A 71,813-nucleotide genomic window follows, 5' to 3' on the forward strand; every position below is an offset into this window, starting at 1 on the left:
ATGGTATTTTTTTTTTTATTTAGAGTAGTAAACTATCAATTTGGTCATTCTCCATTTTTAAAAATGACAACGCAAACTCTTAAAATAAAAAAAACTCTACTTTGATCCCTATTCCTTACATTCATAATACAATGCAGTCTCTAAAGGTGTTTCTCTTTTTTTGGTCAAGTCTTAATGGAAAAAAACTAACATATCACATTAGGCCTTTAACTTAGTGTGTGAGTTCGCTAACATGTCTTTTTATGTGTTTAGTTGGACAATATAAAATCGACAGAGGCTTAACTTTCACAATCACATAATAAAAAAAAAACGTCGCTTTTAATAGAGAAAAATCTTTTATAACTTCTTCTTGTTCGTTTTTGGAATTGTTCATAACTTATTAAATCCTAACACACTATGAGCAGCAATAGGGAGCATGGATCGACATTCATTTGCAAGAATGGAAGAGAATGTGTTAATGAAAAAGGTAGAAGTGTTATAGTATGCTCTGTACGAAGAGTTGACTTGAAGAAGAAGGAAAAGAAAAAGATGTTCGTTGCTCCACAAACAACACCACTTCTTTTTTTCTCTCACTTTCCCTCCCTCCCTCCACCACTTGTTGCAACTTCTTCACGGTTCAATTAATCACTATCTGTGTCATCTAAAAAAAGAAAAACAAAAAAAAAATGTCCATTAATAATAAGCAACAACAAAAAGGAGAAAATGTGGTGATCCATTATCTAATAACTGACCCACAACAATAACCTCGGAATCGAATTTCACCAAAACGGATAATCTCCCCGAGATTCTCTCCAACAAAAACCACTAAAATCGCAAATACCGGAGTATCAACAAATGACTCCGTCAAACCAGTAACACAAATACTAATAACTACCCCAAATAACACAATATATACGAGTAACTCATTCATTCACAGGTACGTTGCTCATTTCGTATTCTTCTGAAAAATCTCTTACTCTTACTTACTTGAGCATTGGAGTCCCTTTGCAGGTGACCAACACCGCTGCCCTTACAAGAAGACAACGTTCCTGCCTTTTTTATCCAAGGAAAGCTAGTTCGAGCATTAGCGGAATGAGCTATACTTCGGAGACGTCTTTACACACAGAAACATTTAGCGTCCACCGTGGAGTCCGCTTTCTAACCCCACAACTTTTGAAAATATTTTATGTACTTTTCTCTCTTTTTTGCAGGTCATAATATATGGCAGACGAGCATAGTCACGCTTTCTCAAATCCTAACCCGGCCGACTTCTGGCCATTAATGAATCCCTCATAACAGAGAACTAAAAAATGGTCGAACTCTTACGCCAGAAGCAGCACAGCCAGAGCAAGGGAGGAGAGCACAAGAATGTTGAAAACAAAGACAACCATGACGAGCATACGTCGGAGGCTAAGCACGTTATACCAACTCCCCCGGAAAACAATCACGAAAAGAACTAACACCTTTTCGAAGGAGATTATGAGCTTTCAAATGCCTAAGAACTTTACCCTACCAATGACTCTGAAACCTTACGAAGGGATAAGAGATCCCAATATCCACGTCACCAAATTCCACACAATTATGTTTATGAATAAAGAATCCAATCCAATTTTATGCCGAACTTTCCCAACGTTCTTAGATGGAACCACCCTGATTTGGTTTTTTAACCTACCCGAAGGATTTATTTCCGGCTTTTAGTTAGCCGATCTTTTTGTCAACAACTTCGCTGCATCCAAAATATACGTGCACAATTTCGACTACCTGAGCACCATAAAGCAAGGACCACACGAGAGCCTGAAGGACTACATGATAAGGTTCGTTGAAACAACTATAGAAATACCTAACTTAATTCTAGAAGTACATCTTCATGCCCTAAAAAGTGGCCTCTGTCCCAGGAAGATCCAAGAAACCATAGTCATAACTAAGCTGAAAACCCTAGCTGAGTTTTGAGAAAAAGCGACAAGCTAAATTGAAATTGAAGAATTCCGACAACAGCAAAAAGTAGAGAAGTCTACCTCAAGCAAGGAGGATGAGAAACAAAACAAGTATGCAAACAACAGAACAGACCAAAGATCATTTAAACTCACACCAAAGTTTGACAGTTACACTCCTCTCAACACCAAAAGAGAGGACATCATCAGAGACATTCTGCATTTAAAACTCATCAAACCTCCAAGCAACACAAGCACATACCAAGACCAGCGATACGTGGACAAATCCAAATACTGCACCTTCCATAAGAAATACAGACACACTACAGATGATTGTGTTATAGCAAAGGATCTACCTGAAAAAACTAGCTTGACAAGGCCTATTAGACAAATACATCGATACGCGAGGATGAAAAGGGAATGCGGAAGACTTCGGCCAACATTCCCAAACAACTGACAATTCTCGAGATAAAAGGAAGAAGGTAAATGAATATATTAATTCACCACGTCGAATAATAAATTGTATCTCTGGTGCCTTTGCAGGGGGAGGATATACCAACTCGGCCAGGAAGAGATCCTACCGAACTATGATGTCAGTAACGGGATCAAATTCATCCCAACCTATCAACCCAAACAAACCAAAGATCTCATCCCCCCACCTAAAGACTACAAAGCGAAAGACCGCAACCTCGACGACCCAATGGTCATATCTGCACAGGTTGGAGAACCATTGGTAAAGAAAGTCTTGATGGATCCTGGGAGTAGTGCATATGTCCTATTCTACTCAACATTCCAGAAAATGAAGCTAAGTGATAAAGCCCTCCAACTATCATCGGGGGAACTGGTAGGTTTCTCAGGTGAGTGAGTTCCAATACGAGGTTATATTTGGTTACAAACTACACTTGGAAATTATCCTGACTATAAAACCATGGACATACAATATTTAGTTGTCGACTGCAAAAGTCCCTATAATATAATTCTAGGCAGACCTTCTTTAAACGCCTTCAATGCTATTATCTCCACTGTACATTTGTGTATTAAGTTTCTTTCACAAGATAACAAAGTAGTAACAATTCATGGAGATCAGAGAGAGGCCAGGTAGTGTTACAACGCCAGCCTAAAGAATGAATATTTGAGGCAACCTGAGCAACAGTACGTCTAAGTAGTATACAACTCAGAGCAATTACCCCCATTGGCAGACTTAGATCTAACCATCAGGAGCGACCAATGCCAACAGATGACCTCACAAAATCTCAATTAACAAACGAGACAAGCAAATATACATACCTTGGAAACGCGCTAAACAAAGAAGAGTAAGAAAAACTAACCGAACTGTTGAAACAAAATGCCGACCTCTTCGCATGGACCCTAGCAGACATGCCTGGAATAGACCCGAACGTCATCTGCCACAGACTGGCGACCAATCCATCAATCCGACCTATAGCTCAGAAAAAGAGACACCTCGGCACAAACAAAAGGGCAGCTTCTTTGGAAGAAACCCAGAATCCTCTCAACGCTAGGTTCATCAAAGAGCTCAGATACACTACCTGTTTAGCAAATGTGGTAATGGTTAAAAAGAACAACGATAAGTGAAGGATGTGCGTGGACTACACAGACCTTAATAAGGCATGTCCAAAAGACGTATACCCCCTCCCATGTATCGATATATTAGTTGACAGCTCTTCCGGTTTTCAATGCTTAAGCTTGATAGACGCTTATTCCGGTTATAACCAAATACTAATGTATTCCGCTGATATGACTGCTTTTATTATTGACAATGGAAATTTTTGTTATAAGGTCATGCCATTCGGATTCAAAAATGTAGGTGCAACATATCAGAGACTTATCAACAAAATCTTTTCTAACCAAATTGACCGAAACATAGAAGTCTACGTCGATGACATGGTAGCAAAGACACTACATGCGGCAAATCACATTAATGACCTAAAGAAGATCTTTCAACAACTTCGAATGTACAACATGAAACTCAATCCCAAAAAATTTGCCTTCGGAGTACCAAGGGAGAAATTCCTCGGCTTCATGCTCACATGCCGAGGTATTGAAACCAACCCTGAAAAATGCCAAGCAATACTAAACATGAAAAGTCCAAGGACAGTTAAGGAAGTTTAGCAACTTATCGGTCGGCTTGCTGCATTAGCCCGATTCCTACCTCGTATAGCACATCGATCACATCACTTTTTCAAGACACTAAGAAAGCAAGAAAAGTTTGAATGGTCCGAGGAATGTGAGAAGGCCTTTACCAAGCTCAAGACCATATTATCAGAACCCCCTATTCTTCAAATACCAGAACTTGGTAAACCCTTATACATCTATTTATTAGTTACTAATCATGCTATTAGTTTTGTCTTAATAATAGAAGCAAGGAAGCAAAAGTACCCAATATACTTCATCAGCAAGCCACTCCAACACGCCGAGGCCAGATATCCAAAATTAGCCCTGGCCTTAATAACAACAGCCAGATGTCTGCGACACTATTTCCAAAGTCATATCATCATAGTCAAAACAGAACAACCCCTCCGGTAAATTTTAGCAAAGCCCGAGCTTGCTGGAAGACTAATTAAATGGTCAATCAAATTATCCGAGTATGACATTCAGTACCAATCCCGAGGAGCCATAAAGTCTCAAGTGTTGGCGGACTTCTTTGCAGAACTCACAGTAGACGAGCCTAGTCCAACCACAAATAATTGGACACTATACGTCAACGGAGCTTCAAACAACAAAGGTTCTAGAGCAAGAGTATTGCTCGAAGACGACTAAGGGACAGCCTTCGAACAATCCTTACAATTCACTTTCCATGCAAGCAACGATCAGGCAGAGTATGAAGCATTCATAGCAGGACTCAAACTAGCCCACACAATAGGCGTTACTCAACTGAGCGTCAAATGTGATTCTTTACTTGTAGTACAATAGGTAACATGTAACTTTCAGGTAAAAGACCCACTGTTAGAAAAGTATAATGCTATTGTCAACACTCTTGTTCATGGTTTTCAAAAATTTTAAATCTCCTACATACCTCAGGAACAAAATGATAGAGCATATATTCTTTTAAAATTAGCAACAACCAGAAGCCAAATTAAAACACCGACCTTTATCTCAATTAACACTTGATGAATCTAGCGTTATGCTAGCAGCAGTTTCGAGTATTTCACAGGAAGAAGACTGGCAAAAGCCTTTCATATATTATCTACAAACAGGTCAAATGCCCGACAGCATCCAAAATAAGAAGAAATTCAAAAGAAGAGCGAGTTTCTACACACTACTCAGCTCCGAACTATATAAGCGAGGTTTCACAAGACCTCTTCTAAAATGCCTGGACGCAAGAGATGCTAAGTTGGCAATGAATGAAGTTCACGAAAGCGTTTGCGAAACGCATATATGAGGACGAAGCTTGACCTCTAAAATACTTAGAGCAAGCTATTACGGGCCAACACTGCAACAAGATTGCATGTATAAGGTTCAACATTGTGACCATTGCCAAAGACACGCACCAATCATTCACAACCCAGCTGAACAATTGCATTCGTCAGAGGTAAGCTGGCCCTTCGATAAATGGGGGTTGGACATCCTCGGACCTTTCCCACCAGCTCCAGGACAGGTTAAATTTTTAAGTTGCTATTGATTATTTTACAAAATGGATAGAGACAATACCATTGGTAAAAATAACTTCTGAAAAAATGATATCTTTTGTATGGAGACAAATACTCTATAGATTCAGTATTCCTTATTCCATTATAACTGATAACGGTAGACAATTCATAGACAAAAAATTCACAACTTTCTTAACAAATTTCAAAATCATTCAACAGTTCTCATCCGTAGAACACGCATAAACTAATGGTTTAGCCAAGGCTGCCAATAAAATTTTTTTACAGGGACTTAGGAAAAAACTCAAAGATTCCAAGGGAGAATGGGCCGAACTCATTCCAGAGGTACTATGGAGCTATAACACAACGGAACAATCATTAACAAAAGAAACTCCTTTTAGGCTGGTGTATGGGTGCGATGCCATGTTACCTGTCAAAATCTCCCTACAATCTCCTCGGACCAAAAGCTTGAATGAAGGCGACAATATAGAAAACAGAAGAACCGAGCTGGATCTCGTCGAAGAATATCGAAACAAGTCAACACTTCAACAACTTGCTACAAAATAAGCAATAGCTCAGAAGTATAGCAAGAAAGTCAGACCGAGAACATTCCAAGAAGGCAACCTTGTTCTTAGAAAGATAGAGGATGTACAAAAACCATCAGGGCATGGAAAGCTAAGTGCCAACTGGAAAGGCTCACTCCGGATTTACAGAATTATTGGCAAAGGGGCATACAAACTCCAAACACTGGAAGGAGTAACACTCCCAAACAATTGAAATATTTCTTCTTTAAAACTGTACTACAGTTAGTCTATAAGTCAGACACGGTGATATACTCTTTTTTCTACTACCATATTTTATCCCTAAGTTGGGTTTTGCTGGAAAGGTTTTAATGAGGCACACCACCCTGTGTCTTTGCAGTTATTAGAAATTTACAACACAGCAACTATAAGTTACTTCACATATCTATTTCCTATCATACTCGGCCGAGTCACATAACAAATAATACTAACTCATAAGATGAGCTTCAATCATGCAAAAAGATTTTCAAATAAGACAATAACATAAATTACCAAATACGCACTAAAAGTGCAATCACAAACCAACAGTTAAATAACACCAAATGTTTTTGGCTAAACACTAAAAGCCAATAGTACCAAAACAACTACACCAAACAGTTCCTTGGCTGAAAGCCAGAAGTTTCAAATACATGCACAAAAAACAGTGTATAAAGACTAATCCATTACAAAAGTACATTAAGCATCTGGATTTTCACCCTCCCCCTCTCCATCATTTTGCTCATTCTCTACCAATTCTTCACCAACAACAACCTTGCACGGATCCATCACAGACAAATCTGTATCACGAGCTAGAAGCTTCGCCTGCTCAACAGCCCTATCAAACTCGGCAGCAAACATCTCAAGGCCATGATCCTCCTTATCATTCTTAAGCTATTTATTCTCGATGCCAAGCACCACAAACCTAGCCTCCAGAGCAGTCTTCTCTTCTTCAAATTTCTTTCTAGCATCCTCAGCGGCAATTAACTTCTCTTGCAACGAATCCACTAAGTCCAGAGCAGAGCGAAGCTTATTCCCTTTGTCCAAGTTCTCCTACATCAACTGATCAACATCAGCTTTGTCAAATACATCTCGAGCATGTTTTAGCTCTTGAGTTCGACTGATAGACATTAGCTGAGCTCCCACCACCTAAAACAACAAGAATGACTCAATCAAACCAGCACAAATCAACACTACCAAGAACAACCAAATCAAAATATCATACCTGAAGATATTGACAAACGCCAATATCACCAACATCATGAACAAGCTTGACGTCGGCAAGACTTTGACCGTACTCATCGGCCACTAAGACAGTGGGAAGTGCTCGCTCCATAATGAGGTAAGATCCTCATCCCCCTTATATCCATGAAGCACCTTTTGATTTTCAATGAACTTCTTTACTTGCTCCAAATCGACATCCTTTCCACCAAGCTTATCATCGGCCAGGTCCACCACCTTTTCCTTCTTACCATCCCCCTCTTTCGCTTATAACTCACCTTCTTAATAGGAGAGGGTTGATTAACTTCGGTCCCTTTTTCAGCCTTCACATGACTAGTAGCTTTACGTTTTTCGTCCAGAAATACGCCCTCAAACTGCTAGACGTCACTTTCAGAGCTTTCTCAACTGCAAAAATTATAAATATAAGAAAAATGTCAAATGTTACAAAACAAACCAGTAAAGTTTAACCAAAGGTTTACCTATATACTCTAACATAACGTCTTTATCAGACTCCCACTCAAGAAGTTCCACGATAGACAACAAATCGGAAGACGAAACATTGTTAACAAAAAATTTCACTATCATTTCATTTCTATATTCCATCTCATCCATCCTAAATATCTGCCTAGGTCTACGACACCAAAATAAAGGAAACTTCTCCAACAAACATTCATAAACATACCATGGAAACTCATCTTCAGTAGCACTAACCTTCAAAAGCATCGACTTAAACCCCTTATAAGATGACTTATATAAACTAAAAATAATCCGACCAGGAGCACTCGCCAAGTTTAACCAACCTCCTTTTTTCATACCTTTACACTGAAATAGAGCAAAAAACACCTCCAACGATGGTTCGGTCTCAAGATATTCCATCAACACCTCAAACGCCCTAACAAAGGCCCAATAATTTGGGTGCAATTGAGAGGGCACACATTTAAGTTGCATCAGTACTCCACATTGAAATTTAGAAAAAGAAAATCTAACATCAAGGTCTACAAAAATGCAACTATACATGAAGAAAAATTCGAAACTTTCACCACGGTGGTATACGCGATCAGCAGCATTACACAGCAAAAACTTAAGACTAATATCACCACCCTCCCTAACCCACGAAGATGCTAAATCCAACTGAGTCACACTACGATCATCATAAAAAATAGAAGCCCATTTTTTCACCGAATCAGTTACCCATGCAAAAGGGATCATTTGGATCCCAGAACCACACTTATTCCACAATTTTATCTTTTTCATCAACAACTTTCCTTTTCCCCCGGCTCCTAGCCTTCTTCCCTAACATAGCCTTTTTTCCTTTCTCCATGCCAAAAATGCAATGAAAGCGGTACGACAAAAAGAAACTAAGTGAAAATTACTAATCTTTCCTGCTCATCTTCAGCAAATACACAGAAAATGTAAACCCCAAATGGATAATCAAGAGTCCAACAATCCACCCACTAGTCCACTACGCACACCTTCAGAAAGCAAGTTAAAAAACACAAAATTCCACAGCCGTCAATTGAAAAAAGTACTTCACAAATCAACAGTCACCATTCATAACCGTTTCCTTACCCGATGTGCATTAAATACATATGTCTTTTCCAATATATTCTCTCTCTTCCAAACACTTTCATTTAGTTACCGCCAAAATACTAAGCTTTCCATATTTTTCAAATCTCGCGATAACCAAGTCGATCTTGGGGGCCACCACAATATCCGATTCCGAGCTATACATAAACTCGACTTGTTATAGCTCGATTTTGCAAAACAGGTTAAGCTTGGAGGCTATGATCCGTTACCTAAGAACTGACCCACAACAATAACCTCGGAATCGAATTCTACCAAAACGGATAACCTCCCGAGATTCTCTCCAACCAAAACCACTAAAATCGCAAATACTGGAGTATCAACAAAGGACTCCGTCAAACCAGTAATACAGATACTAATAACTACCTCAAATAACACAATATATACGAGTAACTCATTCAGTCACAGGTACGTTGCTCATTTCATATTCCTCTGAATAATCTCTTATTCTTACTTACTTAAGCGTTGGAGTCCTTTTGCAGGTGCCCAACGCCGCCGCCCTTACAAGAAGACGACGTTTCTTCCCCTTTTATCCAAGGAAAGCTAGTTTGAGCATTAGCGGAACGAGCTATACTTCGGAGACGTCTTTACACACAAAAACATGTGATATTTTGAAAATGACTAAATCAAATTGGGAACAAACTTAATCGAAAAATGCAAGAGAATAGCAATTAAAATGAATTTTTAAAAAAATAAAAGCTAAAAGTGTAACGAAATGAGAAATTAACGGAAACTTTTGAAGGAGAAAATGAAAATTAAGAAACCCTAAACCTTATGGAAGAGATAGAAAATTATGCGTGAAGGGAAAATGAAGGAAATTGCTGCGAGAACAAGATTAAAGAGATACACGAATTTTCTCTATTTAAAACGACGTCGTTTTTAACAACATAGTTGTGGACAGTTAAGCCCCTATCTATTTTATGTTGTTCAACTAAACACATAACGAACATGTCAACGAACTAACATGTCAAGTCAAAAGCCTAACATGATAGGTCAACCTTTTTCATTAAGACTTAATGAAAAAATACTTATAAAAATTGTTTTATATCACAGAAATAAAAAATAGAGACCGAAATAAAACGTTTTTATTTTAAAATGTCATATTGTCATTCTTAAAGATAAACAAAAATCAAATTAGTAGTTCACTCTTTTGTTTATATCTGAAACAAAAAGTCTTTATTAGAATTTTTTTAAAACTTCATATTTGATTTGAATAAAACCTTTTAAACAGTAACAATATTCCTCCCTTCTTCATCACCGATCTTTGCAAAATAAATTTCGTTTTTTTATCATGATAAATTCCTTATAGTGTTGGTATTACTATAAACAAAACTTGGTTATCATGCTATATCATCATTTAATTCAAAGAGCAGGTGAAAACCAATCACTCTTCGCGGGATACACGGCGCCTCTGCCAACAACACTTTCCTTGGCATTGCCACATTTCACAAATTAAATTTTAAAAAATAAGTTACATAGCAACATTTTTCTTATTTTTATTTCATGGTTAAATTAACACTAATTATTTTTTTATGTTTAAAGATATTGATCGTTACCATTTTCTATGTTAAAATAAGGGTCAATCTAGTGTACAGATGTGTTTTGGTACAGATTTATAGATTTTTGTTTTTTATTAATTTAAAAGCGTGTCACTAAAAATGTTACTTAAAGAGAAAGTGTTACCCTTAATCGTTAACTTGGCTCTGATACCAATTTTAAAAGTCGATTTTCTATTAACTTTTCATATTTTGCTTCGAATAAGTTTATAATTTGTATAGATTTGGTTGGTGATGCTTCATAATTTGCAATTTCATAATAAAAAATATTGACCATTTCTACTAATTCTGATTTCATTTCTATAGTTTTTCAATCTTGTTTTAGTTTATAATATTCTTTTTTGCATGGATTATTGTGTATAAAATCTTTTATCTGTTTGTCTTTTTCTTTAATATAATTTTTTAAATCCTCAAAAACTTCTTTTATTTCTACACTTTCCGTTGTTTCTAAATATCTTTTTAATTTTCAACTTCATTATCCATTTTTTCTTTCAACAGTTAATTCTTTTAAGTCATAATATGGTTTTCCAGGCATTTATAAATTTTTTAAGTTTAGCTCCAACTTGTTTATATTTGTTCTTATTTCTATCCTTTTTATTATGAGGTCATTTATTTCGAACTAAAGATTATTTAATTCCCTTTTATACTCCTTTATTTTACTTTTTAATTTTTTCGCCCTTTTTCTTTTTATTTTGTTTTCTGGTCTTTCAATCTTTGTATACTTCATTATTTATCTTAGAATTTCTGCAAATTCTATCATCGATTCATCACTATTTTCTAGAGATTCTATTAATTTTTCTAACTCTTCAACTTCTCCTTTCAGCATGTCATAGATTATTTTTAGGGCTTCAAATGCTCTTTGATTTATTTCAGTAAACTGTAAATAATTCAACCGATTTTCTCTTTCAAAGAGCTCTTGTTTCTTGTCTTGATAGGTTACATATATTTTCTCTTTATTTATTGTCATAACTTAGTGTTTATGTTTCATTTAATTTTTCGACCTTTTTTGTTAATTCTTTTATTTCAGAATTTTCTTCTTTAATCTTTAACTTAGATAAACTTAAAGGACTATTAATTTTGAATTCTCTTATTTGAAAATTCGATGAAACTGATTTTCCTGATGGTTCTTTTAGTAATAGAATTGGGTTTTCAATAGCTTTATATTTTGGTATTTCTGTCTTTACAATTTTTTGAAATAATTCATCGACATAAATTCTTTCTCTGTTTTTAAATATTATACTATGATGGCTATTTGTTAATGCATAATTTATTGCATATGTAATTGAAAATGGTTTATCGTCTTCTTCCATTAGATTCTTTCTGTGAAATTTATAAGCCAAACTTATAGATCTTCCAAGATTTTCAGTTGATAAAGGTATAGCATATCCAACATGGGCATTGAATTTAACATTTACGTTTGCCAAGTTTCCATGAACAATTCCAATTATTTGATCTATTGGGTCATCAGTAATTCTTTTGTCGCAGATTGCTAAGCTTATTGGTGAATTAATTCCTTCATATATGTAGATTTGATTAAGACTTATAGTACTAATATGAATCCATCCAATTTTAGATCTTTTTTGTGATCCTTAATTTTCTCAATCTGTTACTCAATTCTTCATCGTTTATCAAAGCTATTTCAAGTTCTCCATTGGCGGATTTTATCTTTATAGGGGCTTCAAGTTGAATTTTTCATAGTATATATATTTTTCTATTAAAAACTTCTTTAAAGATTTTGTTTATTAAAATTTTCATTTGATTTGAGATTAATTCTGTTTTTAGAACAGCTTGTTTTTCATTATCTAATAAAGCAGATAATCTATAATAATCAGATTCTTCCGTTAATTCTAAACTTTCTAAATAATTCATAACTATGAGATTAGGATAAAGGCGTACCTTTTTGGGAAAAAACTTCCTTTATTTAGAATATTTACATAAGATGTTTTTATCTCCAGAGGGGAGATTGTAGATACTAACTCCAGAGGGGGAGTTTAGAATTGGTTTTTCCTAAGGGAATTTTTCTTCAGACTATAGAATCGTCTCGGCAGCTTCCTCCTTGCTCTCCTAGCATATGAGTACTCTTAGCCTCCTGCTTTCTATTGTCTGATGCTTCTGTAATTGCCTAAGCAACCTATTTATAATAGTTGGGTTTGATGGACAATTCCCATCCTTACCCTTCTTATGACGTCATTGCTTATGTCATTGTTTGCTATCTTGCACCTGCTACATTATTGGTGCTCTATGACCTAAGTGCTTACGTCACTATGCAATAATGTTGAGAGATGCTTCAGATGTACTGTCCTCCTCTTTCATCATGTGACCTTCAGATGCGTTGTCTTCTTCTTTTATCATGTGGGTTGATTCCGTTTCATTATTGCTTTCCTCAGATAACTCTGAGACACATAGCTGACACTTGTGGTCTTCTCTGTCTTTTATCAAATAGCAGAGATTCCTCTTTATCCCTTCGGAGAGCTTTTCTAAGAGTCCAGATAAGTTGTAGAATGCTGATTCAAATTCCACTAAGAGTCTCATCTCTCTTTCTTCAATTTCATTCCTTTTACTGGACACAAGCAGAGTATTTCTACTTTATAATAATCCTTGTGTGAGATTCCTTTGTTATTTTTGAGTTCTTTCAAAAACCCTTGCTAATGTACTGGCTAGCCTTCCTTCATGACTGTAAATTGTTAAATCTTGTATCTGATCAATTGGTTGAAAATTTCTTGGGAAGACGGACATGAATATTACTTGGTGTGCTGGAACCAAGCATTCTTCTTCTTCATTAAAAATAGGTTGACTGTTTGTAAATTTTAGGGATATATCCCTTGGATTTACGTTGTCAATCATATTTTTAAATCTCTTTACTGCATCAACGAATCCTGCAGGAAACTCACTAATAATTTTCAAATCATTAAAAATTAAAATTGTATCAATTAATCCATACTGGAAAAATTGATAGGTGTCAGATGGGGAAGCATCTGGAAATATAACCAGCTTTGTTAGCTGTTCTTTGGCAATAGGATAATATTCCAAGATTGCCCTTTTTTCTTCAGTCCAATTCAGGACTATGTTAAGGGTTTCTTTGAGATTTGATCTATAGACCCTTTTCTTTTCCTTGATTTCAGCCCTTGTAGGAATGTTTCTTATTATTCCTGTTCTCTGGGTTTGAATTGGAGCTTTATCTGCTCTTTTTAGGGTTTGCTCTGGATGAAGAGCTTCATATTCCCTGAAGGATTCTTTTGCTTCTTCTAGTGTTAAAAACCCTCATTTATGAATTATCGTTGATTGATGTGTAAATGGTGCTGCTTTTTCCCAGGCATCATATACTCCTTTCATGGGGCCATTATAAATTACATAATATTTTTTATCTTGGGTGGATTTTTTGATAATTTCAGCAATTGTTTTATTTTCTGGAATTTTTTCTTTACCTGATTTGTCCACCACGCTTAGCTGGCTGAACTCTGATGGTTTCGGTTGTTGTGTTGATTTCATTGCTTCGATGGCCTTCTTGAGAGATTGGATCTGTGTCCTTATTTGCTGACAATGCTTGCATTTTTCGAGTTCTTGTTCGTATTTTTGAATTTCTTGATCTAATGCGTTGTAGACGAACTCCATTCTCTTGTTAATGTATCTGCAATAACATTTTTGTCACCCTTAATATTCAATTTTTATTGGATATTGTAACAAAAATAATTGCCATCTTACCAATCGTCCATGATTATAATCAACTTTTAAGTTATATCGTATAAAACCTGTTAGGTAACTTGAATCTGTCCTTAATGTAAATTCTCTGGGTAGTAAATCAATTTTCCATTTCTTAAGAGATTTAATTGCTGCTAGAGTTTCCTTTTCATGAGTGGTATATCTCTGTTCTGTGGAGTAAAAGTCCCTGAAATATACCTGCAAAGTAATTCCTTTGGGGGATATTTAGAATCTAGTGATTCTTTTTCTTGTTCCAAACTTTTTATAGCTTTCTTAGCTTTTAGACATCCTGACCAGGTTATGTCTGAAGCATCTGTTTCTACTATTAAGTAGTCATTTTCTTCTGGAATATAAAGTTCTGGAAGTTTTTCACATAATCCTTTAATTCTTTGAATTGTATATCTTTTTCATCCCATTTCCATTCTTTCTTAGTACTTATTTTTGGAAATAAGCTTTTAGTGTATTCTGTTATATTCTTTAAAAATCCTTGATCCGAAATATAATTTATACACCCTAAAAATCTTTGTAATTGTTTTCTATCTTCTATTCTGTTAGGAAATAAATTTACCTTTTCTAGAACATTTGGTTGAAGTTTTAGCTTTCCTTGAGTGGATAGAATTAATCCAAGAAACTCTATTTCTTGTTTTGCTATTCTTGCTTTCTTTTTGCTAAGAACTAATCCTTTCTGTTTACATCTTTCTAAAACTATTAATAATTTTTGAAGATGATCTTCTTTATCCTGTTTTGTAAAAATTAGTATATCATCAATGTATACTAAAACAAATTCATTTAACTCTTTTAGATTTTCTTCCATAAATATTTGATAAATACCTGGGGCTTGCTTTAATCCGAATGGTAATACATTCCATTCATAAAGCAACACACTTGTTGATTCTTTTGTTGGGCAAGTAAAAGCGGTTAATTTCTTTGTTTCTTCGTCTAAGCGAAGTTGCCAATATCCTGATTTTGCATCAAGAGATGAAAACCAAGTTGCTCCTTTGCTTTTTTCTAAAATAGAATATTTTCTTGGAAGTTTATGAGCATCACCAATAGTTGCTTCATTCATTTTCTTATAGTTTATTACCATTCTTCGTTTTCCCCTTTTAATTTCATTATTGTTTTCAACGTAAAAAGCTGGAGCCGCATGAGGACTTTTACTTAATCTTATAATTTCTTTTTCCAAAAGATCTTTACATTCTAATGAGAACTCTTCTCTATCTCTTGCGGAATAAGGAATTTTATTTGGAACATTTATCTCTTTTGTGGGATCTTTTAATTTAATGCTTACTAATTCGTTATTTGTATTTTTAATATCTAAAGGATTTTCAGCACAAATTTCATCCAAGAGTTCTTCTATCTTTATTTCAAGATTATTTTTTGGAATATTTATCTGAAAGTATAGATTTAAATAACATGTTTCTAATATAGAAAATATTTTAAATTTTAAGATCTTATCTATAGTAGTAGTTGGTATTTTTATACGTTTTGATTTTTTATTTATTGAAGAATCGTGTGGAGTTTTTAAAACTATATAGGTTAATTCTTGAATGAATGGATGATATAGTTTTAAAAAGTTATTTTCTATTATAAAATCCATTCCAGAATCTAACATATATATAGATGGAACAATGAATCTATAATTTTGAATAAAAATTTCAACCATCTCTGCTTTTTGGTCAATTTATGTATGATTGTCAGCTATTCTAACTCTTAATGCTTTTTTTTTTTTTCCAATCAAGTTTTATTTGAACTAGCAAAGCATTGTGTTGCCCCATAATCTATGAAAGTATTTATAAACTTTTCTGTTATTTTTATAGTAATAAATGTAACATTATTACTCAGTCTCTGAGTCTGTTTCCGAGACATATTCAAAAATATAGTCTAAGTTATCATTAGATTCTTCTAATAGTTCCATTAAACAAGATTTAGCAATTTCTATTTGTTTAGTAAGATCCTTTTTCCTTCTTTTCGGGCATTCATTTGCGTAGTGTCCTTCTTCTTGGCAATACCAACATTTACAATTTCTTTTTTATTCGGGCAATAGTTATTTCTTTGTCTTTTATTTTTATTGTTATTTTCTTTTCTAAAATATCTCTTTTTTCTCCAGTTTGGATAGTATTTTCTTTTCTAAATTAATATTTCTTTTCTTTGAAAATTTTTATTAAGACCATATTTTTGAGGTATCTCCTCATTATCCTGACAGCAAATTCTGATTATATTTGCAAATCTTTTTTGAGTTGCTTCTTGCATACAACGTTCTTTTATTTCCTCTTATGCGGAGGTTGCTCCACCAAATTATTTTCAATTGTTCCTCTATTATTTCTCTTATAAATCTTCCCATTATAAATTCATTAGCAGATATGGAAGTTTTGTTATGTACATACTAAGATAATGATTTTTATCTTCTTCTTTTAATTTGTAATAATGTATTTTATATTCACATATATAAGACTCCACATTACATAAATCATATATTTGAATATTAGCTAAATGGTTTTTTGCTTCTTGATATTCTTTATTATAGACTTCTTGTCTATGATCTATAATATTTTTTCCAAAAATTTTTTTATATAGAATCATCATTATATATAATATCTTATCATAAGCTGTTGTTTTTGTTTCTAATTCTTCTATTATTTGATTTTCTATTGATGTCATATAATCTCTTATAGTTCCTTTAGTATGAAACCCTATGTAATTCCAAAGAGGCTTGCTACACATACAAGTCTTTTTGACTTACAAGTTTTACAAGTTGCTACACATTAGAATCTTTTAATGCGTTATTTAATTTCCAAAGCGCTACACTCACCGTGAATTATGAACGACTCCTCTTCCTCTTCCTCTTCGTCTTCCTCTTCCTCTTCCTCTTCCTCTTCCTCTTCTTCACTCACCGTGAATTATGAACAACTCATCTTCATCTTCCTTTTCCTCTTCCTCTTCCTCTTCTTCTTCTTCTTCTTCTTCTTCACTCACCGTGGATTATGAACAACTCATCTTCCTCTTCCTCTTCCTCTTCCTCTTCTTCTCCTTCTTCTTCTTCTTCCTCCTCCTCCATGTATTTCTTCGTTATTCTCTTTGCCTTTTCATTAGTTGTTTTATTTGCGTTTATTACTGGTATTCTTGCTTCGTTTTTTTTTGATTTTCATGGTTTCTGAAATCAAGCTTTGTATAGAAAATACACCCAAACGATTATAGAAAATACACCCAAACGATATTTCTTCGTTATTCTCTTTGCCTTTTCATTAGTTGTTCTACTCGTTTATTACTGGTATTCTTACTTCTTTTTTTTCGATTTTCATGGTTTCTGAAATCAAGCTTTGAAATCGTTTTGAAAATAATGAAACTTCAGAAATACACCCAAACGATTACAGAAAATACACCCAAACGATTATAGAAAATACACCCAAAGGACACTTTATGCATAATTCAGAACTCTTTCTCTTTCTCCTCCTCATATTCTGCTGCTTCTTCTTCTTCAAAAATGATTTCAGAGCTTGATATCAAAAAATAATGGAAATCAAGAATAACGAAAAAAGAAAACAAAGAGAAAAGCACGTAAATGAAGAAGGAGAAAGAGAAGGCAAAAAACGAAAGAAAAGAAGAAGAAGAAGAGGAGGAAGAGGAAGAAGAATGTGCAGCAAGAAGAAGAAGACGATGCAGTGAAATTGTGCAGTAACGGTTGAAGAAGGAGAAAGAGAAAGTAAGAAACGAAAGAAAAAAAGAAGAAGAGGAAGAGGAAGAAGAACGTACAGTAACGTTCAAGCGCGTTAATATAATAACTTGTAAAGACTTGTATAAAAAAATGCTTGTATACGGAGAATTTCTCAATTCCAAATGTCCCTTCCAGACAATTCACTAAGTTTTGGATTAGTAAAGGCTTCTAATAAGAAGGAATTCAACCAGTTTTCGAAAATTTCTTTTTCGTTCTTTTTGCAGTCTAAATCGAGCATTCTTTCTCCTTCCATTTCCTGGATTTTAGGAACGTATTTTGACGGTATTTTTTGTATATTTTGAATCTTTATTTATAAACCCTTTTTTAAAAGCATAATTATCAAAACCTGTTTCCCATTTAAATTGAGATTGATTATCCTTAGATGTTCCAACTTCATTTTTAACTTGTATTGGAATTGCTGGTTCTTCGTCACTTAAATAATCTAAGATATGTTCTTCATTTTCTATATTTTCAGAATTTACTAATTCTTCTTCTATTTGAAATTCCTGTTCCATAATATTATTTTCTTGAGCCATTTTTAATTGTTTAAAAAGCATTGTAACTTCTTCTAATTTTTCTTCAATATTCATAATTTTAGTGGTGGTTTTACTTTTAAATCTGTTATGTTGATTATATTTTGAAATTTCTCTTCCTTGGGATTCTCTTTTTCCTTATTTCTTTGAAATTTTATGGATGTTAATATTTCTTCAAGCATATCTACTATAGAATTTAATTGTGGGTTAAAAGTATGATATAGATGTGGGGAATCATTTCCATGGTAACATTTTTTAGAAATTCCGTGTGAAAAATAAGTTTTTTCAGGTTTTTGAAGTCCTTCAATAAAACTTATAGTAAAATAAAGATTTTGAGAAAAGTCATTTTGTATTGATTTTAAGAATTCGGTGTCGTTAAAGTTAACATTAGTTAAAATCATTAATTTTTGATCTATTAATTTTGATAACTTAATTATTTCTTCTCTCAAATCATCTAATTTACTTTTTTCCATTAAGTGACACTTTTCTTTATGAAGAGTTACGGTTTTAAGTAAAAAGTGTAGTTTTAAAATGTATGATTTAAATTTTGCTACGTAATCATATCTTTAAATCTGTATAGATTTAAATCTGTAACATATAATTTTCTTAAAATAATAATGATCTAAAACGAATAAAGTGATTTGCGCTCTCTTTAGCCAAATTGATAAGGTATTACTGTCTGATTTGGATTTGATATGCCAACGTGCTGCTTTATTGTCAAATATCAGATGAGCAAGTGGGGAAAATAATCGAGTATTCTCATTTGTTTTTGTTTTAGAATAATTAAGGATTTTGTTCTCTACTTGACACCTTTATCCCATATGTTGAATTGGACAATCGTGTCACCAATCATTATTACCAATATTTAATTATTTTTAACCGGAGGTTTTCAATACATATATTACATATATTATTTGACCGTGTTATTCTCATTTTTATCATGTGAATCCTATGTAGTATAACAGAGATACACGCATATAGACTATAGAGAGAAAAAAAAAACAGAGGAGTGCAGCTGTGGGAGACAAGATGACTTGTTTCGCAGAAATAGTCGAATACGGATGTGTTTGATATAAGTGTTTAAAGCACAAAATAAGTGGTTAATCTTTTTGAATTCTGTAATTTTTGTTTAGCTATTTTTTTTAATGTAAATATGATTCTGAATTTAAATTTTTATTTAACAGAAGTAACAAATTGTAATTTTTGTATTTAGCTTTTGTGTTCACTTCATAAATTAAAAAATCAATTGACAATCGATTTTATCATTTAATTTTATTTACAATAAAAAATACTAAAAACAATTATCAAAATTTTTGAACTTTTTTATAGTTATATTTTATAAATAAATATTTTTTTAATATTATTATTAGTACTCTTTGTTAAATTTTAATTTTTATTAATTATTTATTTTTTTATTAATAGTATATATATTTTTGTTTAAAATTTTTATATATTCACTTATGTATATCATTGTATTTTTTTAATAGAATTTTTAGTATTCATTGTTCATGTATTTTTTTAATTATTTTTATTAATACGTATTTTTTATAAAATTTTATTTTTTATTTGACTTTGTATATTTTTTTATTATGTATTCTTAAATTAGTATATATTTTATTTATTATTATTAATTTTTATAAAATAAATTTTATTAAAAAGATATAATTAAATACAAAAAGAATATTAAAGAAGAGTATTAACAAATTATAATAAAAGAGTACTAATTTTTAATACATAAATTTAAATTCTTTTCAAAAGTAATTATAGTCAAAAAGTGTTAAAATAATATAGATTTGAATGATATAAATTTATGTCTTTTTTAGTAATTTTTGTCTAAACATAATTTTAAATAATGTAATTCAAATAACATTCATCTTATTATAATTCATTTTGATACAAAATTACCAAACATAAATCACATTAATACCAACTCACTTTTTATCGCAATCAAATTTGTAAAATTAATTTTATACGAAATCTCTTTTACAAACTGTAATCCAAACACACACTACGCGGAGTGTGAAATTTTCTTAATTTAGAAGTTCTCTTAATTTAGTTTTTGTTCTGAATAGCTTCTTCATATTGTATAATTAGATTCTAATTCAATAAAACTATACTGCCAAATAATTTTACCAATTAAATCCCAATTAAATTGGATACATGTGTTTTATTTTTGAAGGTGATGATTGTTATCTCTTCTTCTTTTTTTTTTTAAATAATGTCATTGTCTTCCATCATTTTTTCTTTTTCTTTAACATTAGCATTGTTCAAAAAATTAGAGTATATAAATTTTAATTCATAACACAAAGATTTTAATACATAACTCAAATTTTTAAAGAATTATATGTTTAAAATATTGATATTTAACTAACAAAATACGCATATCACATAAAATTTAGTATATTACAACAAAAAAATTTGGTGTATAATACAAAAATTTTGATACATAACACAAAAATTTTAAAAAATTACGTGTCCAAAATATTAACATCTAACTAATAATAATCTCAAAAAAATTTATATTCATTAAATTCGATCATTCAATCAATTATTAAAAAACTGATCTTATTCAAAAGCGAGACAAATCGAATTAAGTTAAATTAATATCCCTACTTTGAATAAAATCCAAATCTTTTAAACAATTAATATATACGTATACATAAATAAAAAAATATTTTGAATTATTTAAACAAAATAAATATATTCTAAGAATATAAAAATTATTAATTAAATAATTAATATATACATATACATAAATAAAAAATATTACAAATTATTAATTCTATAAATCAATCATGTATAATTAAAATGATATATTCTTAAAATAGATAATTAAATTAATTTAGCATTAATTGAATATTTTTATTTTTAATTTAAAATAAATTAATTGTATAATATATATGCCTTCTTAGTGTATTATATGATTGTAAATTTTTTATTTGAGACTTATATTTTTTAATAATTTAAAATAAATTAACTGTATAATATATATGCCTTCTTAGTGTATTATATGATTGTAAATTTTTTATTTGAGACTTATATTTTTTAATAATTATTGTAGCTACTAAGTTATAATTTAATATTAAATTTAATATATTGTTAAATATATTTTTTATTTATATCCTTTTATCTTAATTTTTTTACCGATATAATTTTATTAAAAAATTCAAGAAAATATTTGAACATAAAATTTGAAAACTTAAAATTAAGATATTTCAATAAAAAAATAATATTTTTACTTAATATTTATATAAATAAAAAAAATTAAAATTAATTTAAAATTAAATATAAAAAAATAAATAATTTTTGTATTTCGCACAGACTGTTTGAAAATTTTCAAAAGTCATTTTTTGACTTTTGATTTATAAAAAGTTACATTAATGATGTTTGGTATAATTTTTAGATATATTTTTAAGTTTCTTAAAAAATATTTAAGAACTTTTGAAAAAATAAAAAAATTTGACTTTTACTCTTTTCGAAAATTATCTTACACTCCTATTTATTACACAATTTTAAAATAGATACTTCTATAATAATTTTTTAAACACAAAATATAACTTATTCAAGTATTTTTTACATACAAGTTATTTACAAATACGAGTCCATACAAATAATTTATATTCACACGCCCTGCACGTTCTTCTTCTTCTCGTGACACTTCGTCATCTTCTTATTCGTAATTTTTCTCTTTCGTTATCGTCGTCACCAACACCACCGCCTCCTCCTCCTCCTCCTCCTTTTCTCGTTGGACTTTATTCTCCTTCTTCATTTTCCTCCTTCTACTCCATCATCCTTATCATCGTGATCATCGTCGTCACTTTCTTATACATATCGTTGTTATCGTTATTATCTTTATTGTTATTGTTATCGTAGAAATTTTGCCATATTGATGACGTTGCCTGATCCAAAATTTTTGTCATAAAATTTTCTCAATTTATGTAGTTGCAGCAAATTTCGGGGTCAAACTAAGACATTTAGGTGAATTGTTTAATAATTTTTGGTGAATTTGTACTCATAAATTTTGCATAATTTAAAGTTCTTCCTCTTTCTCTTCCTCATCTTCTACTGCTTCTTTTTTTTTATCATCATCACCATCTTTTTTTTCTATTTTTTTATTCATCTTTTATTTTTTGTTTTACCTTCTCAAATTTCTTTTTGTTTTACTCTCTTAACAAGAATAAAAACAAAAAAATCAAACAAAAAAGAACAAAAAACACATAATGTTGTAAAATTACTTAAAAGAGGATGAACTTACATTCATTCAACTAAAAAAAGAAAAAAATAAGAAAAAAAAGAAGAAAAAAATGCAGCATTAGAAAAAATATTTGTGTGTAGTTGTACCAAATTTCGGGGTAAAACTAAGATATTTAGGTGTATTATTTAAGAATTTTCGGTGAATTTATACGGATAAATTCTGCATAATTCAAAGCTCTTTCTCTTTTTCATCTTCACTACTTCTTCTTTTTTTTTCTTATTCATCTTTCATTTCTTGTTTTAACTTCTCAAGTTTCTTTTTGTTTTATTCTTTCTTAAAAAGAATAAAAACAAAAAAAGTCAAACAAAGAAGAAGAAGAAGTAGATAATGCTGCAAATATATTTGGAAGAGGATGAACCTACATTCATTCAATTAAAAAAAAGAAATAAAGAAAAAAGTAGAAGAAAAAATGCAGCATTAGAGAAAATATTTTTGTATAGTTATAACAAATTTTGGGATAAAATTAAGACATTTAGATGTATTGTTTAAGAATTTTCGGTGAATTTGTACTGATAAATTTTGCATAATTCAAAACTCTTCCTCATCTGCTGCTTCTTCTTTTTTTTTAATCATCATCACTATCTTCTTCTTCTTTTTTCTTATTCATCTTTCATTTTTTGTTTTACTCTTTTTTAACAAGAATAAAAACAAAAAAATCAAACAAAAAAAAGAAATATATAATGCTGCAAAATTACTTGAAAGAGGATGAACTTACATTCATTTAACTAAAAAAAGAAAGAAATAAAAAAAAAAGAAAAAATACAGCATTAGAAAAAATATTTGTGTGTAGTTGCAGCAAATTTCAAGGAAAAATTAAGACATTTAGGTGTATTATTTAAGAATTTTCGATGAATTTGTACTGATAAATTCTGTATAATTCAAAATTCTTCCTCTTTCTCCTCTTTGTCTTTTGCTACTTCTTGTTTTTTTATCATCATCATCATCTTCTTTTTTCTTCTTATTCATCTTTTTTTCTTTTGTTTTATCTTCTCAAATTTCTTCTTGTTTTACTATTTCTTAACAAGAATAAAAATAAAAAATTAAACAAAAAAGAAGAAGAAAGGCATAATGCTGTAAAATTACTTGAAAGAGGATGAACTTACATTTATTTAACTAAAAAAAAGAAAGAAGTAAGGAAAAAAAAGAAGAAGAAAAAAAAATGCAACATTAGAAAAAATATTTTTGTATAGTTGCAGGCGACAGTGGCGGAGTTTGAAACAAAATTTGGGGCAAAAAATCTAACTAAAAATTTAATAATAATATTTATATTAAAATAAGATTTATAAATATAATTATTATATAAGTTTGTTACTAATAAGATAATAAATAAATAATTCTAAGTATAGTAAAGTATGTGAGCCAACTGAACTATTTTTTATTTTTTGAAAAAATACTACCAACAAATTTTGAGGGAAAACTAAGACATTTAGGTGTATTGTTTAAAAATTTTCGGTGAATTTGTACCGATAAATTCTGCATAATTCAAAACTCTTCCTCTTTTTTCTCCTCATCTTATTCATCTTTTTCTTCTTATTTTATCTTCTAAAAAAATACATAGCATTGCGAATAAGAAAGAACCAAAGAAAAAGGAAGAAGAACGCAAAGAAAGAGGAAGAAGTGGAACCCGAAATACAAACATAGAAGAGGAACGTCAGAATTTTATATGCGCATTATGAAAATATATTCACTTCTGCTAGGGAATCAATAGGGGATTCAACCAACTCCTGCCAACTTTTTAATGGGTTGGACCTCAAAACTCATCTTAATAAAAATAAGTTAATATATATAGATGTTTCTTCTGCTAAGTATCAGAATGTTTCTTTTTCATACTAAATGGATGCTATTTTATATATTTTTCGAATTTTTTTGTATTTCAAATGTGAATGTCTCCATTTCTTTAAGAATTTCATATTTTTTTTAAATTTTATAGATATTTAATTATTTTTGCTAAAATATAATTAGGTATTTATTTTGTTAAGTATTAAGATATTTTTTTCATATTAAATTAATGTTTTTTTAATATTTTTGTAATTGTTCAAGGATAATTCGTGCTCCACCACTCCTTTTGGCTAAGATCAAATGTGTAGTTTGCAGTCTCAAGAATGACGAAAGAACTTGAGAACAAAGCTAAAGAGGCATTCTTGGATGACGATTTTACCCTCGTCGCCGATTACTACTCAGAAGCCATCAACTTGGATCCCAACAACTCTCTTCTTTATGCCGACAGAGCCCAAGCCCATATCAAGCTCCAGAGCCGTTTCTGATGCAAACAAAGCCATTCAATTGAATCCTTCGCTGGCTAAGGCCTACCTTCGTAAGGGAATTGCGTGCATTAAGTTGGAAGAGTATCAAACTACAAAGGTAGCACTCCAAACCGGTGCTTCTTTTGCTCCGACGATTCCAAATTCACCAAACTCATTCAAGATTGTGATCGCTCCATTGCAGAAGAATCGAAAGATAGTACCCAATAAGTGCAGAGTTCTAGTGTTGTCAACTAAAGTTAAAATCCGCTTGTGGGTTGAAATCTGATATTTTAATTCTTGTTTAGAGCGGTGTCAGAAGAGAAGTAGGTTGCGGTGGAGAGGCAGAGAGGACCTGATAGTGAGAGAGAGGAATTTGTGTGTGATTGTTGGAGGTGAGTAGGTTAATGTAAGAGAAAAGAGAAAAATTTTTATAAGTTTTTAATTAGGTTTAGTTAATCAATTTTAAATTTTTTAAATTTTAAATTTAAAAAATTTAAAATTAATTATTAATATAATTATAATTAATTAAGTTGTTTTATTTTTGACTGATTAAGAGTTGATTTTATATACTTTTTCAAATATATTTTGTTGAGTTAGGATTAATTTGTATAAATTTATGCGTCAAAACACTTGTATATACATAAGAGATCTCATTAAAGTGAGACCAAATCAATCATCATTTTGCTTTTCAATTTTTTCTTTTGCATTTGTACAGGAAAAAAAAAGGAACCTGCATTTCCGGTTGCCCGTAGCATGGTATGAAGTGCCACCTTCCTGATTCCGCAAACAGAACAGAGAAGACTGTGACTTTGGGTTCGAGAGAGCAACAACCACCACCTTGGGGGGTTAGGGTTTGAATTAGGGTACATGGGTAGGGTTTTTCTTCTCGAATTGCAAGGCAGGGCTTACAGATGCAGATTCTGCGATACCCCTCTTGCTCTCTCTGACGACGTTCTCTCTCGGGTACTCTCTTCCTTTTCTTAATTTAATCCCCCCCCCCCCCCCCTTTTCCCTGGTCTTACTATTTCTTATTTGAATTATTTGAAAAAAAATTGAAATTTTTTCGTGATCGTTGTTATGGGATTTCAGATGATGAATTTAATTTGGGGAAAGACTGAATTTTGTAGAGACTCATTGATTGAACTCGTGGAACATAATTGTTTAGGAGATTATTCAGTTGTGTATGTTCTACGAGTAGTAGTTGATTGTTTATCGTTTATGTTTTCAATGATAAAAAGATTGATCAAATTCGATAACAGCATATGTCATATCATATGGAATGTGGATCACTGAAACCAATGGGTAATGCAGCTGTAATTGCTCTCTCATTGCATATTGAGCACCCCATCTATCTGACTTCCATTTAGAACATGCCCTTTTCTAAAATTTTAGTATTCTGTAGTCGTAGTTGCTACAGATCATCATATCATTGTTATCCTTGGCACTTCCCTGTGCATAAGAATATGTCCTCTGCTGAAAATTTGTACAACTTATAGATGTGATAGGTTATCAAAGTGTTGTATAACCGATGCCTGGTGTGCTTTCTGAAAATGAGATGCAATTGTGTGTATATTTTACACGAGTTCTTACTCAGGCTGAGTCATTTTCAAAGTTTGATTCTGCGCTGGATTTATGCAACCCTTGGTCCAACCTGATTAAAGTGGAAGGGAATTTCACAATAAAAATAACATTCCTTGCATTGCACTTTCTGCAACGAGCAAAGTTTGATTCTGTGCTGGATTTATTCAGCCCTTGGTCTAACTGATTAAGGTTGAAGGGAATTTCACAATTCAATAACATTCCTTGCATTGCACTCATCTTGCAACAAGGACCTGGAGTTTCATTCATGTTGACTAGCTTTTGCCTTCTGTGTAATGTCTGCTTTGTTCTTGATAGTTACCATAACTTGCTACCGTTTATTTTGTGTTTTGAAATTGTAGTTACCTTTTTTGTGAGTATTTCAAGTTTTTAACAAACCCGAGTAACCTAACTCCCCTTTTTCTTTTTTTTGTTTCTTGTTTTCTCCTCCTTTGATGATCAGTCCTTCACTTGCCTTCGAGGGAGGGCATACCTATTTAGCAATGTGTAAGTTCTTCCCTAACTCCCCCCTCTCCCATTTCTTCCTTTCTGTAATCTTAGTTACATATATCTCTTTTATTTCTGTTAAGCTTTTTGCATTGGACCAGGTTGATAGTTTCCCCCTGAATCACCAAAGGGCATCTATTCCTCTATCCACCTGGTTGAATGGAGTGGATCCTTTTGATTTTGTCTGTTATATAGAAAACATTATCATATTAGTTGAATAATGACTCAGCATCCTCAATAGGGTGCTAATTACTTTGTCTGAATATTGACCATTTTCAAATATAAAAATGCTATTTTCTGTTTAATTTACACCTTATGTTAACAAAACCTCCTAGTCTTCCTGAAGGAAAACCTGTAGTCATCTATTCTTGGATCATATTAAATTTGGGGTTTTTCTTATGGCCCACACATCACCCCACTTTGCCTGCAAATAATAAGTTGTGATATTATTTAGTAACCCTCATATGTCTCTTGTTCCTGATGAAGGTTGTATGAGAAATTCGATGAGCTATAGTAATTCAATAGTATCCTTTCTCCCTTGCTAATGTGTATCTAGCATATTGCTAAATGATTATTTTGTACCTGTGATGTCTTTGATTATAATTCTGGCTTCGGTTAGGGTGAATATAACTCTCGGGCCTCAGGAGGAGAGAATGATGATGTCTGGCTGGCACACTGTTGAAGACATATTTTGTTGCTGCTGTGGACAACTTCTCGGATGGAAATATGTGAGTTTTACCTTTGCACCTCAGCTTTCCTCTTCTTCCATACAAATGGTCAGTTTAACAGAGCAGAATTGAAGTCAATGAGATAATACAGTGTAGTGAAAAATTTAACCAATAAATATTTGAGGAGATAATTCAATCAACTTTTCTGCATACTGTATGATTATATGACACAATCAGCATCACTTTGATGATCTCAGTTCAATGTTGATTAATAACTAGTTTGGATTTCTTCAGGTGGTTGCGCATGATAAAAATCAAAGATTCAAGGAAGGCAAAAGTGTGCTCGAGAGGTATAGATCAAATAAAAGTTTTGTTTCTGATAACTTCAACTCTGATTTGGCTGATATCTGTTATTGCATATAATAGATGGAGGATTGCTCATGATGCTGGGGACGAATTGAATCTAGATGCTCGCGCTGGTTCAAGTGACTCAGAAAACTCTTAGCAAGTTGCTTCTGTTCATGAGTTTGCACATATTGTTTGTAGCAATTATATTACCAGTACTTGTCGAGACAAAACTTTAGAAAAAAAATCCCCTTACTTGGTGCCAGTAAAGTACTCCAGCAATTGTGTAGATCTTTTGATGGCACTGAATAATTTAGATTTGTTCGGAGAATTAGATTTATACTCAATTGCTTTGCACTGAAAATGGGACTGTGCAAAGTAGCATTATCATTAATGTGATTAGCTTTTGTTCTTATATTTTATAATAATTCAACAATTTCCTGAAAGTATGGCTCTTTGGGCTGTCAAGTGGCAATCATGTACCTTTGCCATTGTTATGAAGAATGTTAAAGAGCCAGGAGAATTTGTTGTTTTTGGTCAGCAGTTAGCCATCAATGTTTAAAAATAAAATATTGGCTAAAAGTATGTTGTTATATTTCAAAAATAATAAATTTTGTTGGTCTTTGGGTGTTTTTCTATTAATTATTATAATTGAACTTTTACTCGATCTTTTCTTCCAAATCCAATAAAAAGAAAAAGGCAAAAAGAAAGGAGGAATTCAAGTTAAAGGAGCAACGAAAGAAGAATGGATGATTCTGTAAGTTGATTTTTTAAAGGATATTTTAGAAATTTCTGTTGAACTACATGAGTTATAAAAGAATGACTTGTGAGATAAAAGAAGAATACGAGGAGCTTAGAGTGGCCCGTCAAACAAACTACCTTTTGAATTCGTGGGCAATTATAGCAACTCATTGGCCGGTTTAAGCAAGGGTCGGGAGTTCGAACCCTATCTTGTGCATGCAGCAATTCATTGGCCAGCGGCAGATCCTTAAATAGAGTTCAGATCTGCGACGAATTAGTCCTTAACCTATCGGATTGGGGGATACCGTTTGGATAAACCAAAAAAAAAAAAATTGGAGCATTGCAATTTGCAAATAGACCTACACATGGATGGTTCCCCGTTACACAGTGAAAACAAACAATAGATATGGATAGTTGGTTAATCACATGAATAGCTACATCCATCATGAACATAAAGACCCATGTACATGAGATCATTCTAATTATTCTTTGAATCGTTGGTTATCTACCTCTTTTATGGTAACGTGTTTTAAAGATATGTTTAGTAATTATCCCGGTTACAAACGAATGTAACTAGCACTTTAATAGAAGTAAAGTGATCATGAATTTATGAAGCTCAAATTTTAAAGGGAGGTTCGGTGATGTGTACAACAATATTGCTTAAACTATGAACAAATATCTACTGAATGCTGGCGTTAGGTCAGAACAAAGTTATCAACTACTTTATTGAATTTGCATATACTTTCACTTTGTTTGAAGATCCTGTAGAAATTGGAGTATGGGTGGGGCCTTGAAATCTACGTGTTGGATTATTGTCTCTATCCAATTAAGATTTTTTTTTTTTCACTTTGCATTATTCACCACCCTCATTGGCCGCGGCGGCTTTACTTTTATATTAGTGAAAACCAGAGGATATATATATATATATACATATAACTTGTGCACCAAATTGTTACATTCATATACATATTTTTAATACATATATTCTATTTAAATTTTGAATATAAATGGTAATAGTAGAATTGATGATAAAAATTAGGTAAAGATAGATTAGTGCGAGAAGAATTGAAAAGAAGAAAGTGACAAGCGAAGGAAGCAGAGGGAAAAAGGCTCCGTTAGTTGAATGTTTCATTGATTGGAGGGAGTGGTGGCAACAAACAAAGAAAGAAGGCTTAATATATGTAGGACCAGTTAGAAGCCCAAACCTCACTTGTTATTGGATGATGGATCCATCCATGTGCATACACACATGATATGACATGCATGCATCATGCATGAATGATACTATTTGAATAATATGTGCCGCCGCAGTCAATGGTAATGATGTATGGCAAACGGCGCCATCCACCCACGTAAGACAAGTAATTAAAAGTTGAAACAACACCAACGCCCACGACGCCGAAAGAAACAACCAACACACCTACATAACCTTTTCCTAGCTAACATTTTTGTTTTTCTGCCTTGCTATATTTAGTTTAACTTTTTTTTAAGAACAAATTGTTATTTAATTAATCACATAGTCCAGAGCATCAAATTGGACTAAATTACAAATTTCTGTTGGTGCCTCTCCCATTCATATACAACTAATAAATTCCCTGTACCTTTGACATGTGATATTTGATAACTTGTAAGCCTATATAAAAATTCTAATTACATTTTAAAATAAAATTTAATTTTTATGCACAAGATAAAATTTAAAAAAAAAATTGACAGATTCATCTAATCATATATTATTACGCAAAAAAAATTAGTTTCATACTAACTATATATATATATATATATATGGAAACTCAGGTGCAGTCGCGTGAAGTTGATAGTTAAAAGCCGTTAGATGAAAATTTAGTCAAATCAGTTAAACTATCTAATGACTTTCAGTTATCAACTTCAAGTGAAGTCGACTGCATCTGAGTTTTCACCATAATATATTTAATTAAATTATTGTACAAAATATTTTATATGCCAACATTTTTTTATATAAGTGAAAATGACAAAAAAAACCAACGAATTATAATTCAAATAATATAATTTTTTTATATTTATTTAGAAATCACAAATTTAAATTTCACTTTTAATTTTGAACAAAAAATAACAAAAAGAATTAACCACAATAAACATATATTTAAAAAAAATAATTTATAAAATAAAAAATAAGATAAATATTGATATTCATATACAATTATTTTTTTACAAAATTTATAATTAAATAATAATTTAAAGATAAAGGTGGGGAGAGATGTATGTTGAGAGTTGAGAGTTGAGAGTGGAGTGTTGGCGTTGCGTGTGGAAATGATGTGTATGGAGGAGCGTGACGACAGATGGGGGCCACGTCAGAGGGTTAGAGCCCCCATTGTGGGCCCTCCCGTGTCATTTGAAAGAGTGGGGTCCACAGAGCATTGAACAAGAATGCTGGCTGGCTGGCTGGTCAAATCACTCAGATGAGATGAGATGCCACATACAACACATTTTCTTGATAATGGAGTTTTGAAATGACGGCCGACTGGTGCAGTGTTTATGTCATCAAACATCATGCCTCCTACTTTCCCTCTCTCCTCACGTTTTCCCTTCAAAATATTTATTCTCTTCCAAACAAAAGTAAATAACTCAAAACAATTTAGCTAGTAGAGTAAAATGGTGTGCTTATTAATTCTAATAATGCACTCGCACATATTTATAGATTTTTAGAAATTATGAAACTATTTTTTAGTTATAGGGTAGATATAATTAATAATTAAGTAATGCAAAAATGAATGAGTTATGAGCAGCAACAGTGTTATGGGGCTTTGCGTGTGGGCAGTGGGTGGTTTACGCTCTCGTAGTGTTGCGTCTTTTTGTCACTCAAACTGTGTACTCATAAATTAAAAAAGAAAGAAATAATAATATATATGGTTTTCTGTTTTCTGACAGCTGAGCCTTTGAAGTCCCTCAAGTCCCTCACATTCTTGCCATAATAATAAATAATAAATAGAGTAATACATAATACCACTAATATCACAGACAGCATCTGCTTAGTTTTTTTTTTTCGAAAATAATTTATTAATTTTTAAAAAAATATAATAGAAGTATTTCGCCTGAATTTTGCTTTTTTTACCTGAATAAAAAGGTAAACTAAACTTGTATTAAGATTTTAATTCATAAAGTAAATACGATTTTTTTTGCGAGTTACTTTTAAGATTTAAAGATTGTATTTAATAGAAGTGTAAAATCAATCAAATAAATAAATAATTATAGAAAGTAAAAAATAAAAAAATATGTACAAAAAAATACAAAATTAAATATGACAAGACTTGTATCAAAATATGCAAAAATTGATAAATACTTAAATAAAAATAACAAAATTTAAATAACAAAAATAACATAATTGACATTACTAAGAGTAAATAGAATCTTTTAATACTTATGTAAATTCGTGACTCATGTTTTAGTATGTCAGTGTGACTAAAAATTTTTAGAGTGAATAAGTGTATAAATAAATGAAAGCTTCCTTAGCTTATTGAAACTAATCCTACTTATTATAGAGAGAAAAAAATCTAAAGCTATTTGATATAATTTTAGATTTCAAATAAACTTGCTTTTTAAGTAGTCTTCAATTTTAAGTAGTTTTAAATCTCAAATAATCTTGAATTTTAAATAAATTTGCACACTAAACACAAGGTAACTTAATCATCAAACCTAACTCATTTTTATTTTTTTTAATCATAGTATACTTTATGCATATATAATTTTCAACCTAACGCTCGAATTCTTTTCCACATCGACTAGTTGTACTAAATTTTTGGCACAATAATCAGTAAATTAAATTAAATTTTTTTAATAAATACAAATAATAATGATATTTAATAAAATAATTTTAAAAGATTTAAAAAATCATAATAGATATAATATAATAAAATTAATATTTATTAATAAATAAAATTATATTAAACTTTTAATTTTTATAAATATAAATTTATTTAAAATAATTTATTTTAAATACTTTCAAAAATACTTTTAAATTTTTTAAAACTGATTAAACCAAACACACAATTTTTTTTATTTATTAAATATAGAAGCAGATGCTATCTTTGTCAAACCAAATCTTAGTATCTTACCCTTGCATAATAAATTCAACTTAATCCCTTAGCTTCCCCCAACCTACCGTAGAAAGCATCACTTGTTTTATAATTATATTGCTCTATCTAACGCAAAGTATTATAATAAGCATTTATGACTTGCACTACTAATTATTATACTAGATCCAGCGCCTCGACGAGAACTAGATCTAGGTTAGGATAACTGCATTGCAGTAGTTACATTATTATCATATGATACTACATTCTATATATACTCAACTAAACATCACACAAACACACGCACCTCGAATTATTATTAAATAAATAACAAAAATTCAGTTTAAATTTGTTGAAGATAAAAATTACTTTTCTATTTTTATTATATTTTTAAAAATTACTTAATCTTAGAGTTGTTACTTTTTGTTAGCTATAACAGAATTATTATAATTAAATTCTTAATTATCATCTCGTAATTTACAAAAAAATCTTAATTATCAAATATTGACCCTTTAATTTTTAATTAGTGAAATATATTCATAAAAAATATAATTAAAGCAAATAAGAAAAAGTTATGAAATCCCTAATGCATGTGAAACTATAAGAAGGAACAATCAATGCTATTATTAAAAATATAATCAGTTGTCTCTTCCGTCAAATCTATACAGAAATCCATAAATGCTAATCCAATTCACGTAGTAATATCCCCATCCATCAACAGAGGACATAATCTTATCAATTACCAGAACCATTATTGCATTTTTTTTCTAATAATATTCATTTAATTGATTAGTATAATACAAAAAAGCTTGGACTATTTGCTTTGCTGTTCATTTTTCTTAAAAAAAATATAAATATTGGGACAAAATGAAGCATTACATGAATAGAAATAGAATTAGCTGTAGAAAACTAAAAAAATCTTTTTTCTAAAGGATATATATTAAAAAAGTATAAGTAAATAATTCATAACTAGTTAATATTAAATAATTATATATTTTTTAAAAATATAATTTAAAAATATTTATTAATTTGTATATACCTAATATGTCTAAATAGGCCGAAGTACAAATTTTTTCATTGACCTCTTCTATCCACACATGATTTGAGAAGCTTGATTGCCCAAACAGAATTCAGCGTCACAGCTCTTAATTAAACTCACATTTTGTAAGATTAAATTAAATTAAATGAATTACAATTTTGCTGCTTATCCAAATCGTGGATGTTAGGTAGTTAGATATATGAAAAGTGGGCCCATCCGCCCGCACGTTATTACTCTCAGTCTCAGCCACCATGCCATGTGCCGTCAAAATAATTATTTCAACGAAACAAACGAGGTTACACTATCCCGATACAGTACCTGCCTACTGTCTCAGTATTAATTAACCATAAGATAGTATTAGCCACCTACTCTTTTAATTTTATAATTCACATGAATATTGTTTTAATGTTAAAATTTTAATGTATCTAATATAAATGAATCTAGCTATAAATATAATATGTTTTAATATATAAAAAGATGCTATTTTGATAATTAGATAAAATGATAAGAAAGTTATTTATTTTAAAAAAATATTTTTAATAAATATCTTTTTACTATTTTTTCTCTTTGCAGTTGTTAGATTAGCATTTCCCAATAAATATGTAGTATTATCAAGGAACGATTTATAATTTGAATATGCATCGTTCATTGAATAAATTGAGATAGTTTGTTTCCCCAATACAGGAAAATTGTCCAACCCCACGCTTATGGTATATATAATTTGAAATATATCAGAGAAAAAAAAGGTATAAACTAGAACAGTTCATTTTTTTCTATTGAATCTGTAAAACACGGGCCTGCGTCTCTGACATGTTATTTTAAAGCACAGAAAATTACTTGATTGTAACCTAAAAATTAAAAAAGTCAGTAAATTGTATATTCAACTAAAAAATTGTACACAACGATTCTTTATTGTTAAATAAAGGAAGGTGCTAAGTTAGTCAGTGCCTTAAGTACGTCTAAATTATTTTGAAGTTGCCATAAGATTATTACATTTAATCCAAAAACTAAAAAGAGTTAAACACATTTCCCTTTCGGGAAGAACAAAAGTTTTAGACGACTATACTTTCGTGGCGAATAACACATTCATATTGCGTGCCTTACTAATTACTAATAAGAAAGAAAAAGAAACGCATTTAATCAATTTTGTTATATTAACTGTAGATCATGTGGTTAAAGCATGGTTTATGTTGCAGTTTGCAAACGCAGCACGCGCTTTTGAACAAGAATTGGTGGTAGAAGCGGGAGATAAAATGATAAGATGCAGATGTCTGAGCATAAAAGAAAAGAAGCGCATACCCACACGCTCGCTTCCTCACTCACTTCCACTCTCTCGCAGATGGCGCGTGAATCCAATCTCCAATGCAACGGTTGCCTACCACGCCGCCCAACCATATTCAACAATCAACACAAAGCACCTAATTAATTCCGTTATTTCCAATATCATTCGTGACCACCCATATAATATAATAATTTTGAAGCTGAATGTAATTAAGTAGTGCAAATATAAGTGTATATACAACATGAAGCTTTCATTTCCATGTGATAGATGTAAATGTTAGATTAACAAAGAAAGCACACAGATACTACTACTAATACTGCTACTGCTCCCTCAAAGCCTCAACCATGGTTATAATTAAACTACGTACTAATAAGCATAATAAACAAAAGAAGGTAGATATCACAAGGGAGGAATACGCATACGGAGCATAAAACTACGTCGTTTAGCGTCTACAAAACAAGATCTCACTAGTCACTACTATTCAACCTTCAAAGCCACAAAGGTGGAGGCTCGTTCAGATCGATCGGGATCCCGCGCCGAACAAGCCCTAGATACGACGCCGTTGGACTGCTCCCCGCCACCTGCTCCACTCCTCCTCCGGCAACCGCTACTGTCACCTCGCCGCGTCTGTGGTGATTAGCTGCTAACACCGCCGCATGATGAATCGGATGCGGCGGAGGCGGCTGATGCGGTTGATGAGCCAGATCAACGTCCCTGAGAACGCGAGTGTGGAGAAACTCGCCGAAGATTCCACCACCGCCAACGCCGGCGCGAACCGGTACGGAGGGCCAGCGATGATGATCAGAGTTAGGAGCGTTAACGTTGAGGTCGAGACAGATTCCTCCGGCGGCGGCGACCGGAGCCGGGGGGAAGTTAGTCTTGGCCTTAGCACCACGGAGAGAACGCGCGGCACCGTCGTAAGCTAGGGCGGCTTCTTCAGGAGTATCGAATGTACCAAGCCATACACGTGTCTTCTTCCAAGGATCGCGTATCTCAGCAGCGTAACGTCCCCATGGCCTCTTCCTAACCCCTCTGTAGTGTCCCTCACGAGAAGCTGAAGAAGAAGAAGAAGATGCCATTTGAAAAGTGTGAATAACAAAACCAAAACTCGAGAAGAGAAGAAAGAAGATAGCGTGAGAGTGGAGGGACCCGCTTACGGCTCCCGTAATCGACGGCTAGCCGGCACGACCCCCCTCCCTTTTCTTTTTTACTATTATGGTCTGGTTATATACACCGTAATAATGCAAGTTTTGGATTTGGATAAAATGGCTAGTTTTTTATATGAGCCGTTGATGGTTGATGTGTGGGATCGCAGGGCTGTGATTGAAGATAGGGTGGGCCCCGCGGAGAGAGCCGCCGGGTGATGAGACGTGTGACTGGGGTTCCGTGAGTGACGTCAGCCCTACTGCTGATGTTCGTACGGCTGTGCCTGACCCTGAGCGGCGCCTCATATTTAAGTTAAGATTTAACTTTGATTCAAAGTTGTGTTTAATGAATTAATGTGATGTGGGATTGGGAAGTTAATATTGTTGGAGAATGGGGTAATAAAGAAAGGAGGGGGTTTATGGGAATTTGAGTTGACAAAAGAAGTGATGAAGATGGAAGAGAAGGGTACAGTGGATGAGGTGTGAAAGTGGGATTGGAGGGGGTGACAGAGAGGCGCACGTGGAAGGGGGGAGTGTCTGAGTGGGAGGGAACAGGTGGAGTTGGGCCACACACACCAACAACATGGGCTAGTCTGGTTGGCGTGTTTGACTATGTTGGTCTCTCTCCACTTTGAATTTATTTATCTTGGAAGAAAGGAGAGATTTGGAAAGCGTGTGGGTGGGTGGGTGTGGTGGTAAAGTGGGGAATCGGAAATCAGATATCAGAGAGAGTGACTACAGCAGGCAGCAGGGGCAGCAGGCAGCTGCTAATAGCAGACTCCCCCCACACCCACAGCCCGCACTCTGTATACATTACATGCCTACACATACGGATGCAATAATGATCACGTGAATACTATCAAATACAACCTTTGAAAATTAATTATAATTTCATTTTTTGCAAGATTACTTTACTCTTGATTTTTATTTGTTTTTGTTTATTAGTTATTAACTTTTAAAATTTTAAATTATCAGATACATTACAGTATAAAAATAAAATAAAAACTAAAAAATTTAAAATTTTATAGTCTTGATTTTTATTTCTTTTGTTTATTATTCTTTCCCTGCTTTTTATTTACTTACATATATTGATGAATATTCACAATTGATAAGAAATGGCATCAAGTTAGTTGTCAACACACCACACTCGTCTCGTCTTGGTCTTTGGTGGATTTCCTTTATACGTCTCTTCACGTAGATGTGACATTTTCTTTTCTAATTAAAAATTAAAATTCTATTTGTGCATTGGTTTCACTTTGTTTGGTCTATCACCAGCACAGGACGGCAACTTTTTATTTATTCCCCTTTTGTTTGCTCTGTTGAGTTAGGGTGGTCTTTGTTACTGTTTTACGTTTACTTCGTTATGTCTAACTACAACTGTCTTGCTTACATCTGCCTCCGATGGGACCGGATCATGGGTATTTTAGTAAATTACATATTTAATTATGAGATAATATACCCAACACACCAACTCCTCAAGTAGATATCCTTATTCTAGATAAAAATTTTATTGAATTTTTTTAAAAAATGCAATATAACTAAAAGATTTAAATCCTCTAAATTTTAAATTTTATTTTGAGAGGGTAAAATGTAATATCAGAGAAAAAATATTCAAGAATAAGAGATTATACTTTATCCTCTAAAGTAAAAATTCAAATTCATAACTAGAATATTCGCTGCTAGAATATTTTATAATTAAATTTATATCAAATACAAAAATAATTATTCTAAAAGTGTTTTATACTTTTTACAAATATTTAAATTCTTTATTTAATATAAAGAATAATTAAAATTTGATACGATTATAAAAATTGATAAAATAATTAAATTTTAAATTATAATTTGTAATTATTTAAACTGTATACTTAAAATTAATATTTCCATTATAAATTATATTATAATGCAATGAATTGTCAAGAAAAATAAATCGTTCTCATAAATCTAAATTATTCAATCAAAATACAAATATATATAATCAAAATCTATTCATACAGTAAAAATTACATTACTCTCAAACTTAATAAAAAAATTTGAAGCAACAAACTATAATTCTATCCCAACCCCACCACTTTGGTTAACTTCATGTTGGCTTGTGTTTTCAATGTACACCGAACCTAATAATTGGAAATTGACTTGGTCAAGTCTAGGACCCCATCTATCATGATATATGCTGCCTTTCAAATATCTGGAATCTTGTTTAATATGTTCTGTACTTTATAGATCCGCACATTAACACAAAAGCAAGACATGAATGCTAAAAATTTGGTATATTACGTGAACTGAACCTAACTTATATGTACTTCTGTTAGAACAGTATGCTTTCTATTTCAATTGAACTACGTGTTACAAATCCTCTATTAAGGGATAGGGGAAAGAAAATCTATATAAATTTTCTGACAAAAGGGGAGGTAAACACGGTAATGTACACTTCAAAAAAAAAAAAAAAATCTCATTTACAAATTAGTTCTCAGCTTGTATGAATGAATTGTTGGCTCAAGCAACTCTTGGATAATCATCAGAGTTCATAAGACCTCCCTGCCATTCATCTCCACATAAATAGGAGTGTCTCTTCTTCAACAATAAACAAATAAATAAATTCATGGCCAGAACAGAACAATGCAAGTGTAAATGTCTAAAGATATACCAGAATAATGGGGTCTTATCATGAGAGCAAGATAGGCCCATTTTCGGCAGCAGTGTGAGCATTGCCGTAACTATTATGCCTTGTCATCTGGATATCACGAGAGAACTGGGTCCTTGCTTTTGCATATGGAGCTGCCCTTGCTACAAAAGCAGACAAAGAGTATTAATTCTTTGTAAGGAAAATGGTAGACTCATAATTTCTTATTTCTTAATGCTTAGCAAGGATAACAATGGGGCTTTCACTATTCTCCTGATTCAATAAAGGCTTGGTATTATAAATTTGAATGGTGTACCTAGATTAAGGTCAGTCCAATGATAATCGCACCTTATTATTAGGACAACTGTATACCAAAGAAATGGAAGATTATTTACCTGCAATTTGCTGAGCTCGGAGGATATTCTGCCGCCTTTTCCACCAACAAACAGAACAGGTAATGAGAACTAGAAATCCAAAAGAAGCACCAAACACAATACCAACTTTAGCACCCGCAGAAAGGTGAGGTCCGCATGTACGTAAGCCAGGTATACCACATAGACCTGCATTATCAGTAAAACTGCAGCCAGCCAGATCCATAGATTTAGCAACATAGAAAAGAAATACAAAGCAAAAGTGGAGAAATAGCATATAAAATTCTACAATTTCATTCTAGAGTTTAATAATTGATAACATACTTGAAACTAGCTCTGTGCAGAAGTCTTCCACCTAGAGTTGCTGGGACCCTTCCAGACAAGAAGTTGCCATTAAGGTTCCTGCATGGAGACATCTTAATATAGACTTCTTGCTTCTTATGTGTAATCAACAGGATTGTTAAGAAATAGATAAACTTACAGCCTTTGTAACAATGTCAGCTGTCCAAGGCTTTCTGGAATTGATCCATTGAAAAAGTTATAGGACAGGTCACTGCATAAGTACATTACATTCATAAATGATATCATCATGATATCGGAAGCAACCATTCCACCTTTCAACAATATGATTTAACTAGACTAGAATTCTAACAAGAATTAAAACAATGCATGTATTACTGCCAATGAGAATAGAATGTTCATGGGATGTTTGAAAGATCCCCATGATCTCCCTAATTCCAAAGTTTCAATTTACTCAACTGATGGCCTCAACTTCCCTAATACCCTCTTAGGCTAGTTTCAACCTTGGTTAGCTTTTACAAATGGGAGTAATTTCTTGACAAAGATTATCCACTACCATTGGGGGGAAAAAAACAGCATCATGAATATATCATATAAAGAATATCTTGCCCCATGGATTTTATACATTTTTATTGCTCAACAACTGCTGCTCAATTCACAAGAATTAGAGCTGTTACTGATTTCCAACTCAACAGTGCTGAACATGAGAATCACACATTGGAATTGTACCATGTGTTTTACGAACTATGAAAATAGGATCAACTCAACAAATCTGAAATACGGTTAAATAGAAGGAGGACAGAGAAGTTTCTTACAGCACTTGCAAGCTAGTTACTTTTCCAAGTGCAGATGGAATAGCTCCACGAATGCTGTTTCCACTCAAGTTTCTGTGGTGCACATAGAAAATAAGCATGAGGAATAGAAGAGATGCTGTTACTTCTTTCTATTTCTTATTAAGTTGTGAGTTAAAGTAAGGAAAAATATAAAGGTCCGACAAATTATTCAAAGATCAATCGGTACTTGTTATTTAATTGTCACCAGTACAATTTGCATAGTTTATACATCCGATATTTACACATGTTACTTTTTTAAAAAAAGAATTGTATTGAAATAAATATTAGGGTACACAATAACTTTGCCTTAAACGCAAAATAATCTGCTTATAACTCACAGGGTTTGTAGATTGTGTAGTCTGGATATGTCATCTGGCAAGAAGCCCTTTAGACCTTGATTGTCAAGATCACTGTTCATCAACAGAAACAGCATGAAATAACAAATAATATTGAGATTAAATATTCATTTTGAGTTTTCAACACGAACATAATGGCTTCATGCCCTAGTGGTACAAACTTCTTTGTCAAGTGCAGAGTGGAGTTGATATGGACATTCAATGGAACATAGAAAGGATGTTTTCATAAACCAAACCAAAGCAAAGCAAAGCAAACCAAAACTTAAACTTCCCAAATGATTTAAGAAAACGTTGTCTGAAAACCAAAATAAATTAACAGGATCTGATTGTAAGTTTTCTGTGAGCAGAGACACCTATAACCATTGGCTTCTAATTTGTTACTTAAGGAGCTATGTGGTAAAGGGGGGAAAAAAAGAAATGATATTTGGTTTTGTAACAAGAAAGAAAAGACTGCATGGAATAAGCAGGTAACCATTAAGCCAAGATGGCACTAAATGGTCTGCACAACAAAATGTATAATAAAAACCTAAGATTAAGGATAATAAGAAATTACAGTCCATCAATGAGCCATTTGCTGCTACTTTTGTTTAGCTGGCAGTCTGCTCCAATCCATGGATGTTGTTGAGGAACACAAGGATCACCATTCCACCCAAACCTGGGAGGAAGCCCCAAAGCCTTCTTCAATGTTTGTAAAGCCTTAACTAGAATAAAAGAACAATGATCAACTAGCAAAACTTTAAAAGACTTGATTCACCATAAACTAAATTCACAATTATTAATAGTGCATAAAATTGGAGAAAAGTAAATGAAATAGCATTATAAAAAAATACTAAGCTTGAACATGTCCTGACAAGCAGATACCCAAAGAATGACAATAGCAATATAGGAGCACTAGGATGAGAAAGATACTAAAATAAATTATTGGCAATGTGTCTTATATTAGGTAGTACCAGCACATAGGACCTAAACCAATTCCATGATGCAATCTGAATTAGTAAAACACCCAAAAAATTGAACGACTTCAGATTTATTGATTAATTAGACCAAAAAGAAATAAAGAAAGAAACCAGGGAACTGTATAATTTTGCATCACTAAAAAATACAGGTCCTAGCTATGTGTTATGTTATTGCTAACTTGCCAAGGAAAAACCTAAGACAAATCCTGAATGCATATAAGAGGCAATACAGAAACATTCAAGTCTAGTCCAAAAATGAACCACATTTTAATCAATATCACACATTATTAAGATGAACATTAGCCATAATCATATGCAACTATAATCAGGGTCAGGGTCAGCATTTGTACCTTCATCTGATAGTGTTCTTGACTCAGCTGCTATAACCTCAAATATCTCAATGGCATTGATTATGGCAACACTTCCATGTTTTGGGCTAAAAGTTATTGTCAGAGTCCTCCCATTAACAGAAACAGTTGTGTTAAGCACCAGGGCAGTATATTGGGCACCACTCATTTTCACAATATCAACATTTTCAAAGGTAACAACATCATTTATTATAATATCAAAGACCCTTTGACCTATAGCATTGATGGACTTATCAATCTCTGCAAAATGTAACCAAACGGAATAGTTTTTGTTGGGATCCACATCCAATGCATATGTTAAATCAGGCTGGCTACTGGTACTAACAAGCGCCGATCGATAGAGAGTTTCTGGATAAAAGTTTGGTGAATGTGAAGCCTGTTTGATTCTAGTTTCAACAGATCTAGGTTGATCAGAATCCTGACCAAACGTTTTAATGTGTTGCCAAAATCTGTCCCCTCCCCAGGGATCTGCACCATAATCTATGCCAAACTTTGACTGCCCAAAACCACAACTCAGTCTTTTAACTGTTCTAAGGATTATGCCTTGACTCCACTGTGGTCCAAAATCATAAGCTTTGTCATCAATTTGAAGAATTTCAATTGAAATGATAGCTGGATCTCCATGACCTGTGCTATGGAAACAGATTAAGGCTGACCGATCCATAAAAAACACTTGAGCTTCCGTAAAAGCTTGATCATCCTGTTGAGTCCAACCTGACTTCAAGGAATATATTTGGGTTCCTTGAATAGAGATATCAAATAGTGGTTCATTGGTAGCTCTTGGTTGTGCAACTAGTCCAAAAAATATCCTCACTGAGTAGTGCCCCTTTGGTACTCTATTAAAGTTGTAACAATTTGAAGGACCTTCAGACAGAGGGAAATAGCGAAGTGTTTTGAGGGGAGGGGTAATGTAACTTGTTGTAGTTGCATTGGCTGGTATGCCACCCGTATATCCAAAGTCTTTATACCAAAGGGTAGTGGTTGGTTTTGTTTGAACATTTTGTCGAGCCCCACAGTTGATGCGCATAACATATGGCCCTGCAATGAACATGAAGTTACATAGATTTCAACCAAATCAAAGGTGGAAAATATCCACACCAAGTCGAGAAAATCCTAATACACTGGCATATGCAAGCAATCATGCCACTTTTGTCCACACTAAGATTCACCAAGAAAACAGCAACATGGACTCTCTATTTAGCTTGTAATTAAATTACACTGACAAACTGTAAAATCAAATCCACTGGAATTGAGTTGTTGATCAATCAAATAATGCAATGGTTCATGCAAGTAACATTAACAAAGCAAGTTCCATGGATCATGATAGAGCGAACTATTAGGTTTATTAAAAAGAAAAAAAAGAAAAGAAAGGAGTTAAACAAAACTTAGTTTGTTGCAGAGTTTGGACAATCGACTACTTCTATTCTAAGTTCTAACATCCATTTACTAAATACTAAACCTTCACTAAAGGCAAAAATGGCAAGTTATAAAGACTAATTTGACGGTACCAACGAAATTTCCTTTCGTTTTCTTATTGAAGTTATTCCTCATCTCTCACATGATTAATACCCAAAAAGTTGCATAGTTTTGCCTTTATTTATCTTTTTCTATATACCAAAATCTGAGGCGCAAGATGGAATCCTATGTCACCCCCTCATTCCTCAGATTCAACTATCTATCCAATCGTGAATGCTAGATATACAACTCAAGAACTCAATCAAAATCTAAAAACGAAATTCAAAAGAAGCAAATTCAATGCTCAAAAATCCTAACGAATCAGTGTCTCTTCTTCCACTTCAATTAAGATTCACAAGCGAGGGAAAAAAAAAAGGCGAAGCTGACCTCGTTGAGCTGCACGCGCAGTAAGTGCAAAGCAAAGAATGAGCATCCATAGCAGAATAAATCGCAGCATTCTGAAGTGAGAACTGAGAAACGAGAGAACCTTTCTTCTTCGTCGTCTTCGTCTTCGTAATTCTTCCCCTCTCTTTCTCTCTCTTACATCACTTCGATTTCAGTTTCTAGAGAGAGAAAGAGAGAAATGGTTGGAGTTGTGTGCAGTTAAGTTAACAGCGGTAAGCAAACAATTCTTGTTACTTACTCCACTCTACTAATCAAATCTTCTTCCTCTCGATGAAGCTGAAGCTCAATGCTGATGCTTTCGGGAACACTTGTCACCCTGCTGCTCAGCCTTATCACACTCGCTGCACCAGCGCTCAACGGTATCTGCATCTCATAATAATGATTTTAATTAAAGTAACGGTTGTGCTGATTTTATTATCACGGTGTTTGTTGTAGGGTTTAAATGTTATTTACTTAATTAATTAACTTAGGTTGATTGAATTTAAATTTTGTGTGTTAATTAATGAAAGTCAGATCTACGAATTGACCTATTATCATTGCCGCGTAGGTCTACACTACTCTGTGGGATCCACACCTTTTTGACGGTTATGATGTATGATTTCCCGGAGTGGATGCAGCGTGGACCTTGGACTTTGAGTCTCACTTTACTACTACTACTTCTTGAGCAAGTCCAATTATATATAGCAGTAATGAAAGTGTGAGAATAAAATTGGAGTAGCTGGAGTAGCAAGTCCTATATGTCCTATCATTGGTAAAATAATCATATAGTAAAGTTAGCATTAGATTAAGTTGTTATTTTATCTTTATTGCTATTTCCAAGGGTGTTTATTCTTTGTTTGATGTGGATTGTGAAAAGGACAAAAGCAACGTGATGAGAGAGAGAGAAGAGGGAATAATGGGGTGTCACGGGGAAACCCCAAATGCTACCAGCTGCAATTACAAGATTGACCTTGAGATCGGTGAAGAACATTAGTAGTATTTTGTTGTACTGTAAGGTGAAGGAGTTGAATTGTTTGACTTTGGACAAGAGTTTGTGTGGCGCGCAAGAATCGGGGACAGGAGAGTCACCCCCGGATGCAGCGCATGGGGATTAGGGTCAATTTTATTACACTAATTGTTTATTCGTTTCAGGTTATTAGGTTAAAATTTTGAACAAAGGAAATGGAAATTTCAGCCTGCAATACTCCAATTATTTACTTAGTCAATTGAAGTAATACTTTTCGTTTACCTTTTACCCATTTATTTCAATATATTTGTCGAAAGTTCACAAAAATTGCATGTAAAATAACTGTTATTGTAATAGTAAGATAATATCAAAATATTTTTACAAATAATAATAATAATAGTAATCAAACAACTTATTACAAATATTTGTGGACAATTTTTTCTACATATAAATATTAATACTTTCAAAATATTTTGATATATTTTTCTAACTTTTGATACTATATCTTGTTTTTGGTCGTCATATTAATATTTTCAAATTAAGATAGAATATTTTTTTGGACGGGAAATTAAGTCACATTCATAGAATGAATAGTATAATGGATTGGCCCAAAGAAATCTCCAAGCAGCTCAATAGAAATGAAACTTGGAGGCCCAATTCTCAGTAACCAATCCCCCACTTTATTGAAGTCCATTATCAGCTAGTCAACGAGCCTCTTCCGGAGCCCATTTATGCCTAATTCACAAGACCTATCCATATGTTTGATCCAATTTCATCACTTTCAATTTTCACCAAAAAAAAACTAAAAAAAAAATAAAAATAAAAAACCTTCTACTCCAATCTAATTAAAAAGAAAATATGAAACAACTTGAATGGGTCGAGTGGTCAGGCTTAAGCAAGTGTTGAGGGGTTCGAATCCCGTCTTGTATATGCAGTAATCTTTTGGCCAGCGACAGACCCTTAAATGGAGCTCAGATTCACGACGGATTAATTATTGACCTGTCGGGTTGGAGAATACTGTGAACAAAAAAAAATATGATGACAAGGATGGGGTCCCACAAATTGACACATGGCTCTGAAGAGTGAAGATATTATTGATTGACCAAGTCTTGAGTGTTCATCCTTATCCATCTCCCCTTCATCCACTTTTCAATTTCTGGCTTTTTCCACTTCCTTCGATTCACTATTGCCACTCACCTTATCACAGCATCAAAATCAAAATTATGTTACACTTGGAACCATCATAACACTTGAGAGATATTTTAAGCATTGGATCTCTCTCTATATATATTGAGCATCCACAAACACAGAGAATCCCCATTCATTATCGTTTTTGTTGGAACATATAGAGGAAGCAAATTAAAATGGTTCTGCTAGAGAAGCTCTGGGATGATGTTGTAGCTGGGCCTCAACCTGATCGTGGGCTTGGTAGGCTCAGGAAGATCACCACCGAAATCAAAGGTATCATCGCTATGAATAATAATAAGATATGTAGTTTTGTATGATATGATGTTACATATAGAAATATATGATATGATTGATCAGATGAAGGAGATGGAAGCAGCTTCAAGAAGAGCACGTCGATGCCGACGACCCCACCAACCCCGGGGACGCCAACGTCACCGGGGTCGGCGCGTAAGGCAGATAACGTGTGGAGGAGCGTGTTCCACCCAGGGAGTAACTCTGCCACCAAGAGCATTGGTGCTCAGATGTTTGACAAACCACTCCCCAATTCTCCCACTGTCTATGATTGGTACTTAATTAGCTTCTTAATTAAACACTTTGCAATTTGCATTCATCATTCATATGTATATATATATATATATATATATATATATATAACCACTTGCATGTATGTGATGGCAGGCTCTACAGCGGCGAGTCAAGGAGCAAGCACCGCTAAGCTGCGTGCAGTGCATGAAATAATGTAAATACTCTCATATTATAATTATAATAATTAGCAACTGAAATGTAAAAGAAGATTAATTATTATTAGTATGCTCGAATTTGGGCAATGACTTTTTTGTTTCTGTTTTCGATTTTCCCTCTGGGATAAATCATAAGTATAATCGATTATGTAGTTAATATTATGTTATATATTAAGATGAATAAAAGTGTGTTACTACTTTGTTATTTTCTTGTTGGGGCTAAAAATCATATCATCTAGAAGAGGTGAGAGAGACACGGAGCCTATTATCATTACATTATTGTGAATTTAGAATTTGTGAGTCCTGAGATTTTTTTATTGTTGTCATTAACTAAGGTGAAAGAATAATTTAATATTGATAAATAATATGTCTATTGAATGTAATTTTATACCATTAAAAATATTTTTAATAACTAATTGATGGTTACAAAATATAAAAATTACTGGCTTCATAGTACTCTTCATAATTTAATATTCATAAAGAAATTCGGAACTATGTCTCTATATCAACCTGTGTTGGCCGGGTTCCTGAGTCTCAAATTACTGAAATTAGAGTATCAGAATTAGAATATTCATGTGTTTTTGTTCGCTTAAACGAAAGTAAGTAATACTAATAGGAGGTAAATTCCTTTAATAATGTTATCGTTACTTCTGGCTGACATTTTAGAAACGAACCAAGCAATTTCCAACAAATAAAATAATAATATTACATTAGATATAAATCTGATTGTGAATAGATATATATAGAGCCGATAATTCAAAGCACAGACCAATAAGAATATAAAATGCAGATTATTTGCAACTTTTGAGCATGATCTATATTATCCTACTGTGCAACTGGTTATCTCTTTATATATAGCAGCAACCATAGTTAAACAGCAAACAACTTTTCTTACCCCATTAGTATAACTTTGGGTCGATGCAAATCTATAGAGGAGCTCTATGCTAAAAGCTAGAAGACTATTCAATATGAGTATTGGATATGTTGGAAATATTTTCCATTATATGGATTCCCTTAATTTCTTTAGTGAGAAATTTCATACAATTTTTAAAAAGTAATCATTCAAAAATGAGGATTAAAATTTAATGTGAAATTAATGATTAAAAATAATTATTTAATTAAATTTATTAATTATCTAATCATTTTCAACTATTATATCTTATTATTCAAATAATTCATATTCACCACACTAAATCTTACATTTATTCATATTCACATCCACCTTCACATGTAAATTTGTAATTTGTGTACCAAAAAAAAATATATAAGAGATCACACCTTAGTTTTTAAAATAAAATTCAAAATTTAGAAAATCCAAAATCTGTAATTCAATTACGCTGCGGTGCCTAGGAAAACGTAGAAAGGAGGACACAATCTCTTCTTATCCTCCGTCTCTAATGGTAGCTTAGCTTCCTTCGAATCAATTCAAGTCTTCCAAATGGGTGTGTCGGAGGCCGTTGATTTTGCCCGCAACTTCGCCGTTATGCTCAGAGTTCGCGGTCCCGTCAGTCTTACTCTCTTTCTCTCTTCTCAAACCCCGCTCCTTATTGTATTTTTCATCATGAGGATCAATCCCGTTCCAATTTTTATTTTTTGCAGGACCCAAAAGGGATGAAGATGAGAAGACACGCTTTTCATCAATACCGGTTTGTTTTCCCCCCGAAAGTTTGTGTATTTATGGGGTTTTCTCTATCTTAATTGCTCTGTTTCTTGTATGTGTAGTTCTGGAGAAACAACTCTATCAGCTTCAGGGATGCTTGTACCTCATACCCTCTTTGATGCTCAAGTAGCTACCACTCTCTATGGCCAGAATTCTGAGGATACGGTATTGGTTGTCACTGTTGCATCAGTTCTTGAGCCTTTTCTATCTCCTCACCACAGACACAACATTCCTCAGGTTGCTGCTCATCAAAATTGCTACTTTATTATATTTGCTTTGCTGGGTGTGTGTTAAAAGTTAAGACTTTATTTTTTATGCTGTTCAGGGTAGGCCTGAGTTGATTTCTGGTGTTCAGATCGATGTTATGACTGAAAAAACCGATGAAAAATCGAGTCAACCAACTCCCTGTTGGATTGTGGCCCGGCTTTTGTCATTAGTAGGCATTCTGAACTTTCCTACTTTATTCCATTTTATTGACTTGAGTTTTGTAACATGTTCATCCTGTGAGTGTGTTTAGTCTAATCCCTAAGGCACTAATTTGTTGGTCCAATGCTAATTAGATTTATTAATTATGCAGATTGATGTTCCCGCTTCGGCCCTTTGTCTCCAGTCACTTATAGAAGCATCTTCGGGCTTGCCTGAGCATGAATGGGAGATTGGTTGGTCCTTGGCATCATATAATGAACCTCAACCATCAAAAGATTTCATTCAGACTCAGGTTGGCTCTCTTTGTTCTTTATGAATGTGCTTCTGCAATAATCTGTTTATGTTAAAGAATGTCACAGGAAGTATGATCCAAATGCCTTGACGAAAGTGCATTTCTGCATTCATAAATCTGATGACTTGTATGTCGCTTGTCTAAATTAAATAGCTAAACTAATTAAATTGTAGCATGTGTTTGTCTATTGCTTCTGGGAGTAAACAGTCAATTTAAACACCTGGAAAGTTTTGCTCGTCGGTCTGCAACTTCAAGGCACCATAATGTGAATTATTATTCTAGGGCATGAGATCAAAGAATGATGATCCTTCCATGACTTAAGCAGGTATTAGCTGAATTTTATTGAAACTTTTATCTTCAGTGGATTTCAAAGGGACCACTTGCTTAAGCTTAGAAATGGCCTTAATATTTGTAGATTGATTGCCATAAGATGAAAATGGGTAGGGAAAAAAGTGAGCTTTGGTGGCCTGTACTTTTGACCACAATCACAACTTAGGCCCTGGCTTATCATGCTTCTTCCATATCTCCATTTTTGTTCATTCTTTATTTTCTTCCTTAACATGCTTGATTATTTGGATTTTATATTACTTTTTAGTATAGATGATGACTAATGGAAGTGTTAGAAAGTTATGCCTTGGCAGATATGTTTTATTCTTTTTTTTCATGTGATGACAGGTATGTTTGATGACATAATATCTTTTTGATTGGGTTTTATCGTAGATTAATCATGTAATATCCATCCATATTAAGATCATATAATATTTTGTTTGTTCATTGGCTAATGAAACTGCAGTCATGAAAAATTGTTTCTACTAGTCCATGTGTGTATAACTTATCAAAGTTTCTATCTTCTTCCAAATTATATGTGAGAATAACATCACTACGATAAGCAGTCCTTTTGGACAGAGTCTGATAAATGATCTGTTGAATGACAGGGAAGATCGGCAGTGGAAAGATTTAGTAATGCAAATCTTATACACAAAGCATTGACTAGAATTGCCATTCTAAGTGTTCCATTATCTTTCAAGGTATCTTTCTGAACTTTTGCTTTTCTCCAGTCAGATCTTGTTGCAAATAGGGATAAGATAGGCTAAAGATTAGACAAAGAATGATTTTCATCCTACTGGCGTTCTTTGTTTCTCTGTCGAGACTCATGAGCATGAATGGTTTATGGTTGTAATATAGGACTTGCTAGAGACTAAAGTATCGTCATCATCTATGAATAAAAGGGGTGATTTTCTTCTGGCAGTTGGCTCTCCTTTTGGGGTCCTGTCACCTGCTCACTTCTTTAACAGGTATTATTCTTTTGTTTATCTAAAAGAAGGAAAGGAAGATTGAAATGGTTATACACTTCTTTCATTGTGAATTTGTTTAAAACCCTGATGTAACATGAATTTCTGTGAACTTTCAGTATCAACTATGTGAATTTTTTTTTTAAGTTGTACAGGCAGCTATTTTGCCTCAAATGCTGTGGTGAAGTAGGTATCAAAGTTTGACATATTTGTGTCATTCTGTCCATTAATTTGGTTGCTTGATTGAATCAGTATATCAGTAGGATGCATTGCAAACTGCTATCCTCCTAATTCGTCAGATGGATCATTGCTGATGGTTGACGTTCGCAGTCTTCCTGGTGTGAGCGATTTCTCTATTACATAATCAATTTATCATTTATGTGATTGATTCTGGCTCATGTTTTGACACGCTGTCTGCCAGGAATGGAAGGCAGCCCGGTTTTCAGTGAGCATGCATGTCTTACTGGTATCCTGATCAGACCATTGAGGCAGAATACAAGCGGTGCGGAAATCCAGGTGCCTCATATATGTTCTCCTCTTTTCCTGCATTATCTAAACCTTCTCAAAGTTATACTCATCATGTGAAACACTAGTTTTTGGTAACAGCTGGTGATTCCATGGGAAGCCATTGTGAGAGCGTCGAGTGGGTTGCTGCAGATGTGGCCTCAGAACACAATGGAAGGGTCATACAATCAGCAGGAGAATTCTTATGTTGAAGGCAAGGCGCCTTTTCTTGATACTATCAAGTTAAGCGTAATGTCTAGTAATGAACACGAGCCTGTAAGTTACGGTTGCTCCTCACCATTACCGATTGAGAAGGCAATGGCTTCTATCTGTCTCGTTACTGTTGGTGATGGCATATGGGCATCTGGTGTTTTGCTAAACAGTCAAGGTCTCATACTTACGAATGCCCACCTGTTGGAACCATGGAGATTTAGCAAAACACATGCAAGTGGTGGAGGATATGGAACTAGCTCAGAAAAAATTCCTTTCATGCTAAAGGGAGCTACATCTTTTTACAATGGAATTGAATGCAATCAACAGAGTCAAACTTCGCCTACAGTGAAGGCGATTCTTTATCCATTTGCTACTAATGAACAGGGGACATATCATAAGTTGAATCCAACCTACTACAACCATATAAATTTACGTGTTCGCCTTGATCATGTCACACCTCCGTTATGGTGCGATGCTAAAGTACTATATGTCTGTAAAGGGCCGTGGGATGTTGCTTTATTGCAGCTCAAATCCGTTCCAGATAAACTTTCCCCCATTGTAATGGATTTTTCCCGGCCAACCACAGGATCAAAGGCATATGTCATTGGACATGGACTATTTGGCCCTAAACACGGTATGAACTTGCGATAAATGTAAAAAGGGTTTATCATGCTATCCTTCCTTCTGCATAAAATTTTTTTTCATTGTATTTGTATATGATTATTTATTGCTGGGTTGATCAGTTCGAAAAATGCGATGATGTTGTACCTATTTTTACTTTAATAGGGAATTGGTTCAATTACTATGGATTCTCTTTTTATTTTGTGTGTTTAACCTAGAAAGTCATCTATTTTTATTAGGGTTCTTCCCATCTGTTTGCTCTGGTGTGGTAGCAAAAGTAGTTGAAGCAAAGACTCCACAATCATATCAATCCATTCACACGCATGAGCAGTTCTCAGCAATGCTTGAAACAACGGCTGCTGTTCATCCTGGTGCTAGTGGTGGTGCTGTTATTAATTCAGATGGCCACATGATTGGCCTAGTTACAAGGTAATACAACAAAGTTTACTTGCGCATAAAAGTTAATCCATGTTAGTTCAATTGGTAGACATTTGTTACTTCAATTTTATTCATTGGTTTCAATTATTTTTCTTGCATAATATGGACTTTTCGTCTTGTGATTCAATTTTCTTTATTGTTATCGAATGATTGTGTATAAAACTTTACCATTTAATTATAACGTAACGTCTTTTTGACACAGCAATGCAAGGCATGGTGGAGGTGCTGTAATACCAAATCTTAACTTTAGCATCCCATGTGCAGCTTTGGCACCCATTTTCAAGTTCTCAAAAGGTTTGCTTATAAAATCATTTGTTGATGCAAAAGTTCAAATTTTTATTTATTTACTTTGTCTCAAGTTGTAGTCTGGCATCTTATGATACGATCTTACATTGCAGATATGCAGAATTTATCAGTTCTTCGGATTCTAGACGAACCAAACGAATACCTTTCATCCGTATGGGCGTTGATGCGACCATCAACTCCTAAGCACCATCCGATTCCCGGTCCACCTCAGTCTCTCATAGACAAGAAAAGCAAAGACGAGAAAGGTTCTCGGTTCGCTAAGTTTATTGCTGAAAGAAAGGACATTTTCAGTGGCTCTTCTCAAGTTGGAAAGAGTGGGGTTCTCCCTAAGGAAGTTGTTCCTAGTAAGTTATGACCTCTGAGGAAGTGGTGAGATGAGAATATCTAGAACATAGTGATGTTAATGTTAAGAGTGAACTTCCTTGTGATCTTACAGGTTTCCAACTGGTTTGTGAGAAATGAAAATCAAGGAAATAAATCTTTTAAAAGTCTCTGAATAAGAATGCTTGTAATGTCAATTGCTTGGAAATAAATCAAGGAAATAAATTTGAAAGATTGGTATATCAATTGAAGTGAAATGGCAGTAGTCCAAAGATCATGGGAGATTGTGAAACATTAAGATGGATGAATGTATGAATCTTTTTTAGTGTATACAACACACACACACACTTGTTATGATTATGAATATGAATATGTGCGATTACTACTACTATTAGAGGCATGATGCTTTCACAATCACCTTTTAAAACTTCCCTATCTGACCCCAACAACTTGATTCACATGCCCAATTTTTCATCGTCACTCTTGTTTTATTCAATAGATTTTATTTCATTTCATATTTGCTTTGATACGATAATATAAGTTCAATAAACTCATAAAGAGACAAAAAGTTTAATTATTGAGATTGGTCACTTCTTAGACTTTGTCTAAAAACAGCAATTTCACCAACCATAACTTACCCAATTTCATTGAAGCATCTTGCAAATTATTGAGATTGGTCAAAGAACTTAGAAGGGGCCAGGGCCTTTGATAGTAACCTTCCCTATCCGGCTATCCCCTATGTAATTTAATTAATTTGATGATATGAAATTATGAGCATGGAATGATAAATCGTAGAGTTAATTGGTTTGTACAAAACAAAACAAAAGTGGATGACCGTTCAACTAATTAAAGGTAATTTGGAAATGCATGCATATAGAATAGAGGTGTGGACGTATCATCAATGAGGTGTGCTTCTGTGCATACAAGCCCACGTGAGCACTGATCACTCATTAATCATTTCTCATTTCATCTCTTCACTCATTCACATTCACATTGACTTTACACATTTTTATTTTTACCTTATGTCGGCCAATTATCATAGATAATTTCATGTAAATCACTTGCGCCTATGTATATTTTCGGCTCATTTTTTGGGATATGAGAAGCATATGTGTGTTGTGTATTGTTGTGAAGAGTGTAGGTGTTAGACATGGATATGAGATAGTTTTTTTCTGAAATAAGAGATGAAGAAATCGGACCATTCGATTTTTTTATTAAAAAAAATTAAGTCGTTCGATTAGTGTAGAAAAGAAAATTTAAATTTTGGCAAAGGTAATCGGACAAATCGGATTAGTGTGGAGTGTCCGATTATTACTCCTAACACCACAGTTGTGTAAAACACCTAAACACTCCATAACTGCGTACGATACCATTTTCCCTTCCACATCTAAATTAAAAAGTGTATATTTTTAGAGAGGAAAAAGAAATACAAAACTAAAAAGCTTTTATACTTAAATTCACTTCTAAAAGATTTTAGTTTCTAATAGATTTTATTTATTAAAATTTTTAAAAATACATTTGTCAAATAAATTTTTTTTTCGCTTTCAATCAAATTTTGAATATATGTATTAAGTAAATAACTAAATAAGTATGTAAACAAATTTTATTATAAGACAATTAAATCTTTAAAAAATATCACTATAAAATAAATTAATTTCCATTCAACGTGACAAAGGGACTAATATGTCCAATGATAATAATTTTCAAGATTTTTTAAAAAATAAATTTATGAGAGACCAAAATATCCAATTTAAAATTTTTTAAACACTAATTTGAGTATTTATTCTTTTTAAATGCATATTTGGATTGGTTTAAATAAATTTTAAATTGGACATTTTAAACTTCAATTTTTTTTATTATTTTAAAAGAATTTATAAAAAATAACAAATTTTTAAACTTATTATTTATTATTTAAAAATTTATCTAAATGACTAAATATATAAATCTAATTAGATGATTGTATAAAATTTTTTAGATTAATATCTCAACCAAAGCATGTTTATATGTAGTTTGAATCAATTAGATTCGAACTCAATCTACACATAATTCGAATCATATTGCTTCGAATTATACACAAAACTCACACACACACTAATTCGAATCAACTTAATTCGAATTACACACATACAATAATTCGAATCAAGTTGATTCGAATTACACCCTGATTTATTAAAAAAATTAATAATTTATTAAAAAATTTATTAAAAAATAATAATTTAAAATTAAAAAATATATATTTTATTTCATGTATTAAAAAAAATCTAACAAAATATTTAATTACGAGACTTTTTTTAAATATTAATGAGCTATCAATTCAAATTCCATACAATACTCTTTTGTCCATTTTTAATAGCTCATGAATATTTAAAAAAAGTCTCGTAATTAAATATTTTGTTAGATTTTTTTTAATACATGAAATAAAATATATATTTTTTAATTTTAAATTATTATTTTTTAATAAATTTTTTAATAAATTATTAATTTTTTTAATAAATCAGGGTGTAATTCGAATCAACTTGATTCGAATTATTGTATGTGTGTAATTCGAATCAAGTTGATTCGAATTAGTGTGTGTGTGAGTTTTGTGTATAATTCGAAGCAATATGATTCGAATTATGTGTAGATTGAGTTCGAATCTAATTGATTCGAACTACATATAAATATGCTTTGGTTGATTCATGAAAAAAATTTTGGTTTGGCGGATTTACGTAAAAATTTCTTCCCTTTGACTTATTTTAGTGTTTTGCCCCAAGACCCATTTCAAAAATCTTTAAGAATTAGTCTCAGTTGCAAAAGACCAATCTATCTCAAATACTTGTAAAATAATAAAAGATTATTGTGACCAATGTATGTAATCTAAAAGTCTTTAAAACCAATTTGAGTATTTAATTTTTTTAATACCAAATATGATTAACCATAAATAAATTATTTGTCAAACATGCTTATTACTTATTAGAAATAAAGGTGGCAAAGGGGCGTATTATTATTTTCAAGCCAACGCCATATTCCGAATAAAATTACTTTACTTAACACATATGCTTTCTGGTGCCATTCCCATTGACAAACTATTTTTTGTCTCGTTACATTATTCCTACATATAATTAATGACTCACCCAATATTTTTATTCCTTGACGCAGTATATATATATATATATATATATATATATACATATATATATATACTAGTGTTATGAACTTGTGTTGTGTAATGCCAATATAGCTATCAAAATCATAATATAATTATTAACGAATAAGAATGCCGCAGGAAAAAAACATTATACATACAAGACTTTTCTTTTTCTTTTTCTTTTTTTCCTTTTTATTTTTTTTAAAAACATTGTTATTAGATCATACAACATTATTAGAATGCATGCCACGTGATTTGGATATGTAAGACTTTTTGGTATAAATTTCAGGACATTTATAGTGTAAAAACAATAAATGTTGAGCAATACATACACACAAGATTATTATTTGGAAAAGTCTAGGGCCAGCAGTTTTATTAAATTTTGGCCAGCATGTAATCAGTAGAGGAAGATGAGTCATTGGATGAAATCTCATACTATCAAATCATTATTGATGGCTAGTTGATGGCTAACAATTACAAAAATTGCTGGCCTCCTAGCATTGCTCTTATTATTTTATAATTAGTGAAAACTCAGATACAGTCGATTTTACGTGAAGTTGTTAGTTGAGAGCCAATAAATAAAAATTTAGTCAAATCAATTAAATTATCTAACGACTCTTACGTATCGACTTCATGTGAAGCCGACTGCATCTAAGTTTTAACCTTTATAATTTCATTGGGATGGATCGGAAATATATTGACAGAAGAGAGAGAGCATCCTCAAAGATAAATAATAGCATTAGTTTAAACTTTAAACAGGAACCATATTCAACAGAAAATTTATTTATTTCAATTAGATGCTGCTGGATTCAATATTATTGAAGTTCATCTTAACTATCATTGGAAATTCTTATCCTTGGCAATCTGATGAATTTTTGCGACGCCTCTCATTGTGTCCAGCTAAACGCCTTCTACAACTCCTTTTTGAGTCATCAAATTCTGATAGCTCATGGAACCTGAAAACTCAAAATTGAAAGAGCCTTATATATGTTTTCTGAGAGAGATATATATATAAACCCCATTTTTCTTAACCCAATCATGTTAATAAAATTTTATTGGTTAATTTAATTTATGGTGGAAACTCAGGTGATGCAATAGACTTCACGTAAAGTTGATACTTGAGAGCTGTTAGATAATTTGACTGATTTAACTAAATTTTCATTTAACGGTTCTCAAATATTAATTTCACGTAAAGTCGAATGCACCTAATTTTTTACCTTAATTTATATAAGGATAGGTTCAAAGGAACAAGGTTATTTATTTTGTTTGTTTTATTTATACGGGGAAAAATTATCTTTTTCTACATGTTTTTTAGAATAAACGTGGAAAAACAAGAAAACATTTTGGAAGCATAATTTTAGATTTTAGATATGTAATTTTGAAATTTTATGGATATCTTTCTGAACGTTTCTTGTAAATTTATAGAAATAGTATAAACAAAAATAAAATTAAAAACCTATGAAAACTCAAGTGCAGTTATCTTGATAAGAAGTTGATATTTGAGGTATCGTTAGATAATTTAACAAGTTTAATTAAATTATTATTTAATTATTTTTAAATATTAATTTTAAATGAAGACAGGAAATTGTTAATAGGGTTATTAGGGTAGTTTAAACATGATCCTAAAAGGAATATAATATTATTAGGGTTAGTGAACCTGCTACATTGCTGGCAAAACCTTTGATGTTGTTGAGAGATGAGAACAGAGTGAGCCTTGGCATGGTACTCACACACCTTATGGCGCTTGTGATACTGCTTTGCAATGCTTAGATCTGCATTGCAACCATCCACTTGACATGTACATGATGATGATGATGCTCTCTTGTTGCTCACCACTACTACTCTCTTCTTTTTTCCTTCATCTTCGTCTTGGTATTCTTCATCTTCCTCTTCTTCTTCTTCATTGTACTTCATGCTCTTTCTCTCGCCCCAACTACTATCTCCCATGATTAGTAAGGTTATTATGGAGAAGTCAAGGCTTGAGTCTTCATATTTATAATAACAATAATAATAGTAAGGCACAAGAAGACAAGGCTAATAAGACGTGGCAGGACCACAACAACATCACCATGCACCACTCTCCCATCTCTTTATGCCTTTGGATTCTACCATTTTTTTTTTTGGTTTTCTACGGTATCTCCTGACAGACCAAGGATTAATCCGCCGCGGTACTGAGCTCCATTTAAGGGTTTGTCGCTGGCCCAATGGGTTGCTGCATGCACAAAGCGGGATTCGAACCTCCAACACTTGTTTAAGCGGACTAGTGAGCTAACCACTAGACCAACCCAACTTGTTTCTTTGGATTCTACCATTTGAAAAGTCTTACATATGGACTTTAATTTTATTTATATATGCTCTTCTTTTCGCCACATAAATAGTTATAATTTATTAAAAAATAGCAACGTTTACAAAGTTAAGAATTTAAGTTAGAAAAATCATAAAAGAGTATTAGAATTTATTATTTTTTTATCAGTTAATTATTAATGTTTAAAAATATTAAATATATGTTATTAGATTATTATTGGACTAAAGAAATTGAATTAATAATTAAGTAACAGTCAAAAATAATAAATTTAAATGATTTTTAGCATTTTTTTAACTTAAAATTTTTAAAGTCAATATGAGAAATGTTAGGTGAAAATATTTTTTTTATGTTTTTGCTAGATAGATAATGACTTTTATAAATAATGTGAATAACAAGCTCTAGAATTGATCCAATAGAGTAAAAAAATACTCCACTCTGAAATTATCTCATAAATCTTAACATTAGAATAACCATGTACACACATAGTGAATTGAACATTCAATCATTGTTAACTGTGCATGAGTAAATCGAATCAATAGAAATAATCATCCAATTAAAAGTAATAATAAAAATAATCATCTACATATCTATTAAATTGAACGTCCAACATATTTATTGTTCACATCGTTTAGTATTTTTATGTGTGTTTGTTTGGTTCTCTCTTTCTTCTCCCTCTACTGTGAGACATACTAACAAAGATAAGTATAGTGAGTGACGTCATTTTTATTGATATGATCATGTGTAAGTTAATACATACTTATTTATTAATTATTTAAATTCAGGTGGTTTTTACATGGAATAACAATGGAGAGAGATGCATGTGAATAAAAAAAGAAGTAGAGAAAGGAGGCTATAATAGTGAAATGCATGGGGTTATTAAGTATCTTGTCGTTAGTGTGGACAAAGGATTTTATGTGATGTAGCTAGAAAGCAAGTAGTAATTATTAGAAAGCAACAACACCCTCTGCTCCTATTTTTCAAGAAACAAATTAAAGCTAAGTGTGGAGGTGGAGCCCCTTCAATGATAGTCCTTTTCAATGGAGCAAGAGGGAAATAAAAGGGAATTCATTCCATTAGTGTGGGGGACGATTCCTTTAGCTTGCTTGCTTCAAAACATGCATCTCCATTATTGAAAGTAAGTTCATTTGCCTTATATGCTCTAAATAAATATCCTTAAATATTTCAATAATACATTAATTTCTTACCGTCCTTATTGCCATTCCAATTCCATTATTATTCGTTCTACCACTTTAATTTATGATCTTCATTGCTAGGACTAGATAGCAGAGTAGCTAGCAAAAGGACCACTCTCTTCTCTGGCTCTTTGCTTATGCATGTTTTTATCCATTATTATTATATGGCATAGCTTAGGGTTGGTCCCCCCCTTTGTACGAGGGTAACACTAATAATGTAAATGTTTGAAAGTGAGTTCATTTTGTTTCTTTCACAGAATATTCATTACCCGGCCCCCTCCATCTCAAACCCAAACTACTCCCAGTTTAACGGACCACAAATATGTGTGTGTGTAAATTAAATAACATGTCCAACAAACTTTCTCAACTACACTTTCAACAAGCAACTTTTTTCTTATTTCGTGTTTGTAGATATCAACTAGCCCGTTAAAATGGGCCAAACTCATCGGACCAATTCGTTTATCCATTTAAATGGACGGATTTTTCTTCCAAAATTGATCCCGTTTAAATTTCAGGTTAAATGGATTGAGCCCGATTAACCCGAAAAAAAAAATAACGGATTAAACGGGTAGCCCGTTTAATTTTTTTAAAAAAAGTTGTATTTTTAATCGATATTTCCTTCAATCCAACTCGAAAATCCGACCTATCAACTAAAAAATATTATTTTTTACAAATTTTTGACTTAAAAATAATATTATTTGTCAAAATATTTTTTTAAAAATAAAATAAAAGGATAACTCATCGGACTGACCATAAACAGTCCAGGCTAAAAAATTATAGCCCACGAATAAAACGAGTTTAAACAGTTTAACCCATTTAATTTACGGGTTTAACGGGCTGAGTCTAAATGGATCGAACTAGTCCGTTTGACAACCCTAGATGCAACTTTAACCTAGCGCGCCATCAATTATTTTGCAGTTTATTTAAAAATTTGTTGTTGACTAACACATTATAATATACACAAGACAATATTTGATATCCGCACTTTTTTAAGTGGAAGAGTGAACCGACCATTTGATAAACACAAATTACTTATTTCTGCAGTCGATTAACACAAGAACAAAAAATCATATAGCATTTGAATTACTGATGAATGTTAATTTCAACAATTTTTATTTAGATATGTTTGTTGTTGTTTAGAGTTTGTACTAGATTTTAACCCATGGCCTACACCATTAGATTTTGCTTTGAGTTTTGGTTTTATTTTATTTTAGATATGAAAAGATGTTGATGACTAATAGTGATGACGATGAGAATCAAATTCAGGAAGTGAGGAAGTGGCGGAGGCATATATGGGAGCACACGTGAAGCTAAGCATTTGCTTTATTACCACCAATGGAATGAAATTGACACAGAATAGAGAATATGTTCATCACATAATTTGGATTCAAATTAAAAGCTACCTACATAGTGGAGTGAATAATTATATATCATGTGACACCACACTCACATCACATGTTTGTTTTAACCTCTTGCTTCCCTTTCCTTTAATTTTGTTCTCTTACATACAATATCTTCATGTTCTTGGGGGGAAACTAAAATGCTTATAGAATCTTGCATGTTGCACCTACTACTAGTGATGAATTAGATATCAATTTTAAACATGATTCTATTTAGTTACCTGACTTTTGCTAGACATTTTAAAATTTAATAAAAAGATTTATATGTTTTTAAAAGAAGAATATTAGGCATTAAAGCTTTTTTTTAACTAAAGATAGGCAGACTCCAACCCGCGACCTCTTACATGAATATGGAGAGATTATGCCATTTAAGTTATAATTCATTTACAAGGATTAGCGCTTTTTGTGGAAAAAAAATTAAAGAGTTAAATAGTGTTAGTTAAAGCAAAGTAAATACAAGAAAATTGATCACCTAATATTTTTTCTAAAATATGTTAATATGCGTATTATCAGGCAGAATATAAAATCTTGATCGCCGGGTTAAAGCTAGCAGAAGAAATCGGTGCGACCAAAGTAGATGTGTTCAGCGACTCTCAGGTGGATAACCGTCTATTTATCTTAGGGTTGTTGAGATACGATTTTTAGAAGTGTGTTGAGAGATTTTGGGGGCAGTTAATTATTTAAATAAGTGTTATCTCTGGTTCGAGTCCGACTTCTTAAAAAGAGGTTGGGTGGGTAGTGAAGGCCAATTTTTGTAATGAAGCTTTTTAGCTTATTTAGACTTGGACCATAGTATTAGGTTAGGGTATGAACAATAAATATTTATAATTCTTAAATATTATAAAAAGTAAGTAGTGATTATAATTATTTTTAGAATATAAATCAAATATTTTATAAAGAGGAAAAAAAGTATTTATCTTTTTGGTGTAATAAGGACAAAAAGAATATTCAAACTAGAGATTGAAACGTGTGAATATTTATAGTTCACCACTGTTACGGTGGGTAACCGGAGATTGATGGGCTGGATGGAGTTGGTTGGCCCAAATGTGTGAAGGGGGAAGATTCCGAATGGATCTGCAACTCGGAAAGCTCCGTCCGACTTGTTTGTGCGAGGAGATGGGGGTGGTACTTGCAAAGACACTCCGATGCCTAAGTTAGCAAGAGTGTGAGCAGGTCTAGAGAGTATTGGACTTAGAGATACCTGAGGGGTGTCAGTGTATTTATAGTGGTGAACCAATAACCACCGTTGGAGTAGTGCCATATTTTTAGGGTGTTAACCGTCCCATTATCTTAGGGAGGTTAAGATATGGCTCGTAGAAGTGGTTAGAGAGATTCTATGGGCAGTTACTCATTTGAATGAGTGTTTATCCGCCAGCTAATCTCGTGCCCGACTTCTTTAGAACAGGTCGTGGTGAGTACCGACTTCATAGGATGAAGATTGGTACTGGTGAGGCCCAATCCTTTGGATTAGGTCTTTTGCTTGATCCTGGGCCTTTATTATTGGGTCAGGGTATGAACAGTGCCCCTACTCGAGCCCAATTTTTTCAAGATTTGGGTTCGAGTATTCTCCTCGGGGTCGTAGCCGACTTGTTGGAGGACGGACGTGATTTTCTGAAACCGACGTGACTTTCCGTGTCCTTTTGGTTCTGACAGTTACGTCTAATCAAGCGTCGTGTCCGTTAGGGATGTGCGTAGGTCTTGATAACGGTGCATTCTCATTAATGACTGCCCCGCTTTTACCATTATGTCCCTTAGCACATTTATAAATACTTTCGCTCTTTTTTATTTTTTCGTTTCTACAATTTTTCAAATTTCTTCTTTCTTCGTTCGTGCTGCATTCTTATGTTTCGGAGACTTCTGCTTCTTCCAACCTTCATTTTTGGATAAAGGTTAGCTTTTCTTCTTTCGTAACATGCTTTGGGTTTGCATGCTTTTATCTTGTAGATAGATAGGTTGGTTTGTAGACTTTGGTTCCGTATCTCCTCCCTTTAGAGACCATGTTTTTTATTTTCCTTTTCTTTTTCTTTTGTAGGTTTTTGTTACCCTTTATAAGAAAAAGAAATGGCTTCCGTAGATGTTCTTTCTCAATGGGTTGATGTCACGGTCCTAGGAGAGGAACCTTTGGTTGACGCCGAGTTTATCACCCACCTTTGTACTCACCACAGAATTTGTACTTCTGAGGAGGACGAGCCAAAGTATGAGTTGGTAGTCCCGGGTCCAGAAGACCGGGTTTGTTTTGGGAAGGCCAATGAGGCGGCCCCTCATTTTTTCTTTATGTATGAATGTATGATCACCCGTTTGGGTGTTTTTCTTCTTTTTTCGAATTTTGAGATGTCTGTTTTGCACCACTGTCGAGTTGCCCCTACCCAGCTTCACCCCAATTCTTGGGGTTTTCTGAAAATTTACCAATTTATAAGTCACGCTTTGGACTTTCCGACCTCTTTGAGGATTTTCTTCTATCTTTTCCACATGACTAAGCCTTTTAGTGGGCTAAATAACAAGCAGCAATGGGTGTCTTTCCGAGCCATACAAGGTCGGAGAATTTTCACCCTTTTTGACGAATCCTTCCACGACTTCAAACATTATTTTTTCAAAGTGCAAGCTGTAGAGGGTCACCACCCCTTTTTCTTGGATGAGAATTCTTCCCCTCGCTTTCCCCTCTATTGGTTGGAGGCCTCCCCCTGTGAGAAGTACGGTCTGGACGACCTAGATGAGGTGGAGGCGGCCATTGTGGGGTTTTTCCGAGAAGTGTGGGGGAGAGCCCCATGCTTGGATACTAGGAAATTCCTCCAGGGATCGCCGACTTTTGTTCGGTCGCAACTAGGTAGCTTATATATATGTATATATATATATTCCTTACTTCCGACTTATATCTGCAGTTTTTGAGGTAATGACGACTTGTTGTTTTTGCTATTTGTTTCTTTTGCAGATATGGCAAGGAAGAATGTTCAAGAATCTTATCAGAGAGTTCAGGAGGCTAAAGCAAAGTCCCGGGCTAGGGCTGGTGGCACCAGGGCAATCATCTCTCCTCCTCCTCCTCAGAACGTGGGGACTCCCTTTCAGCCCATTGTGATTTCTTCTTCAGCTTTGTCTCGGCCGCTCCCCTCCGCCCGACTTCTTTCTGAGCCAGAGAAGAAGAAACGCAAGACTTTAGAGTCTGGCTCTTCTTTTGATGGTGGGGTTAAGGCGGATGCTCTTGCATTCGTCCGAAAGAACATCTATCCTCATATAAGTATGGATGATGTTTCTGTTCGAAACCACCTTACCACTCTGGCTGAGGAGAGTTTTAGGGCGGCAGGTGTTTGTGGCAAGCTTTTGGATATTTTTGAGAAGACTCCTCTCAGCTCTTTGGGGTTAACCTCGAAGGTTGAGGAGCTGGAGGGGAGGCTTCTTTCTTATTAGGAGCATGAGAGGGAGTTGAAGGAGGAGGTCGCCAAGCTGAGGGCGGAGAGAGATAGCCTTCGGGAGAAGGAGAGTAAGTTGCGAGCCCAATGCAACATGGAGGCGAGTTTAAGGAAGACAACACAGGAGAGTTATTAGAGTTTATTTCAAGATCTTGTGTCTGTGAAGAAGGATTTGCTGAACTCTCGAAATGCGTATGCCGAGTTGGAGGACTCTGTCGCTGATGGTGCCGAGGAGGCTTGGAGGATTTTCAAGGAGCAGGTCGGAGTTATTGCTCCTGACTTGGATCTTTCTCCTTTAGATCCAGACAAAGTCGTCATTGATGGTGCTATTGTGGATCCTCCTGCCCCCGTAATCGTTTCCGAGTCAAAATTGAAGACTCGGGGGCAGAGAATTATTGAGTCCCCTCCTCGTTCCAAGGACGCTTCGAGTTCTTCTGTTGTTCCTCCGACTTCCTCTTCATCTCCCGTGGTTGCCTCTCTTCCTGATCCTGGTGGCGCTCTTCCTGACTCTAGTGGTGGTGATCCGCCTACTCCTCTTATGCGTGTATGCTTTTCTGATTTTGATTTTTCGAAGTCCCCTTGATCTTTTTCTGAAAACCTTTCTTTTTGGCTTGTCTATTTTTTTGAGCCCTTTTGTTTAAGGACTTTTTGACAGCCTTTAATCTCTTTTTTGTTATCTCTTATACTCAACTTTGTTTTATTGAGTTCTTATGACTTAGGTTATATTTGCGATTCGTTTTCTTTTGTACTCGGTTTTTTCCTTTCGACTTATGAGTCGGGATGTTTCCGAGTTTTTTACGATCAACTTTTATAACCTCATTACACCGACTTGTACCTCGTCGTTTTATCATGACGACCATCTAGGTCGGTTCATGGGATTTTCACGTTTTGTCGAGCTTAAGTCGGCGCGTTTCGTAGAAAGACTTAGAAAATAGAAAGGAGTTTATAAGAGATATTGTAAATGAAAAAAGATCTTTATTGATTGGGGAGGTATCTTCTTGCTACTAAGGGTTTTTAATAGCCTTTTTTCCCTTAGCCTCTACTATGATGCCTCGTTAAAAACCCTTCTCCAGAAAAAACCCTTTGATTTTGGGAAAAAATCATGAAGTTGGGAAAAGAGTACATCAGGGAGTAGAGTTCGCGTTTTAACTGTAGTACCTTTTTATATTACAAGCATGCCACGACCTTGGGAACTCAGTGTCGTTCAGGTCGGTCACTTTATAATAACCTTTTCCTAAAACTTCATTGACTTTGTATGGTCCCTTCCAATTAGCAGCGAGTTTTCCTTCCCCTGATTTGTTGACTCCAATGTCGTTTCTGATTAAGACCAAGTCATTCGGGGCAAATGTTCTTCGAATGACTTTTTTGTTGTACCTTGTAGTCATCCTTTGCTTCAATGCTGCTTCTCTTATCTGGACATCTTCTCGGACTTCGGGGAGCAAGTCGAACTCCTCTTTGTGCCCCTGTATATTTCCGATCTCGTCATGGAGAATTACCCTTGGACTTTGTTCATTGATTTCTATTGGTATCATTGCTTCTACGCCATAGACTAGTCGGAAGGGCGTTTCTCCAGTGGCGGATTGGGGCGTTGTCCTGTAAGCCCATAGCACTTAGGGGAGCTCTTCAGCCCAAGCTCCTTTTGCTTCTTGTAATATTTTCTTTAGCCCTGCCAATATGACTTTGTTGGCTGCCTCGGTTTGCCCATTGGCTTGCGGGTGCTCCACCGAGGTGAACTGGTGTTTTATTTTCATACTGGCTACTAGGCTTCTGAAGGTAGAATCGGTGAATTGGGTTCCATTGTCTGTAGTAATGGAATAAGGTATCCCATATCTTGTGATGATATTTTTGTAGAGGAACCTCCGACTTCTTTGAGCGGTGATGGTGGCCAATGGTTCTGCTTCTATCCACTTTGTGAAGTAATCTATTCCCACGATCAGGTATTTGACTTGTCCTGGCGCTTGGGGAAAAGGACCTAATAAATCCATTCCCCATTTTGCAAAGGGCCATGGAGAAGTGATACTGATTAGCTCTTCTGGTGGAGCCACGTGGAAATTTGCATGCATCTGACATGGTTGACACTTTTTCACAAATTCTGTGGCATCTTTCTGCAAGGTCGGCCAGTAGAATCCAGCTCGGATTACTTTCCTGGCTAGTGACCTTGCTCCGAGATGGTTTCCGCAGATCCCACTATGTACTTCCTCTAATACCTCGGCAGTTCTTGAGGTCGGTACACACTTTAATAATGGTGTTGATATCCCCCTTCTGTAGAGAATATTTCTCACCAAGGTGTAGTGTTGTGCTTCCCTTCGGATCTTTTTAGCCTCTTTCTCCTCTTTAGGGAGGATGTCGAATTTCATGTATTCGACCAAGGGGTTCATTCATCCGAGGTTTAAACCGACTACCTCAAGTACTTCTTGTTTGTCTTCTATTTTTACTACTGAGGGTTCCTGGAGGGTTTCTTGGATCAGGCTTCTGTTGTTCCCTCCCGGTTTGGCACTTGCTAACTTGGATAGGGCGTCCGCTCTGCTGTTTAGATCCCGAGTTATGTGTTTAACCTCAGTTTCTGCAAAGCGCCCAAGGTGCTCTAGAGTTTTCTCCAAGTACCTCTTCATATTTGGGTCCTTTGCCTGATACTCTCCGCTTATCTGGGAGGTCACCACTTGTGAGTCGCTGTATATCATCACCTTTGTAGCACCGACTTCTTCTGCCAGCTTTTATCCAGCAATCAAGGCTTCATACTCTGCCTGATTATTTGAAGCTGGAAATTCAAATTTTAGGGAAACCTCTATCTGGGTTCCTCTTTCATCTACCAATATTATGCCTACGCCGCTTCCTGTTTTGTTGGAGGATCCGTCTACATAGAGTTCCCATGTAGTTGGTTTTTCCTCCTGATCCCCTGCGTACTCTGCAACGAAGTCGGCGAGGCATTGGGCTTTGATCGCCGTCCGAGTTTCATATCTTAAGTCGAACTCGGAGAGCTCTATTGCCCATTGAACCATTCTCCCTGCAACATCCGTCTTTTGGAGGATTTGCTTCATGGGTTGGTTCGTACGGACTCTTATTGTGTGAGCCTGAAAGTAAGGTCGTAGCCTTCGTGAGGCTATTACTAAGGAGTAGGCAAACTTCTCTAGTTTGTGGTATCTTAGCTCAGGGCCTTGTAGAACTTTACTGATGAAATAAACTGGATGTTGTCCGACCTCATTTTCTCTTATCAGGGCTGATGAGACAGCCTTGTCCGCTACGGATAAGTACAGGACGAGGTCTTTTCCAGATACTGGTCGGGTCAGAATAGGAGGTTAGCTTAAAAACTTTTTGAACTCCTGGAACGCCTCCTCGCATTCAGGAGTCCATTCAAACTGACATCCCTTTCTCAATAAGGAGAACAGTGGAAGGGATTTTAGTGCCGATCCTGCCAAAAATATGGAGAGGGCTGCAAGTCGGCCATTCAGCTGCTGGACTTCTCTCAAACAAGTCGGGTTTTTCATCTCTAGGATGGCTCTACACTTATCGGGATTGGCTTCGATCCCTCTTTGTGTTAGCATAAATCCTATAAATTTCCCTGCCTCCACCGCGAAGGCGCACTTTGCGGGATTTAGTCTCATCCCGTGCAGCCTTATGGTGTCAAAGACTTGTGAGAGGTCTGACAGGAGGTCGACTTCTTTCTTGGTCTTTACCAGCATGTCGTCGACGTATACTTCCATTAGACTCCCGAGGTGAGAGGAAAACACTTTATTCATCAACCTTTGATATGTGGCTCCTGCATTCTTCAATCCGAATGGCATGACCACGTAGCAGAAATTAGCTCTGGGTGTGATAAATGATGTCTTCTCCTGGTCTGGCTCATACATTGGGATTTGATTATATTCCGAGTAGGCATCCATAAATGATAAGTATTGATACCCCGAGCTGGAGTCCACTAGGGTATCAATACTTGGGAGTGGATAAGGGTCCTTAGGACATGCCTTATTTAAGTCGGTATAGTCGACACACATTCTCCATTTGCCATTTTGTTTTTTGACTAGCACTACATTGGCTAGCCATGTTGGGTACTTGACTTCTCTGATGAAGCCAGCTTCCAGGAGCGCCTGTACTTGTTCTTCTACTATTAGGGCTCGTTCTGGACCGAGCTTGCGTCTTCTTTGCTGTACAGGTCGGGATCCCAAATAAACCGAGAGTTTGTGGGACATGAGCTCGGAGTCTATCCCAGGCATGTCAGAGGCCTTCCAGGTAAAGAGGTCGGAGTTATCTCTTAGGAGCTTAGTCAATCCTTGTTTTAGAGTTTCCCCTAGGTTGGCTCCTATATGAGTATTTTTCCCTTCCTCTTTACCGACCTGTATCTCCTCGGTTTTTCCTCCCGGTTGTGATCGCAGCTCTTCTCAGGCCCTTGCACCACCGAGCTCTATTGTGTGGACTTCTCTGCCCTTTTCCCTCAGATTTAGGCTTTCATTGTAGCATTTCCTTGCCAACTTTTGATCTCCTCTTACCGTTGCTATCCCTGCTGAGGTCGGGAATTTCATGCAAAGGTGGGGAGTGGATACCACGGCTCCGAGTCGATTAAGGGTAGCTCTGCCGATTAAAGCATTATACGCTGACCCCACATCAATGACTATGAAGTCTATACTTAGAGTCTTTGATTTTTCCCCTTTTCCAAAAGTGGTGTGGAGGGGCAAAAATCCTAGTGGTTTTATTGGCGTGTCCCCTAATCCGTATAGGGTGTCGGGGTAGGCTCTTAATTCTTTCTCATCCAACCCTAGCTTGTCAAAAGCGGGCTTAAAAAGGATGTCCGCTGAGCTTCCTTGGTCTACTAGGGTTCTGTGGAGATGGGCATTTGCCAGGATCATAGTTATTACTACTGGATCGTCGTGTGCAGGGATTATTCCTTGCCCATCTTCTTTTGTGAATGAAATGGTAGGGAGGTCGGATGACTCCTCTCCGACCTGGTAGACTCTTTTAAGATGTCTTTTGCGAGAGGATTTGGTGAGTCCCCCTCCCGCGAACTCTCCTGAGATCATATGGATATGTCTCTCCGGAGTCTACGGCGGTGGGTCTCTTCTATCCATATCGTCTCGCTTTCTCTTTCCATGACTGTCCGACCTTTCTATGAGATATCTATCAAGCCGACCTTCTCTAGCCAGCTTTTCTATCACATTTTTAAGGTCGTAACAGTCGTTTGTAGAGTGACCATATATTTTATGGTACTCACAGTAGTCGCTGCGGCTCCCCCCTTTTTTATTTTTAATAGGTCTAGGGGGTGGCAGTCTTTCAGTGTTACAAATCTCTCTGTATACATCTACTATAGAAACTTTCAGGGGAGTATAAGAGTGGTATTTTCTTGGTCTCTCGAGACCGAGTTCTTCCTTTTTCTTGGTTTCCCTTTCCCTCTCTTTTGTTGAGGGAGGGAGCCCAGGTCGCCAACTCAGGTCTCTCAACTTAGCGTTTTCCTCCATATTGATGTACTTTTTAGCTCTTTCCTGTACATCACTTAAAGAAACGGGGTGTCTTTTAAATATGGATTGTGAGAAGGGGCCTTCTCTGAGTCCATTGACTAACCCCATTATGACTGCCTCTGTGGGCAGGTCTTGAATCTCTAAACATACTTTATTGAACCTTTCCATATAGGCTCGTAAGGATTCTCCGACCTCCTGTTTTATTCCCAGGAGGCTCGGTGCATGTTTCACTTTGTCTTTCTGGATAGAGAACCTCATCAAAAACTTCCTTGAGAGGTCTTCAAAACTAGTAACCGACCTCGGGGGGAGGCTATCGAACCACTTCATCGCTGCTTTCGATAGAGTGGTCGGGAAAGCTTTGCATCGCGTAGCGTCGGAAGCATCGGCTAGGTACATTCGACTTTTGAAGTTGCTCAGGTGATGCTTTGGATCCGTGGTTCCGTCATAGAGGTCCATATCAGGGCTTTTGAAGTTCCTTGGAACTTTTGCCCTCATTATGTCCTCGCTGAAAGGGTCCTCCCCTCCTAAGGGCGGCTCTTCTCGTTCACCACGGGAGTTGCGACCTTTGAGGGAGGATTCTAACGTTAAGAGTTTTCTTTCTAACTCTTTTCGTCGTTCCATCTCCTCTTTTAGGTTCTTTTCAGTTTCCTTTTGTCGCTCCCGTTCTTGTTCTAATTGTTCCAAGCGATTGTGGACTAATCCCATGAGTTCAGTTACATGGGATGGTCCCTCTTTCTCTGATTCGCGCCCTTCTGAAGAGTTTACCTTCGGGTTTTTTACTCCGGAGGTACCTTCCCTGTGTTGATCATTAATTTCCTGGTGGAGGGTGAAGTCCGCATCGTTATTGCCTGTGTCTAGATTCTCTTGCTCAGAATCTGTCTCCACACGACCTTCTTCGTAGGATCTGTCCGCCATCAGTGGTTGATCTCTCGGGTCCCCAGCAACGGCGCCAATGTTACGGTGGGTAACCGGAGATTGATGGGCTGGATGGAGTTGGTTGGCCCAAATGTGTGAAGGGGGAAGATTCCGAATGGATCTGCAACTCGGGAAGCTCCGTCCGACTTGTTTGTGCGAGGAGATGGGGGTGGTACCTGCAAAGACACTCCGATGCCTAAGTTAGCAAGAGTGTGAGCAGGTCTAGAGAGTATTGGACTTACAGATACCTTAGGGGTGTCAGTGTATTTATAGTGGTGAACCAATAACCACCGTTGGAGTAGTGCCATATTTTTAGGGTGTTAACCGTCCCATTATCTTAGGGAGGTTAAGATATGGCTCGTAGAAGTGGTTAGAGAGATTCTATGGGCAGTTACTCATTTGAATGAGTGTTTATCCGCCAGCTAATCTCGTGCCCGACTTCTTTAGAACAGGTCGTGGTGAGTACCGACTTCATAGGATGAAGATTGGTAATGGTGAGGCCCAATCCTTTAGATTAGGTCTTTTACTTGATTCTAAGCCTTTATTATTCGGCCAGGATATGAACAACCACAATCTTAAATCGCATCTATTTAAGAATTAATTCATGACCAACAGGGCTGAATACTTTAAATCTTATGGAACATACATTTTTTTATGAATGTCTTATTAAATTATTTAAGTGGTCTTCAGCAGAAAGTATGAAATGTGATCATCTTATTATATCATATCAAAGTCCATGTAATAGATAGATCAAAATTTTATTTATAAATAGCAAATAGACTATATGAAAATATATCATTTTCTTTGGGTATATGAAAAATTAATATTTTAAAATTTCATAAATAAACATAGAAGAGGAATTTTTTTTTGAAAATATATATTTTACAAAGTATATATACTTGTATCGGTCAAATATTTATCATCATCAGATATTAAATAATAAATATCTAAGATAATGTGATGTGATGCACATTCATCTCCAATCCAAATAAATCAATGGTTATTTTATTTCTACATTTTATTTTTCTTTTTGTCTTTTCTTTTTTTGTCGTCGGTCTTCTTTTTTGGTCGTGGGTCGTTGCTCTTTAATTGTTGCTTATACTTGAGTGAGCTGAATTGGGCTCATTCTAATAAAACAGTAGATAAATTCAAACCAAAGAAAAGGGAAAAGATGCCAAAAACAAA

General features: G+C 34.1%; 6 protein-coding genes across 8 annotated transcripts; 3 read left to right on the forward strand and 3 right to left on the reverse strand.

The window, feature by feature from the left end:
• The first annotated feature begins 25,541 nt into the window (after positions 1–25,541).
• Positions 25,542–28,419, forward strand: LOC130955971 (protein yippee-like At5g53940). The gene is made up of 5 exons (XM_057882988.1): positions 25,542–25,838; positions 26,917–26,960; positions 27,580–27,688; positions 27,923–27,978; positions 28,055–28,419. The coding sequence occupies exons 1-5, from the start codon at positions 25,743–25,745 to the stop codon at positions 28,131–28,133; spliced, it is 384 nt and encodes a 127-aa protein (XP_057738971.1). The 5' UTR covers positions 25,542–25,742; the 3' UTR covers positions 28,134–28,419.
• A 6,843-nt stretch (positions 28,420–35,262) lies between these two features.
• LOC130954096 (ethylene-responsive transcription factor 12) lies at positions 35,263–36,587 on the reverse strand. The gene has a single exon (XM_057880836.1). The coding sequence runs from the start codon at positions 36,158–36,160 to the stop codon at positions 35,570–35,572; it is 591 nt and encodes a 196-aa protein (XP_057736819.1). The 5' UTR covers positions 36,161–36,587; the 3' UTR covers positions 35,263–35,569.
• Positions 36,588–38,496: 1,909 nt separating this feature from the next.
• LOC130956136 (receptor-like protein 4) lies at positions 38,497–44,306 on the reverse strand. Of its 3 annotated transcripts, none has more exons than XM_057883174.1 (10): positions 43,873–44,306; positions 42,013–43,068; positions 41,260–41,407; positions 40,689–40,760; positions 40,333–40,404; positions 39,699–39,770; positions 39,542–39,619; positions 39,242–39,423; positions 38,871–39,010; positions 38,497–38,761 (listed from the first exon to the last, which is right to left on the reverse strand). In XM_057883174.1, exons 1-9 carry the CDS (start codon positions 43,940–43,942, stop codon positions 38,889–38,891), a joined length of 1,872 nt encoding a protein of 623 aa, XP_057739157.1. In that variant the 5' UTR covers positions 43,943–44,306; the 3' UTR covers positions 38,497–38,761; positions 38,871–38,888. The 3 variants fall into 3 exon arrangements, with proteins under 3 accessions (XP_057739157.1, XP_057739156.1, XP_057739155.1); XM_057883173.1 differs by having other exon boundaries at positions 38,497–38,797; XM_057883172.1 differs by having other exon boundaries at positions 38,497–39,010.
• A 1,672-nt stretch (positions 44,307–45,978) lies between these two features.
• Positions 45,979–46,969, forward strand: LOC130954737 (dormancy-associated protein 1-like). Its single transcript, XM_057881499.1, has 3 exons — positions 45,979–46,297; positions 46,382–46,589; positions 46,703–46,969. Exons 1-3 carry the CDS (start codon positions 46,201–46,203, stop codon positions 46,737–46,739), a joined length of 342 nt encoding a protein of 113 aa, XP_057737482.1. The 5' UTR covers positions 45,979–46,200; the 3' UTR covers positions 46,740–46,969.
• A 1,080-nt stretch (positions 46,970–48,049) lies between these two features.
• Positions 48,050–53,174, forward strand: LOC130955592 (glyoxysomal processing protease, glyoxysomal). Its single transcript, XM_057882482.1, has 13 exons — positions 48,050–48,268; positions 48,364–48,410; positions 48,487–48,661; positions 48,750–48,860; positions 49,002–49,142; positions 50,078–50,170; positions 50,328–50,437; positions 50,687–50,772; positions 50,856–50,950; positions 51,041–51,785; positions 52,012–52,201; positions 52,413–52,504; positions 52,609–53,174. The coding sequence occupies exons 1-13, from the start codon at positions 48,203–48,205 to the stop codon at positions 52,869–52,871; spliced, it is 2,214 nt and encodes a 737-aa protein (XP_057738465.1). The 5' UTR covers positions 48,050–48,202; the 3' UTR covers positions 52,872–53,174.
• A 3,507-nt stretch (positions 53,175–56,681) lies between these two features.
• On the reverse strand, positions 56,682–57,918 carry LOC130957921 (squamosa promoter-binding-like protein 3). The gene is made up of 2 exons (XM_057884771.1): positions 57,622–57,918; positions 56,682–56,920 (listed from the first exon to the last, which is right to left on the reverse strand). Exons 1-2 carry the CDS (start codon positions 57,909–57,911, stop codon positions 56,815–56,817), a joined length of 396 nt encoding a protein of 131 aa, XP_057740754.1. The 5' UTR covers positions 57,912–57,918; the 3' UTR covers positions 56,682–56,814.
• Positions 57,919–71,813: the final 13,895 nt, after the last annotated feature.

This window comes from Arachis stenosperma, chromosome 10, assembly GCF_014773155.1.
Source record: "Arachis stenosperma cultivar V10309 chromosome 10, arast.V10309.gnm1.PFL2, whole genome shotgun sequence".
In the NCBI taxonomy this organism is placed as follows: Eukaryota; Viridiplantae; Streptophyta; class Magnoliopsida; order Fabales; family Fabaceae; genus Arachis; species Arachis stenosperma.

Coding starts and splice junctions, on each gene's coding strand:
- LOC130955971 (XM_057882988.1), top strand. CDS start 25,743: ATGGGTAGGGTTTTTCTTCTCGAATTGCAAGGCAGGGCTTACAGATGC. Junction 25,839..26,916: donor CTGACGACGTTCTCTCTCGG/GTACTCTCTTCC, acceptor TTTGATGATCAG/TCCTTCACTTGCCTTCGAGG. Junction 27,689..27,922: donor AACTTCTCGGATGGAAATAT/GTGAGTTTTACC, acceptor GGATTTCTTCAG/GTGGTTGCGCATGATAAAAA.
- LOC130954096 (XM_057880836.1), bottom strand. CDS start 36,160: ATGGCATCTTCTTCTTCTTCTTCAGCTTCTCGTGAGGGACACTACAGA.
- LOC130956136 (XM_057883174.1), bottom strand. CDS start 43,942: ATGCTGCGATTTATTCTGCTATGGATGCTCATTCTTTGCTTTGCACTT. Junction 39,424..39,541: donor CTGCACAGAGCTAGTTTCAA/GTATGTTATCAA, acceptor GGCTGGCTGCAG/TTTTACTGATAATGCAGGTC. Junction 39,011..39,241: donor CCGAGCTCAGCAAATTGCAG/GTAAATAATCTT, acceptor CTGCTTTTGTAG/CAAGGGCAGCTCCATATGCA.
- LOC130954737 (XM_057881499.1), top strand. CDS start 46,201: ATGGTTCTGCTAGAGAAGCTCTGGGATGATGTTGTAGCTGGGCCTCAA. Junction 46,298..46,381: donor GATCACCACCGAAATCAAAG/GTATCATCGCTA, acceptor ATGATTGATCAG/ATGAAGGAGATGGAAGCAGC. Junction 46,590..46,702: donor TCTCCCACTGTCTATGATTG/GTACTTAATTAG, acceptor ATGTGATGGCAG/GCTCTACAGCGGCGAGTCAA.
- LOC130955592 (XM_057882482.1), top strand. CDS start 48,203: ATGGGTGTGTCGGAGGCCGTTGATTTTGCCCGCAACTTCGCCGTTATG. Junction 48,269..48,363: donor TGCTCAGAGTTCGCGGTCCC/GTCAGTCTTACT, acceptor TATTTTTTGCAG/GACCCAAAAGGGATGAAGAT. Junction 48,861..49,001: donor TGGCCCGGCTTTTGTCATTA/GTAGGCATTCTG, acceptor TTAATTATGCAG/ATTGATGTTCCCGCTTCGGC.
- LOC130957921 (XM_057884771.1), bottom strand. CDS start 57,911: ATGGGAGATAGTAGTTGGGGCGAGAGAAAGAGCATGAAGTACAATGAA. Junction 56,921..57,621: donor TTTTGCCAGCAATGTAGCAG/GTTCACTAACCC, acceptor TTGAGTTTTCAG/GTTCCATGAGCTATCAGAAT.